Source organism: Schistocerca piceifrons, chromosome 4 (genome assembly GCF_021461385.2).
Source record: "Schistocerca piceifrons isolate TAMUIC-IGC-003096 chromosome 4, iqSchPice1.1, whole genome shotgun sequence".
NCBI lineage: Eukaryota > Metazoa > Arthropoda > Insecta > Orthoptera > Acrididae > Schistocerca > Schistocerca piceifrons.
Window position 1 is genome coordinate 541,476,050 of NC_060141.1, and position 72,089 is coordinate 541,548,138.

Consider the following 72,089-nt stretch of genomic DNA (forward strand, 5'->3'; position numbering starts at 1 on the left):
GAATAATTTTCAACCAGGACTGTTTTTTACACACTTAAAAAAACCTTTACATAGGACTGTTTTTAATTCAGATAAGCTAATAGTTTTTCTTCATCTTGCTATCTAATAAATAATGCTTCACCCCGTTATAATAGTCAATTGATACGAGCGCATGTTGAAGTTAGCACTAGGCGACCTTTTTCTTAACATACTGATAAAACTAAAAGTGTTTCGTTCGCTGTTGCTAGACTTTCATCTATGTGTACATCAGTTCTATAGTTGTTCCTTAAGACTCATTAAGTACTTGAAACGGTCAACTGTCAAGTGAATCCAACTACAGCCAAAGGTGCACCACTTCGGATATTCTTATTTATGACAAGATATTTTGTCCTTTCTCCAATAACACGCAATCCTGTTTCCTCAAAAATTTTATTATAATTTTGCCACATATAGATCGATTCTGTTTTGGAACTACACTAATGGCCATTAAAATTGCTACACCACGAAGATGACGTGCTACAGAAGCGAAATTTAACCGACAGGAAGAAGATGCTGTGACATGCAAATGATTAGCTTTTCAGAGCATTCATACAAAGTTGGCGCCGGTGGCGACACCTACAACGTGCTGACATAAGGAAAGTTTCCAACAGATTTCTCATACACCAACAGCAGTTGACCGGCGTTGCCTGTTGAAACGTTGTTGTGATGCCTCGTGTAAGGCGGAGAAATGCGTACCACCACGTTTCAGACTTTGATAAAGGTCGGATTGTAGCCTATCTTGATTGCTGTTTATCGTATCGCGACATTGCTGCTCGCGTTGGTCGAGATCCAATGACTGTTAGCAGAATATGGAATCGGTGGGTTCAGGACGGTAATACGGAACGCCGTGCTGGATCCCAACGGCCTCGTATCACTAGCAGTCGAGATGACAGGCATCTTATCCGCAAGTCTGTAACGGATCGTGCAGCCACTTCTCGATCCCTGAGTCAACAGATGGGGACGTTTGCAAGACAACAACCATCTGCAAGAACAGTTCGAAGACGTTTGCAGTAGCATGGACTATCAGTTCGGATACCATGGCTGCAGTTACCCTTCGCGCTGCATCACAGACAGGAGCGCCTGCGATGGTGTACTCAACGACGAATTTGGATGCACGAATGGCAAGACGTCATTTTTCGGATGAATCCGGGTTCTGTTTACAGCATCATGATGGTCGCATCCGTGTTCGACGACATCGCGGTGAACGCACATTGGAAGCGTGTATTCGTCATCGCGTAGCACCCGGCGTGATGGTATGGGGTGCCATTGGTTACACGTCTCGGTCACCTCTTGTTCGCACTGACGTCACTTTGAACAGTGGACGTTACATTTCAGATGTGTTACGACCCGTGGCTCTACCCTTCATTCGATCCCTGCGAAACCCTACATTTAAGCAGGATAATGGACTACAGCTTGTTGCAGGTCCTGTAAGGGCCTTTCTGGATACAGAAAATGTTCGACTGCTGCCCTGGCCAGCACATTCTCCAGATCTCTCACTAATTGAAAACGTCTGGTCAATGGTGGCCGAGCAACTGGCTCGTCACAATACGCCAGTCACTACTCTTGATGAACTGTGGTATTGTGTTGAAGCTGCATAGGCAGCTGTACATGTACACGCCATTCAAGCTCTGTTTGACTCAATGCGCAGGCGTATCAAGGCCGCTATTACGCCCAGAGGTGGTTGATCTGGGTACTGATTTCTCAGGATCTATGCACCCAAATTGCGTGAAAATGTAATCACATGTCAGTTCTAGTACAATATTTTAATGGCCAGTAGTGTACTTATCAGTGCTACGTAATTTGCGTAGCGAAGTGTAGTAATGTTTAACACCTGTAGTTAGATCCCTTGTGAATTCGTTTTAGTAAATTTTCTGCCGATCTTCTCCTAGCCGAGGTTAAATAAAATAGGTGAAATGGCGTCGCCTTTTCTCAGTTCAGTGTACATCCTAAAATTTAATTTCTACTACAGGTGTCTTTGAAAGACAGAAAATAATCGCTATTCCTGCCGAAAGAATTAGAATTCTCATATTGTCTCTTCAATCTTTCTTTCTACTGCCGGACAGCGTCGCCGAGCGGTTCTAGGCGCTTCAGTTGGAACCGCCTGACCGCTGCGGTCGCACGTTCGAATCCTGCCTCTGGCATGGATATTTGTGATGTCCTTAGGTTACTTAGGTTTAAATAGTTCTAAGTTCAAGGGGACTGATGACCTCCGCTGTTAAGTCCGATAGTTCTCAGAGCCATTTGACCCATTTTTTAGTTCTACTGACACGCTCTATATAGTAGGGCTTATCTTGTTCATGGTCTACGGAACGCGTAAGGAACTTACTACTTAAGAGCAGGATGCGCAATACATCTTGCACATACCATTGAGCAAGAGGAAACTATCGCGTTTCAGGCAAGTGGAGGAGCGCATTGTTTACGCGGCAGCTTGCGAAGGTCGTCGTACTGCAGTGGGTCTGGTGCTGGCGGTAGGGCAACGCGCCGTGTTGTGGGCAGGCGGCTGCAGGATCCAGCCTGCGGATGTAGGCCGGCCGTGGGCTTTCTCCGCTGCGGGCCCGTGGCGGACCACCGGCGCACGAATCTGCGCAGCACCTACAATGGCGGCGTAATCGCTCCACGCTCTACCGGGGGCATTCCGAATCTATTTTCCTACCAGTCTTGGCAGTTATGCCGCACCGGCATACGCAACAACCATCTGCTAATAACTGTTTTTGATGAGAACATTCAGCAGCCACTCGTGCGCTTTCAGAAAAGCTGCAAGAGTTCTATTCACATGTGCAGTAGATACGAACGGCAAAAAGTCGGATATTGAGATACGTGATCGAAAATACGAAAATCGATTGAAATAGATCGATGAAAGACAAGTGGACCTCAAGAGATAATATGAAATACATGGTGATTATTTTCCTCAGTGTACAAACTGTAGGAATTGATGGATGAGAAGATACGGATCAAAAAAAGTCTTATGGAATTACGTCCGGAAATGAATGGTTTACGTGCTGGAGGCCATTTATTCATCCATATGGCTCTAAGCACTATGGGACTTAACATCTGAGGTCATCAGTCCCCTAGACTTAGAACTACTTAAACCTAACTAACCTAAGGACATCACACACATCCATACCCCAGGGATGATTCGAACCTGCGACCGTAGCAACAGCGCGGTCCCGGACTGAAGCACCTAGAACCTCTCGGACACACCGGCCGGCTATTCATTCATACATTGTTACAGAGACATTCATATATTGTTACAGAGACGCCGGTCTAATACGCGCTGTACCATGGAGTCATAGTCACAGTATATATGGTTTCCTCCTAGAGGGTGGTACTGTTCCTCATATCTCATGCCCTAGCGCCCTCTTCTACCATAGTAATTGGTAATATTGTGTCCGATTCACTTCTCCTGCTGACTCACCTTGTAATGGATGTCATGCAGCGTTGTACACAATGTTCAGTATTCGAATCGACAGTCTGCAAATGGCAAAGAGCGGCGATCATTGAGTTTATATCAGGAGACACGTAACGTCCCAAGTGACTGGAAACTGTTGAATGTCATAGCACCAGTGGTAAACCCCCGCCCCACATTCCATCCCGATTTTTTTAGAATCGGACCCCCACGTTTGGGCGTCATATCTCCCGAAATGTGTGTCGTACGACGATATAATTTGGAGGTACAGTAAGTGATATATGTGGATACTATGAGCAAAACATGCTAGGAAATAGTTGCTAGTACAGATTAAATAAATTAAAACATTATTCCGGATGATGAATTTCTGCTGCAGGAACAGGGAAAATGTAAGAAGCAATAAACTTATTTCCTTTCATTATTTTGCTGGGGGTGGGAGGAGTGATAGAGAAAAAGTTTTGAAAATTTTTGAAATGCAATGTAACGTTTATTGAAAGTTGCTAAGTACTCTGATTCTCAAATACAGAACAAATGAATTCTGGGTAATTTGCGCGCGGTGAGTTTCAGTGTCTCAAGACAGAATCAGGGTTTCTAACTTTTAATACTTCACTTACTGTGTTAAACCTTATACGTTAGATTACGTCTCTTATTGAGCAGATTATACCGGCATTCAAATGTTTTTAATTCAGTTAGTAACTGCATGAAATACTGAAAATCAGAGTTTTGTTACCCGTGGAAGCCTTTAGATGGGTAACCTCTAACCGAGGTCGGGTAATCTTAGCTGTTTAATAATGTAGAATGAAGTTCTATGCTGTTCTGTGACTAAAAATCCTTCTTTAGGGTCGACGTAGAGACTGCAGATAGCGATCTTGTGCAACACAGTCGTTCACGAAACCTATAAGGTAGTCGTCTACATCCCAGGTTGATGTGTTCCTCGATATATGTAAGACTATTATGAACTGTAGTCTAGCCGTCAAAGCGTAGGAGGGTGTCGGAAAGTCCCAACCAGTAACTTGTAAGGAAATGCAGCAAGGGGTCCGATGCTTGCTGCAGAGATTGGTTGCTGACCCTCGACTTCCATACACCTGACGTGTTGTTAATATGTGGGCGGAGAGGGGCTTTATTCGATTTCACTATAGTTTTCTAAAACGGGTTTCACAGCTACCTCTTTCTTTCCCCGTAAAGTGTTAAACTGTGTCACGTAATGTGCTTTTTGGGAATTGCTTTCGCTCACTTCCCTGGTTGTCATTTCAGAAAGTTAGATTTTTTTTTCTTCGTGTTATCTTCATTCGATTTCTGTTATCTTTGCCTGTTAAAGAACAAAACGAGAAACATTTAAGGATGTATGGTATCTGTGGAAGTTTAATACTCCCATTGTTGTTATGTCGGTTGCATAGTGTCCCAGACTATAATGTAGAGAATATATCAGTTATATCTGAAGAAACAATAAAATGTATTATTACCAACTTGAAAACAAAACACAACATTCCGAAGTTAAGATCGTGCACTGAACGACTCACTAGGAATGGGTCATTTGTTGCTACAATGAAACCTACTGGTGTTCGTTTCAAAATCGTGTGAGCCATCTTGTTCCCCGGTAGTCCACACTGCTGTGGCGCGCCAGTTGCCTTCACTAGCGCTAGAGATTAGGAGCAACTCTTGTCCGGTACAATCTGCTGTCCTACAGAACGCGACCTTTCCCTGCAGCGTCTCCCCAGCGCATGTAGCAGGCTGATGGGTCGGTTGCTCATCGGCGTGCAACGATCTTCACCAGCCCTGTGTACGGCCACTCAGCGTGCGTGGCGTGACGTATCCCGCAGTGGCCGACGAGGCGTTGTGCTCCTGACGGAGATCGAACCCCAACCGCAAGCGTATCTTTGGCAAGGTATCGATACAGCTCCTATAAACCCTAATTACATCTACTCATACTTGTTCTCTTGGCCCAAAGTAGACATTTCATGTGTCTCTGATATGTCGCCAATGGCTCGGATAGAATAGCGGCACCATCAACGCAGCTGGGGTTGCGTGGTCATTTTCTTACGCCGATAGCCCAGTTCCATTTTGTGAGGAAATCTTGACGGTTATTTACAAGATATTTCACCTTCCTTTATCCATTTTCCTCTTTCTCATACAAGTTTAGCTTCCGTAAACTAGCGCACTCAAATATTGTCTTCTAGTTATTTGTTAAGAGTATCTTGCCTTCACAAGAATACGGCTACACGCAAGAGCAAGTTGAATGTGATTTATGACCTATATTTTTGGTTTCATGGTGGTTTAAGCGAATGAAATTTATCTTCATTTCAGCCTTGTGAGACACCATTATGACAAGTGCTTTTTAAAACTTTTATTGCTGTCATTATGTAAGCTTTAGAGTTTATAGGTATTATATTATTTGGTGGCTTCCAATACACATTGTTTCTGGGCTGTTATCCTTGCTTCTTTGCAATGTTTCTACTCTGTGTTTTAGAGAAAACAACAGTGTCCATCAGACGTGCACTATTAGTACTTCGTTTTTGTTACTGTTGATGTTCGGAAATTGAAACAATTGTAATATATTAGTAATAGATTATTTATTTCGTCCCACATATTCGTTTGAGAAAATATGATAAGCATTGCCTATATACTACTGAAACTTCGTTTGGTGTAGAGAAGGGTCCTCAGCCCTCTGAAGTCCCACTCCTGCGCGAAGGTTCAAAATGGTTCAAATGGCTCTGAGCACTATGGGACTTAACATCTGAGGTCATCAGTCCCCTAGAACTTAGATCTACTTAAACCTAACTAACCTAGGGACAGCACACACATCCATGCCCGAGGCAGGATTCGAACCTGCGACCGTAGCGGTCGCGCTGTTCCAGACTAAAGCGCCTAGAACCGCTCGGCCACCCAGCCGGCTCTGCGCGAAGGACCTTTGCAGGTAACCACTATAACAGTAGTATTTCATACAAGTACTAGCAGCTACAATTACTGACGTCATCCCTTTGCCGATAATGCAGCAGTAGTTTTGCGTTGGAATGCATCCTGGCTGATAGGCCTAGCAGATTTCTTTTTTTAATTTACGGCCTTTCAGGAAGTGTCTGTACAGTAATCTCAATAGCGTAATGTCAGTTACGGCGATTCGAATGTAAGAACAACACAACACCCAGTCCCTGAGCAGAGAAAATCTCCGAAAGGCCGCGAATCGAACCCTGGTCCCTTTGGTTAGCAATCGGCCGCACTGACCGCGCAGCATTCGAGGCGGACGGGTCTGGCAGCTGTGTAATAGCACACGCCGAGAATTTCGTATGTTTTCTTCTCTGATAAGTTACTTTCTGGTTTTAGCTCTTACAGTGTGCGCTGAGACACAACTGTATTTCTATGTAACAGGTCCACATATCGTGTGAATACCTGTGTCTGACGATGCTGATTGTGTAGGAATCACAGCCAGGAATAACACTGTCGTATCCATAAAAGGCACAGAGTCTGCTTTGGTCCACGTCTTTTGCGGGTGGCTGGTTGGATTAGTTTCAGGTGCTGGAAAGCAAAACTTCTCTTCGAATACAAACAGAACTGCTTTAGAAGGGGAATATGAAAAGTGATAATGTGTTTATTCTAGCATCCATTGAATACGGAATAGATAAGAATTCAACCTGCAAAGAAACATCTATAGTTTTGCAGATTTTGCATCAGTACCTGAAGTGTTAACAAACCTTGTAGAATACTCGATATCCTAGCAAGATAATGAGTCATATAGAGCCTATGAAGTGAATCGTAGATTAGAATAAAGGTAAGGCAAATAATGAAAGTAATTTAATAAATAAAGAAATATAAGGGTGTCCAATATCACTTACTCCTTTCAAAATCCATGTAATGGCATTACACAAAATAGGAGGAACCTGTGCACAAAGGTATCAAAACAGTAGTTCAAATACTTTAAAATTATCTATTCGTGATCCACAAACATTTAAATTTTTGCAGATGATGCCTTAATACTGCAATAAAAATATACATGGTGGTCCATTGATAGTGACCGGGCCAAATATCTCACGAAACAAGCATCAAATGAAAAAACTACAAAGAACGAAACTCGTCTAGCTTGAAGGGGGAAGCCAGATGGCGCTATGGTTGGCCCGCTAGATGGCGCTGCCATAGGTAAAATGGATATCATCTGCGTTTTTTTTTTAAATAGGAACCCCCATTTTTTATTACATATTCTTGTAGTACGTAAAGAAAGATGAATATTTTAGTTGGACAACTTTTTTCGCTTTGTGATAGATGGCGCTGTAATAGTCGCAAATATATAGCTCACAATTTTAGACGAACAGTTGGTAACAGGTAGGTTTTTTAAATTAAAATACAGAACGTAGGTACGTTTGAACATTTTATTTCGGTTGTTCCAATGCGATACATGTACCTTTGTGAACTTATCATTTCTGAGAACGCATGCTGTTACAGCGTGATTACCTGTAAATACCACATTAATGCAATAAATGCTCAAAATGATGTCCGTCAACCTCAATGCATTTAGCAATGCGTGTAACGACATTCGTCTCAACAGCGAGTAGACCGCCTTCCGTAATGTTCGCACATGTATGTTGTCAGGCGTTGTCGGTGGATCACGATGGCAAATATCCTTCAACTTTCCCCACAGAAAGAAATCCGCGGACGTCAGATCCGGTGAACGTGCGGGCCATGGTATGGTGCTTCGGCGACCAATCCACCGGTCATGGAATATGCTATTCAATACCGCTTCAACCGCACGCGAGCTATATGCCGGACATCCATCATGTTGGAAGTACATCGCCATTCTGTCATGCAGTGAAACATCTTGTAGTAACATCGGTAGAGCATTACGTAGGAAATCAGCATACATTGCACGATTTAATTGTCATCGATAAAATGGGGGCCAATTATCCTTCTTCCCATAATGGCGCACCATACATTAACCAGCCAAGGTCACTGACGTTCCACTTGTCGCAGCCATAGTGGATTTTCCGTTGCCCAATAGTGCATATTATGCCGGTTTACGTTATCGCTGTTGCTGAATGACGCTTCGTCGCTAAGTAGAACGCGTGCAAAAAATTTGTCATCGTCCCGTAATTTCTCTTTTGGCAAGTGACAGAACTGTACACGACGTTCAAAGTCGTCGCCATGCAATTTATGGTGGATAGAAATATGGTATGGGTGCAATCGATGTTGATGTAGCATTCTCAACACCGATGTTTTTGAGATTCCCATTCCTCGCGCAATCTGTGTGCTACTAATGTGCGGATTAGCCGCGACAGCAACTAAAACACCTACTTGGGCATCATCATTTGTTGCAGGTTGCGGTTGACGTTTCACATGTGGCTGAACACTTCCTGTTTTCTTAAATAACGTAACTATCCGGCGAACGGTCCAGACACTTGGATTATGTCGTCCAGGATACCGAGCAGCATCAATACCGACTCAAAGGAAGGCCTCGGCGCTTGTTCGTGACGTCACGTCAGCTAGGCACGGCGAACGCCAGGTCTGTTGCAGGCATACTCATAATGGTGGTGTCTCCCTCTCTGACACAGGAAAATGTGGAACTATTGGCGGTAGTTGACCAACACACATTTTTCTGAGAGATTTCTGCAATCAATTAATTGTGCAATTCATTACACTTCTTAACAAAGAGTGTACTCCTGAACTTAAATTTCCACCTGTTTTAAGGATTGACATACAAACAACTTCATGGTGCAGCAGCAACAGAATTCGTGCTTCTTTATCTTATTTGTAAATCTGAGGAAGTTACGTTTGTACTGGGTTGCTTTTACAAGAAACTGTGAACATATTGGTGCTCTTCTTTAGGTATCGAGGTTGACTATGGGGTGAGGAGCACTGAATGTTAATGAAATATCTTGCGATTGTACACGTTGGGGGTGAGGGTGGGGGACAGAAGAAGAGGCAAAAGAGAGATACTGGTTTTATCAAATAAATTTTTTTTATCTTATTAAGTTTCTCCTTTCAGTAGCAAGAGGGGTATATTTATCTTTTCTAATGTGCATGTTTAAAAAAGTTTAAGCTCAGCAGTATTTTTGATGTGTGAAGCTATTTTGTTTCCTGTTTAGAATCCCTTTCGTTGAAAACGACTGTAATCTAATGAGTGGCAACAGTTGGACATTTACACATGTAAATTTGTTCACATTTCCAGTGACGATATCAAACGAAAATAAATAAATAAATAAATAAATAAAAGAAACGAGTTCATCGTAAGGGGGTTGGGGTAAGTTTCGATAGCAAAATGCATCAAGTAAATATAGTTACTTGAATGTAAAATTTCCGAAGCTCGCAATGGGGCAAAGCATCTTCTCATATTGATCTACGTTTGTTTCGACAGGATTCGGTAACAGTAATACAGAACTATGATCTTCATTTGTAGCTTTACGATAGTAAGAAAATCTTTCATCTAAATAAAACTGAAGAATCCAAAACAATACCAAACATTTTGTCCAGAGATAAGAGATTTATAGTGATACGCACGCCCAGGCGTTTCTGCCTGCAACAGACCAGGCGTTCGCCGTGCCTAGCTGACGTGACGTCACGAACGAGCGCCGCGGCCTTCCTTTGAGTCGGTGTTGGCAGCATACATAGCACACGCCCGTTGGGCATTTTGATCACAATAGCCATACATCAACACGATATCGACCTTTTTCGCAATTGGTAAACGGTCCATTTTGACACGGGTAATGTATCACGAAGCAAATACCGTCCGCACTGGCGGAATGTTACGTGGTACCACGTATTTATACGTTTGTGACTATTACAGCGCCATCTGTGTATCTGTATAAATAAACAGTATAATAATGAAACCTTTAAAACTAAGTTTAAAGCAATTGTTTTTGTTTTAGGAAAAGATATGATCCGAACCAGTATCACTGCGGGTGACGGACTTTGGTAAAAGTATTACACTTCAGGTATTCTGAATGGCAAAATGAGCATAATAATAATAATAATAATAATAATAATAATAATCTAAATGTAAATATGGCTACAGAAGTATGAAAATAAGACTAGAACAGAAACAATGGTGAAATTTTATAAAACAATAACTTTTCAAGCTCTTCTTCATACATTTTAATGTTAGGTGACAACAAAATGACCTTTGCGTAAAATACAAAGTGCAGAAATGAAATTTCTGAAGAAAATCAGAGTTTATTCAGGAACAGAAGGCATAAGATATGAAAGAGTGCGACATGTATTTGCGGCAGAATCTGTTGAATATGCAGATGGTTTGAGGAACAAAATGAGGACAGGAACCCGTGTCCAGTGCCAGTATATGTAGGCCTATATACATACAGCGTGATTCCGTGATGATGCAAATTTTCGGGGATTCTGGAGAAGGATAAACGTATGAATGTGAAGTGATGGACCCTGGTCCGGAAACGAACGAGTCGAAAACTATAAGCGAAAATCATTCTGATACCTCTGACAATGGACACATGTACCAGAACTGTTGTCGTTAAGGTTGTAGGGCAGGCAACTTTCAGAGGTGGTAGTATGGACCAAAATAAAGGAAGTCCAGAAAACATGGGCTTTAAAATGCACACATGAGGAACTATGACCAATTGTTCATCTTTCACATTGTGAAACACATCTCCTCTACTGACCAAGCGCTCCTAGCTCTTAAGGTATGCATTTTAGAGCCCAAGTTTACGGGGCATTTTTACTCTTTCTTGTTTAGTGCGCTCTACCACCTCTGAAAGTTGCCTACCGTACAGTCGTAACACAAATAATACCAGTATGTGTGTTCCACTGTCAGAGGTCTCAGAACGATTTTCGCTTATACCTTTTGACTCGTCCGTTTCAGATCAAGGGTCTCTTACCTCAGGTCAATACATCTATACCAGATACCGGCACCTATAACATCAGCTATGAACACTCAGTGGAGAAAAACAAATTCAAAAAATGCAACATCGTTGAGGATTGTGCTCAGAGAAAAATTTTTGGAAATTTGTGGAAAGTTCCTGTGGGACCATACTGCTGAAGTCATCGGTCCATAAGCTTACACACTACTTAATCTAACTTAAGCTAAGGATAACACACACCCATGCCCGAGGGAGGACTAGAACCTCCGGTGGCGGGGGGGGGGGGGGGGGGGGGCAAGGCGCCTGAGACCAAGCGGCTACCCCACACGGCGATTGCGCTCAGATGTACCAGCCTATAATATGCGTCTACTGAGGGTGTGTAGTGTTAGTGATATGATATATTTTTCGCCATCATCGTCAATCAGATAGCGCTCAGAAGGTCTGTCTGTGTACTCTGTTTGGACTCAGCAGGCACCCTGAGTTCAGAGAAGAAATAGTGTTTACAACAATCATTCTACGGTACAATCTTGCCCGTTGACGAGTATGATGTACTCCTGTTGAAAAATCTCAGCCATTTGAACGGGGTCGCATTGCGAGCCTGTGGGAAGTCTCACTGCTTTCAGTGGTGGTCTGTGGAAAACTCCCACATCTGTAGTCGAGGTACTGCACCTCCGCGTACCATAGACGCACGTCAAGAACGACGCATTGAGTAGCGGTGGTTGACCAAACATCATCCAGAGACGAAATCCGCGCACATGTTGCACCAGCTGTGTCACGAGAAGTCTGCTTGTAGCAGGATTAAGATTACATGTGCCTCTGACCAGACTACCACTGACCCCACGACACCGCCAAGTATGGCTACTCTGCTGTTGTGAAGGAATTGATTGGAGGGTGGAATGGCTCTCTGTCGTCTTTAGTGATGAGAGTAGGTTCCGTTTGTAAGCTAATGACAGACTTACACGTGTATGACATAGACCTGGTGAGAGTCCTATTCCGGAATGCATTTTTCCACACACAAAGGTCCCATCTCAGGCTTCATGGTGTGTGGGGCCGTCAGCTACAACTCGCGCTCACGTTTAAAGTTTCTTCAGGGTAAAGTAACCAGTGCTCACTATACTGCACAGGCTGTTATCCCACTTCTTCGACACTAATGTATTATGCCATTTTAGCAGAACAATGTTCACCTATAAACGGAAACTGTGAAGCAACATGCTCTTCGTGATGTCCTGGCCCACAAGATCACGGGATCTCTCGCCAGCTGAACATGTGTGGCACACGGTGAAGCGGGAACTTGTTCGCTCTCCCGAGTCTGCAAGAACCACTGCCGAATAGCAACAAACGGCGCAAGATGCTTAAAACAGTCTATCGCAGGATGCCATTTGGCACCTGTTTAGGCACCCTTTACTGTGAAATGTGTTTCATTTGGTCCGAATTTTTTTCTATATATTCCTAAAGTGGTGAGCTACCTGTCACATCAGTTGTGCTTCAAGGTGTTGGACCTCTGGTTTGCCAGTAATATACACTACTGACCATTAAAATTGCTACACCACAAAGATGACGTGCTACAGACGTGAAATTTGGCCGACAGGAAGAAGATGCTGTGATATGCAAATGATTAGCTTTTCAGAGCACCTCTTGTTCGCATTGACGTCACTTTGAACAGTGGATGTTACATTTCAGATCTGTTACGACCCGTGGCTCTACCCTTCATTCGATCCCTGCGAAACCCTACATTTCAGCAGGATAATGCACGGCCGCATGTTGCAGGTCCTGTACGGGCCTTTCTGGATATAGAAAATGTGCGACTGCTGCCCTGGCCAGCACATTCTCCAGATCTCTCACCAATTGAATACATCTGGTCAATGATGGCCGAGCAACTGGCTCGTCACAATACGCCAGTCACTACTCTTGATGAACTGTGGTGTTGTGTTGAAGCTCCATAGGCAGCTGCACCTGTACACGCCATCCAAGCTCTGTCTGACTGAATGCCCAGGCGTATCAAGGCCGTTATTACGGCCATAGGTTGTTGTTGTGGGTACTGATTTCTCAGGATCTATGCACCCAAATTGCGTGAAAATGTAATCACATGTCAGTTCTAGTATAATATATTTGTCCAATGAATACCCGTTTATCATCTGCATTTCTTCTTGGTGTAGCAATTTTAATTTCCAGTAGTGTATGTATGCGGGGTATAACGGATGTAAGTACAGATATTTTTATTGGTGACTGAGAACGGTTTATAGAACTGAATTACATCAATATTTAAGTCATTTGCAGACTAATTTATTACAGCCACCACAAGTCGTATGTTTGTGTGTTTTTTAGTACCTCATAGTACATGTGGGAAGAGCAAGCCATTAATGCGTATTTTCGTCTGGGCAACAGGTCAGGGTTGAAGGGTCGACACGTGCACACAAAACGATTGGTCTATACTTACAGACGTAATCCAGCTAGTAGTGCAGTGCGACTGTGCAGTAAACAACAGGTCGTAAAGTCTGTGACCTGCATCTGGGAACACTGTTCGATGAGGCGAAAAAACAAGCAACACAGTATGGGGGTCCATATTAAGATACCACATTTATAGATGTCTGCACTTACACTTGTTACACTCTGTATATATAATCTCCGTTTATCTGTTATTATGTTAATTCTTAGTTCCGGCAGTGTGCGGTTATAAACCCCTTTTTTTCCAAGGTAGCCCCACAGGAAGAACTCTGGAGACGCTAAATCGAAAGCGCAATCATTCAGAGAGAAAAATGAAATGTGTGTGAAATCTTATAGGGACTTAACTGCTAAGGTCATCAGTCCCTAAGCTTATACACTACTTAACCTAAATTATCCTAAGGACAAACATACACACCCATGCCCGAGGGAGGACTCGAACCTCCGCCGGGACCAGCTTTCAGAGATATTTAATCCTAAAATCTTAATTATGTGGTACTTATTCTATAGAAGGAAATAATCTACAAAACCTCACTTTTACATTAAGTAATAGCAAACCTCTCTACTTCAGTTTATATTCATTTAAGGATAATTCTGCTGTGCTCGTATCTTGACTTGTTTACTGAATGAGTGTCCTATTAGCATACGCCATACCTTGAGTGTATGCTATTTACTGCAACAGTAATTTATACCATTCGTAAATCCGTTGTCTTAAGAATCAGCAATCGATTATCAGTCTACAGAGAAGGATTTGGTCTTATGCATTCAGCTGGTCACGCTTAAATACATTGAAATGGCCTGAGGTCAGCTCACTAACTTGCGAAATACTGCATTACTGCTTCTGAATGTTGCAGCCGCCTGTGAAGACGTGGAACTCAATCGTAAATTTCGCTGGGTGAGTAAGTGAAAGAGAGAACTCCAGATCGTTCCCGACTGATGATGTGGTTGCACTACAGCGACCTGTGAACTCTCCCAGCTCAGATAGCAATAGCGGTTCCTCGAAAGCTACAAGTAGTGAAAGCGCATTCTGAAACTGCGAGAGTGCTTCTTGAATCGCTCGATGAGAAACAAAGAAATAGAAATAGAAAGAGAGCAAGAGAGAGAGAGAGAGAGAGAGAGAGAGAGAGAGAGAGATTAACAAATGGCCGATTCTCCATTCCTCCGTGCTTTATTATCTATAGGCGAGTTACTACCGCATCTCAAGTAGTAATGCGACGCTTAAAGGACGGAGGACAGACAACTGCCCCTAACTACGGCCGTTTCGGATCGTTCAGGATTACACTAGTTCAGCAATAGGCGAGGAGCGCCCGTTAAGAATCCCTTATGCATGCTTGCTCGCTTATCTGCGAAAGCGGTATCGACTGATTTCGTCAATAGCCATCAATACAGACGTTTTCATGCGGATAGGCTGCTACCGATCATCGGTTCTTTCCATAAATAAATAAATTCATCGTTTTCCAATGGCCTCATTATCAAAGAGAACCGTCTGCGAAGAGAAACAAGCCGAAGTTTACATTAACAAAGTGAAGCAGTTGTTACAAACTGCAGTTATAAACAATTTATGTCACACAAACTAAATTTTATATAACTGAATCAACAGGAGTCACTCTACTTTCAAAAAACGCTACTACTTCAGCATTTATATATGGAAATGAAGTCCCATGTTTCTTGACAGAGCGTAGGGGAACAATGCGGGAACCCCGCACCACCGTACTAGGGAAGGTCTTAATGGGAGGTGGTCTGCCGTTGCCTTCCTCCGACCGTAATGGGGATGAATGATGATGAAGACGACACAACAACCCCCAGTCATCTCGGGGCAGGTGAAAATCCTTGACCTTGCCGGTAATCGAACCCGGGACCCCGTGTTGGGGAAGCGAGGATATATATATATATATATATATATATATATATATATATATATATATATATATATTCCCGCTTCCCCAAATATGTCTGCTTGTGTCTGTATATGTGTGGATGGATATGTGTGTGTGTGTGTGTGTGTGTGTGTGTGTGTGTGTGTGTGCGAGTGTTTACCCGTCCTTTTTTCCCCCTAAGGTAAGTCTTTCCGCTCCCGGGATTGGAATGACTCCTTACCCTCTCCCTTAAAACCCACATCCTTTCGTCTTTCCCTCTCCTTCCCTCTTTCCTGATGAGGCAACAGTTTGTTGCGAAAGCTTGAATTTTGTGTGTATGTTTGTGTTTGTTTGTGTGTCTTTCGACCTGCCAGCGCTTTCGTTTGATAAGTCACATCATCTTTGTTTTTTCATAAATTTTTCCCACGTGGAATGTTTGCCTCTATTTTATATATGTAAAATAGAGGGAAACATTCCACGTGCGAAAAATATATCTAAAAACAAAGAAGATGTTACTTAGCAAACGAAAGCGTTGGTATGTTGATAAACAAACAAACACAAACATACTCACGCAAAAATTAAGCTTTCGCAACCAACGGTTGCCTGATCAGGAAAGAGGGAAGGAGAGGGAAAGACGAAAGGATGTGGGGTTTCGTCTTTCCCTCTCCTTCCCTCTTTCCTGATCAGGCAACCGTTGGTTGCGAAAGCTTGAATTTTGCGTGAGTGTGTTTGTGTTTGTTTGTTAGTCAATCAACATACCAACGCTTTCGTTTGCTAAGTTACATCTTCTTTGTTTATATATATATATATATATATATAATATATATAAGAAAAAGATTGCTTGTCCTACTACCTATAAGAGGCAGTCAAATGAAAACGAGACAATTGGAAAAAAGTAACTAAGCTGTTTTTTACTACAATAACAAACGCAACAACGTTTAATACATTTATCCCCGGTGATAAATGATGGTAGGAGATCCTGGTTTGTTTCCCAGTGCAGCACAAATTTTAACATTCACCACAAAAAATTTTGATGCCCAGTTGCATCTGGAGTCGGTCCCTCCTCCGAAATTATGTAAGTATATTTCCTATGTTGCGATTTTTTCCATCAGTATATGGCCATTGCTACAGTTATCAATGTTTTCATCTTAGTAAACACGTAATCCTACATAATGAACTTTTACAAAGCGCTAGAATCCATTATAGCGAAAAGACTCTTTGGCCATATCGTTTAGAATTGTTCTGCGGTTACTCTATGGAAATATTTTACTTTATACAGCTTCGTCATCTGTAAGGAATTTATGTTGCTCACACTTTAATATAGGTCATTCATTCAGAACAACAGCGGCCCTGTTATTGTTCTCTGGGGCTCCCCAGAACTACATTCCTTTCTGCATTCTTCCCCCACAGTGCTAGAGCTTAGCCTCCGAAAATGTAGCGTTCGAAGCTTTCTATACCAAAATACAGACAAAAAAATATCTATTTAGGAAGAGTTAGATGCCTTATATGACGAACTGGAACTCTGATTTCAACTCGTGTCTTATGTGGGTATGATATGCAACCAATCGCTTTTTGAAGTTACGTATACTGTGTATGTTGGTAACTGTTTCAGTCTTTTATTCACGCAACAATTGTTTCATTCCATTAGTTATGTGTAATCGTTTGTTCATTTTTTTGTATTGACATGTTCCCACAAATGAAGACTTATTTGATGTACACACCTAAAGCTTTATATGAATATCTATGTGTGCTACATGCACTAATAGCTCTTTTACTCATTAAGTATGTAATAAATATGTCACTGTAATTTTTTATGTGTACTTATTTTGGTCCACATTACACGTACGTTGCCACCATATGGACACACTAACAGCATTCAATGTGCAGTCTCGTCCAATATCTTTGCTTGTAAGTAATTAATGCTGTAATATAGAGCATTTCATGTCAAATATTGCGACGTGGTGGTACGTAATATCTAGCATCCTCGTATCCTCGTACTCTTTGCACTTACATCCACTGTTTGTTTACTGTAAAACCAACGATTGCACCTACATTCTCTCTCTCTCTCTCTCTCTCTCTCTCTCTCTCTCTCTCTCTCTCTCTCTCTCTCTGTGTGTGTGTGTGTGTGTGTGTGTGTGTGTGTGTGTGTGTGTGTGTCGCTGCCTAAAGTGCCCGTTATCGGAATGAGCTTGTCATGGGCACCGAGATGCAATGCAATGTAAGAATCCTAAAATATAAAGTTGTTTTTGCTTCTTACGCATTTCGTTAACTTATGCCTGCATGTCCATTATTTTCGCCAGCACCTCGACTCCAGGGCGTCTAGCTGTACATGGTACGGAAAATAACGTTCTTGTAATGCTTCCGTTTCATGACAAGTCTGCAGCGGCTCCAACACTGGTTACTGATACGATAAACCTATAAAATTCATAAAGTGACTGGGTGCATATCATACTTGCATAACCGCCAGTTTTGAGCAAAATTTAGAGAACGGTTGTGGGCCCACTGGAATAACGATGGATACCGAAAAGAACGCGAGAGAATGACCTGCTTAGCTGCAGAGCAAATCTTGTTCCCTCATCTCGGAGTGCCGCCGTAAGCCTTTGCTATATCGGTGTCCCAGGTTCGAGACCAGAACAGGGAGAAAGTGGGCCGCCAGTCAGCGCGCTGGTACAGAACGCTGCAAGGAACAGCTGCTCGCCTAAATGCCACATCGTGCAAGCTGGCTGTGCAGCCGTGATGCCGGCTTTGTTATACGGTCTGGAGGTTGAGATAGGTTTGCCGTGATATCGGCACTGCCATGAACAGTTGCCATTCAAGTTAGCGAGAAGCACTCTGCAGTCACAATATTGATATTGTACAATTTCATGTTGTCTACTCGAATAGTGTACGGGGTGGATACAATTAAATTGCAGCAAGTCACAGAGATCCGTGTGGGCTGTAATTATCGCGTGGCCGTGAAACTTGGTAGATATGCTAATGCTTTAATGCGGAACCGATCTACGCTGAAAAAAAAAAAAAGCTCCAGTTCTGGCTACCAGGTGCAAATCTGAACTGTGAATGCGAGAAAAACGTATGGAAATGTTTACATGCGTAACTGACTAGTGTCGGGACATGGGCACAAAAGGTGAAACAAGTGAGAAAGACATAAAGTTTTGTTGTAAACCGCCGTTTACACAATTTATTCAATATGAGCACTGGAGACGACGACGATGACGACCACGACATGCTCCATCCGTAAAATGACGTGATCAACAGTTGACGGTTGATCGCAGTAGTTCCGGTGGAATCTGAGCAATGTGTTACTGGATACTAGCCTTCATATCAGGTAGACACGGAACACGTTCCTGGTAAATGGAAATGGAAATTTGTGGTAAGGACTATGGGACTAAACTGCTGATGTCATCGGTCCCTAGGCTTACACACTATTTAGTCTAACTTACGCCAAGGACAGCACATAAACGCATGCCCGAGGGAGGACTCGAACCTCCGACGTGGGGAGCTGCGCAGCCCGTGACAAAACGCCCCAGACCGTTGGCTACCTCGCGTGGCCCTGGTAAATGTTCTTTTAGATATTTCCGGAGCAAAAAGTGCGTGTTCAGATCAGGCGATCTTGCGGGTGATGCATCTGGAAAACCGTTGGAGATAACGCTATCGTGGTAGGTTGCATTAAGCAGATTTTTCACTGGGCGAGCAACATGAGCTGTAACACCATCTTGCAAGGAAGTTCAAAATGGTTCAAATGGTTCTGAGCACTATGGGACTTAACATCTGAGGTCATCAGTCCCTTAGAACTTAGAACTAATTAAACCTAACTAATCTAAAGACATCACACACATCCATGCCCGAGGCAGGATTCGAACCTGCGATCGTAGCGGTCGCGCGGTTCCAGACTGAAGCGCCTAGAACCGCTCGGCTAGAGTGGTCGGCTCAAGGAAGTTGTGGTTTCCACACAGTTGTGCTCTTCCAAGCGAGACTCATATGCTATACAAGGAGGTCTCGATAACATTCAGACATCACGGTACGTCTGATAGGCCCTCTCGGTGTATTCTCTTCAAAGAAGAATGGATCGAGAGGAAAAATGTTTGAGAATCCACACCATACAGTCACATACAGCCCATGCAGTGGCTCTTCCCGCACAACACGCGGTTTAAGAGTACCCCAAATTCGGCTGTTCTGTATCTTCATTGCACCCTGCAGTGTAAAATTTACCTCGTCACTCCACAGAATATTGCTCGGCCAAAGTCATCAACTCCGATCTCTGCCAGAAACCGAAGACCAAATTCAGAACGTTGCTGCGTGCCACGAGGCTTCAGTTGCTGCAGCGTCTGGGTCTTGTACGTGTACCAGTGTAAAGTGGACCGCAAAACTTCCCATACTGTTGACCATGGGATGAGAATTTAATTTTAATCATGTTTAAAACATTTAATGTCACCGAGGCAGACATTTCAGTCGGCGATACTCTTTCAATGCAGCACTGTAATTGCTGCAGTTCACACAAAAAAGTTTCGCTAACAGCGCACGTTAGTGATACCGTTCACTCACATTTCTAGATACCGGCTCCCAGGGTGATGCCATATTTCTCGACTTTAGAAAGGCGTTAGACTCAGTTCCGCACTGTCGCTTGCTCCAAAAAGTGCGTGATTACGGTCTATCCGATGACATATGGGGTTGGATCGAAAGTTTTCTAACAGACAGGGAGCAGTATGTCGTCCTGAACGGGCTGACTTCAACAGAAACAAGCGTAACTTCAGGTGTGCCCCAGGGCAGCGAAATAGGTCCGCTACTTTTTACGATTTACATAAACGATCTGGCCGATGGTATTGACAGCGGGATTAGACGGTTTGCCGATGGTGCAGTAGTCTACAGGAAAGTAGTATCACACGAAAGTTGTGAACAAATCAGTGAGGATTTGCAGAAAATTAATGCTTGGTGTAATGACTAGCAGTTATCTCTTAATATTAGTAAGTGTTACCTACAGCGTATAACAAGGCGAAAATCGCCATTGATGTAAGAGTATAAAATAAATGCCCAGTCTTTGGAAGCGGCAACATCCGTCAAGTATCTGGGTGTGACTATTCGAAATGATCTCAAATGGAATGATCAGTTTACACAACTAACGGGCAAGGCAAGCCCTAAATTGCGGGTTATTGGTAGAATCCTGAAGCGATGCAGTCCTTCAACAAAGGAAACGTGGTCGCCGAGCGGTTGTAGGTGCTTCAGTCTGGAACCGCGCGACCGCAACGGCTGCCAGTTCGAATCCTGCCTCGGGCATGGAAGTGTGTGATGTCCTTAGGTTGGTTATGTTTAAGTAGTTCTAAGTTCTAGGGGACTGTTGACCTCAGATGTTAAGTCCCATAGTTCTCAGAGCCATTTGAACCATTTGAACAAAGGAAATAGCTTACAGTACGTTAGTTCGTGCAGTCTTGGAGTATTGTTCGTCTGTACGGGACCCTTACCAGTTGGGTCTGATTCAAGAGATTGAGAAAATCCAAAGAAGAGCGGCAAGATTCGTACATTTAACCATCGCGAGTGCGTTACAAATCTCATAGAAAGTTTGAAGTGGGACACACTTGCAGATAGACGGCGTGCTAAACGGAAGGGGCTGCTCACTAAATTCCGAAATCCAATCTTCACCGAGGATGTAGAGCATACTTATTACCACCAACTTTCAAATCGCGCAATGATCACCATTCATCACACAAACAGTGTACAGCGTCAGCTTTGCACTTGGTGACCAAATTGTAGTCCGCAGCTCGTGGTCGTGGGGTAGCGTTCTCGCTTCACGCGCCCGGGTTCTCGGGTTCGATTCCCGGCGGGGTCAGGGATTTTCTCTGCCTGGTGATGACTGGGTGTTGTGTGATGTCCTTAGGTTAGTTAGGTTTAAGTAGTTCTAAGTTATAGGGGACTGATGACCATAGATGTTAAGTCCCATAGTGCTCAGAGCCATTTGAACTAAATTGTAACTTTTGTTTCCAGCGTAAATGGGTTCCACAATAACGCATGAGTTCATGTACCAAGTACATTAAACGTATTCGGAATCGCGAATATGGGTAACCATCAGCTGTAGAATGGAATGACGACAGTGAAAATTTGTGTCGGACCGGAACTTGACCCGGATTTCCCGCTAATCGCGGACGGTCGCCTTACCATTTGGCTACCCGTGCATGACTCATGGACAGACCCAAACTTCCATATCTCGTCACCCACGCACCTACAACCTGTACTCGTACATCCATTATGTATATTTCCATACGGGTGAGACATTTTACTTGAAAGTCACTTGCCCGGTTTCGGCGAATAAATACGACTTTGGATCGGAATTTAGGATAACATAGGAACTGCAGTATGACGTCTACCAAGTTTCGCTGCCCTACGATAATTACAGCCGACACTGGACTTCTGCGTGTACCACCCAGTACTTACACGTTTAGATCTATGTCAGCCCTTATGAAGAAATGTTTATTCACAGCGAATTCGACATACACATCCTGACAAAAGAAGTGAAGCATTCAGAAGGCATCATCAAAATGGTTCAAATGGCTCTGAGCACTATGGGACTCAACTGCTGTGGTCATCAGTCCCCTAGAACTTAGAACTACTTAAACCTAACTAACCTAAGGACATCACACACACCCATGCCCGAAGCAGGATTAGAACCTGCGACCGTAGCAGCAGCGCGGCTCCAGACTAGAGCGCCTAGAACCGCATAGCCACCGCGGCCGGAAGGCATCATCGTATCTCAGTGTAGCTTGGTACACATGTGCATCATCGGCGAATATGTAGACGATTAGAGTTCAAGTTCCCGTGGCAGATTCGTAAAGTAAAAGTCCGTTTCCGTTGTACTGAGATTTTATTTATTAAATGCGCGACCGGTTTCAAAGCATCACGGCTCCATCCGCAGATGGTAACAAAGGGCAACAAGGGGGGTGGAGGGGCTACTTATAAAGCCAATGCAACGAAAAATGAAGTGATCCGCAGAATGCTGTCATACTCAGTTAAGAATGGCGGTCGGGCCATTCAGTGTGAAAAGTCGTCGAGCTCACGCCATCCCATGTTTTCTGTCTCTTACACATGGGAGGGCGTCAGCTTGACTTTCCACACTGATTGCCCCGACCACCATTCCCCTCACATTGAACCGAAGTTAACAGCGACGTCGATACCCTGTATGTGGCTACCTTGTGAATACCAAAGCGATGAGAATAGCAAGGTACTGTCGACCGCAGGCTGTCACTGAGATGCGTGGGTGGGAAGAAGGCTCTAGCCTGCCGGCGCCCGCTGCATCGGCTGAAGTTTCAGAGAATCGAAAGTGCGCGTTGTTCAGAGGTGGACAATAAGTAACGAAGTATTTTTGGGCGTGGATGCTATAATTTGCCGTCACAATGTGAAACAAATTAGGATTTCGGTTCAGTTGTGTATACACTTTCATCACACAGACGAAATGCGGCCGAAAAGAAATTATACAATAAGTGTGACTGGCTTCAAGCGTTCACACTGCACCACACTTACTTTAACATCACGATCAGATATTACAGAGCCTAATCGGTGCAGAAGGAAAGGCCTCTTCTAGAAACTGTCACAGCTTACGTCGTCGACAGTTTGTGAGTGTGGGCTGACTTTTGAGAGTGGCCACCTTTATTGGCGCATTTAATGTCCGGCTCGGAATTACTTACAGCGGCGGCAAGCCTGTGGTCAGATGTATTTGCTAAACATTGCAAACTAGTCCACTATTCGGGCGAGACGTAGAGTACTAGCATAGATTTGTGATGTTGGCACAGTGATGATTTGGTTTGTGGGGCGCTCAGCTGCGCGGATATCAGCGCCCGTACAAATTCCCAACCTTTGCTCAGTCCAAACTCGCCACTTTTCATGAATGATGATGAAATGATGAGGACAACACAAACACCCAGTCATCTCGAGGCAGGTGAAAATCCCTGACCCCGCCGGGAATCGAACCCGGGACCCCGTGCTCGGGAAGCGAAAGCGCGACCGCGAGGCCATGAGCTGCGGACGTGTTGGCACAGTTGCGGACAGTATTTTAAGTCGTGACGGATAGAATTACACACTTGCAAAACGGAATGCAGGCTTTTGTTTCGTTGTACATTCTCTCTTCTGGTTCTGCTTAATACAGGAGCAAAGGCATTTTTGCATAAGATCATCATATTGCGCTGATCATTAAGGTTTTGTAGCATTACAATAGTTCTATATGTACTAGTATGCGTTCAGAGATTCTGCGACTACATTAATACAGTTCTCTTTTGTTACAGGTAAGGGATGGAATCAGGAAGATTCATGATGTGTCATGTCTTCATGGTGCTATTTGAGGGGTGATTGCTGGCATCTTTGCATTTCTGAATATTCCAATGTAATAGGCGGGTAAGATGCACATTTTTTTTTGTGATCTGGAGGAGACTGTAGGGTCACAGATGTCTCTAAGAGAAATATTTTTATACTATTAAAAATACCTATGTGCCTACAGAGTAATATACCTATTTACTGCCTGAAATAACCCTGTGGACTTTGGAAATGCGTACAGTAAAATAAGCTATTAATAGAAGAAAAATGATACATGTTGTACTAGTATAGGAATAAGAGTAAAGTAGTGTCTAGACAGTACCGTAGAACAATTGTAGACCTAGTGTAAAACAATAGCTATTGCCACTCTTGTTCTGACATTTATTTTCTTTCTTACCAAATGCGTTTCAAATTAACTTGGGCAGCTTTAGTCGTCTGCGAAAGTAATAATTGTACTATTTTACCGTCCCTATTATGCTACCCATAAATCCCGGTTCACGTATCACCATCTCCTGAACCCATTCACAAAATTCTAACCTTCGATCTGGATCGTCGTCACTTAGCTGTTGCAACAGTCTTGGAATGTACACACGAAACTTGCCTTTCTTCAGAATGCGTAGCACACTACTAGCACTTACATTACTCTCACGTGCCGCTTGCCTTGACTTTTGAGGCGAACACTGAAACAGTTCGAAGACTCCAGTTGTGGAATCATCACTTGTAACTGTACGAGGTCGCCCTGATCGAGCTTTATGCACATCACACACTGTTCCATGAGTTTCGAATTTGTCTCGTAGACGTGTAATTGTTAACCTTGAAGGTTGTTCTGTACCATACTCACTTCTCCACTGTCTTCGAACCGCAGCTACATTCTCAAACTTCCAGTACCACTTAATTATCTGCTTCCGTGCTTCAAAGCTCAAACGCACGTCCGCCAAGTTGCAGTTACTTCCTTGCCACTGCTGCCACCTGTTGAAGAAACATAACATTACTTTCTCACAGATATTTAACCTTGTAGAACGGGAAATAAATTGTCTATAACAGTTCAAAGTGTGTATACATTTTTGACGCACCCTGTAGTTCAGTATCTTGGTAAATAAATTGCTTAATGGTTGCTTGAATTACTGCAACCAGTTGCCTCTTAAGGCAGTAATTTCAAGGAACCATTATCCATGTAGATCACAGTGTTTCTAATTCATAATGGATAAAATTTTAATAAATTACCTGCCATTTTGCATTGTATCGCAGACTTGTTCAGTTAAGATTTAGTGGACTGAAGGCAACGATGACAACAACATATTGCTCAAAAAATTGCAGTCTTTAATGACATGGGTGTACTTATTCTTTTTATAACAACCGATGTTTGTTAGTTTTAATCCGTCTTCAGGAAATGCAACAAGTAACTAGCTGAACGTCATAGATATAAGATCTCTTTTAGAGAATGAGAACAATTCAACTGTAATATTCGCTGCGGAAAAAAAATCGCAACACTAAGGAGAAGTTGTATAACATAAGCGAAAGTTGGTAGGCATGTTTCTACATCTGAAAGATGTCTGTTCAGACTTCGCGCAAATCGCGTAAGAGTAGCACTAGCAGCGCAACTATGAGGGTACGAATCACATTTGATTTATGTAGACGCTGTAACGGCCATGAGCGTTAGTTATCTTTCAAACTGGACGTGTTGAGTTGACGTTAGTAAAGAATGCCTTTAAGGCGAAAAGGCACCATTATCAACAACTCACTGAGTTTGAACGAGGTCGTAAGTAGGGCTACGAGAAGCTAGCTTTACCTTCCGTCATACTGCAGAAAGACTTGGCAGGATTGTAGCCACTGTACATGATCGCTGGCAGCGGTGGTCATGAGATTGTACGGTCGCAAGAAGCCCGTGCTCTAGACCGCCACGTGGCACTACCGAGAGTGAAGACCATCGTGTTCGGCGTATGGCTCTAGCGCATCGTACAGCATCTGCAGCAGCAATCTGAGCAACAGTTGGCACCACGGTGACAAAATGAACTGCTACAAGTCGTTACTTCAATGACAGCTCCGAGACAGTCGCCTTGTAGAGTACATTCCACGCAGCACGAACCATCGCCATTTGTTACTTCAGTGGTTTCAAACGAGAGTTCACTGGACGGCAGGGTGGAGGTCTGTTGTGTTTCCTGATGAAAGTTGCTTCTACCTCGGTGCCAGTGATGGCCAAATATTGGTTGGGAGGTGGCCAACTGAGGGTCTCCAGCCAACCTATCTGTGGGCTAGACACACTGGTCCCACACCTGACCTCTCCTGGTCATTTCACGCTCTGTGACTGCAAATTTGTACGTCAGTCTGGTGATTCGACCTGTTGTGCTGCAATTCAAGAACAACATTCCAGTGTGGGTTTTCGAACAAGATAATGGTCGCCCAAATACACCTGTTGTAAACCAACATGCTCTACAGAGGGTCCACATATTGCCTCGGTCTGATCGGTCACCAGATTTGCCTCCAGTCGAGCACCTGTGGGACATCATTGGACGACGACTTCAGCGTCATCCACAAACAGCATAAACCATCACTGTATTGACCGACCAAGTACAACAGGCATGGAAGTCCATCCCACAAACTGATATTCGGTACCTGTACGACATAATTCATGCACGTTTGCATGCTTGCATTGAACATTCTGGAATTACACCGATCAGCAGGGATTCACGTTTGCAATGGCTTATCTACATCTTATCTCGTTCATCTACGCTTATCTCGCGCTTACATTAACTTGTTATCTTGCAATGTTAATCCATTAATATGTTAATTAGGGAAATATATTCCAGAAATTTCACTGCTCTACTTTTTTAAGTTGCGATGTTTTTCGTCAGTGGAGAGAGAGAACCTGTAGATTGACGCATATCTTTTACAAAGCTTGGATTTGCTGATATATTTAGTAGACCTACAATAATATAGTCCATAGCACATTGGTCACGCATGGCGGGGAGTACTTGGAATCGACATTAGCTGCTTCCTTTCCTAGACTATTCATGACTGGACCGAAAGGAAATGTTTACGTCCCTCAACTCAATCTCTTTTAACGTATCAAACGTTGTTCTATGTACAGTGTTGAGGGTGACCATCCAGGCCGCCAAGCACTGTTGCCCATTTCCGGGGTGCACTCAGTCTCATGATGCCAATTGAGGAGCTACTCGCCCGAATAGTAGCGGCTCCGGTCAAAGAAAACCATAATAACGACCGGGAGAGCGGTGGCTGACCACACGCCCCTCCTATCCGTATCCTCAACTGAAAATGACACGGCGGTCGAATGGTCCCGATGGGCCACTTGAGGCCCGAAGGCGGAGTGCTATGTACAGTGTATCCCAAACATGTGGTAGAGGACACTAAATTGCACCGATGAGCGTGTTGATACACCTTTGGAATCCAATACAACAGCGATTCTGCGTGGCATACATCCGACAAATCATTTGTGGATTTATGGAGGTGCAGATACGTGGCACCAGATGTCTATGTACAAGTCACGCAATCCCGGTAAATTATGAGTCAGTGGTTTTGAGTGCGGGTCTAGATCGCGACAGCGTCTCAGATGTGATCCACGTCGTTCAGATCTGGCGAATTAGGTTTCCAAGACATCAACGTGAGTTCACTATCATGTTCCTAAGACGACGTCCAAGTATCCGATCTTCAGGCTCGGACATGCCATTCTCGTTGGGGAAGACGTCGTACATGATGGAATGAAGGTCGTCTGCCACAATGTTCACACAGTTAACAGATATCACTGTGCCTTATATTTATGACACTGGCCGCAGGGGTGCGCTGATGGCTGTCCAGCTTCCACCAGCCTGTGTCAGTGGCCAGGTTTACACAGCACAGTCACTTTAGTGAGACTCCCACCCTACATTCGACGTCAAGGTCAACATGCAATAACCACTCACAGATGGCAAGTGGCAGCACCAGCAGTGGAGGGTATATAAAAGTGTGTTTGAGGGAAAGTGCAAAACTATGCAGTCGTTGGCCGGCCGGGGTGGCCTAGCGGTTCTAGGCGCTACAGTCTGGAATCGCGAAGCCGCTACGGTCGCAGGTTCGAATTCTGCTTCGGGCATGGATGTGTGTGATGTCCTTAGGTTAGTTAGGTTTAAGTAGTTCTAAGTTCTAGGGGACTGATGACCTCGGATGTTAAGTCCCATAGTGCTCAGAGCCATTTGAACCGTTTTTATGCAGTCGTTACTGTATTGCGGAAACGGAGCAATTTATCCGAGTCATGGTCACTGGTTCTTGGGCTACAGGTGGAAGCGTTTCCGAAAGGATGAAGTCTGTAAACTGTTAACATGCCGCCGTGCATATACCGTACAGGTTAAAATGGCGCTATCCAGAACCAGCACTGAGGCAATTGTGGTGCATCACGTGACGTAGATGACAAGGGTGAGTGACAGCTGTGGAGAAGTGTACTGGGCATATACGAGGTGCATTCAAGTTCTAAGGCCTCCGATTTTTTTTTCTAATTAACTACTCACCCGAAATCGATGAAACTGGCGTTACTTCTTGACGTAATCGCCCTGCAGACGTACACATTTTTCACAACGCTGACGCCATGATTCCATGGCAGCAGCGAAGGCTTCTTTAGGAGTCTATTTTGACCACTGGAAAATCGCTGAGGCAATAGCAGCATGGCTGGTGAATGTGCGGCCACGGAGAGTGTCTTTCATTGTTGGAAAAAGCCAAAAGTCACTAGGAGCCAGGTCATGTGAGTAGGGAGCATGAGGAATCACTTCAAAGTTGTTATCACGAAGAAACTGTTGCGTAACGTCAGCTCTATGTGCGAGTGCGTTGTCATGGTGAAACAGCACACGCGCAGCCCTTCCTGGACGTTTTTGTTGCAGTGCAGGAAGGAATTTGTTCTTCAAAACATTTTTGTAGGATGCACCTGTTACCGTAGTGCCCTTTGGAACGCAATGGGTAAGGATTACGCCCTCGCTGTCTCAGAACATGGACATAATCATTTTTTCAGCACTGGCGGTTACCCGAAATATTTTTGGTGGCGGTGAATCTGTGTGTTTCCATTGAGCTGACTGGCGCTTTGTTTCTGGATTGAAACATGGCATCTACGTCTCATCCATTGTCACAACCGACGAAAAGAAAGTCCCATTCATGCTGTCATTGCGCGTCAACATTGCTTGGCAACATGCCACACAGGCAGCCATGTGGTCGTCCGTCAGTATTCGTGGCACCCACCTGGATGACACTTTTCGCATTTTCAGGTCGTCATGCAGGATTGTGTGCACAGAACCCACAGAAATGCCAACTCTGGAGGCGATCTGTTCAACAGTCATTTGGCGATCCCCCAAAACAATTCTCTCCACTTTCTCGATCATGTCGTCAGACCAGCTTGTGCGAGCCCGAGGTTGTTTCGGTTTGTTGTCACACGATGTTCTGCCTTCATTAAACTGTCGCACTCACGAACGCACTTTCGACACATCCATAACTCCATCACCATATGTCTCCTTCAACTGTTGATGAATTTCAGTTGGTTTCACACCACGCAAATTCAGAAAACGAATGACTGCACGCTGTTCAAGTAAGGAAAACGTCGCCATTTTAAGTATTTAAAACAGTTCTCATTCTCGCCGCTGGCGGTAAAATTCCATCTGCCGTACGGTGCTGCCATCTCTGGGACGTATTGACAATGAACGCGGCCTCGTTTTAAAACAATGCGCATGTTTCTATCTCTTTCCAGTCCGGAGAAAAAAAATCGAAGGCCCTAGAACTTGAATGCACCTCGTAGAGGTTCAACTGTTAAGCAGCTGACCGCCCAGATGCACTAAGGCACTATCAGCAGCGTCTCCTAAACGTCCCTTCAGCGAACCTTGCTGTGTATGAGCCTCCCCAGCAGGTGCCTGGTTCATACTCCCATGCTGACTGCTTTTCGTAGGGCATGAAGGCTGGAATTTTCACGCCAGTACCAAAGCTGGACGTCCACTGAGTGGCCACAGCTGGTCTTCTCATACGACAGATGGCCACAGACGTGTACGGCGTAAGAGCATCTGAAAGCAAACATCCTGCATCAATCGTCGGAAGGATCCAGGCCAAAGGAGGCAGCGTTATTGTCTGGGGAATATTACCGGAGCATGTCTCCAGATAATTTACTGATTCTGGATTTAATAGCCGAATAACTCTTAGTGTTTAGAACAGATGAACTCTCTTTAGTAACGCTTCGTAGATGCACTTCTATTTCAACCGCAGACGCTTAACTGAAGATCAAACGTGTAACACAGCATAATCGAAGGACGAAAGATTAGAGTTTAACGTCCCATCGCCATCGAGATCATTAGAGACAAAGCACGCGCTCGGAATGTTTCAAGGATGGTGAAGGAAATCGGTCGTGCACTTAGTGAAAGAATCATTCCGGCATTTGCCTTGAGCGGTTTAGGGAAATCACGGAAAATCTACATCTAACTGGCCGGACGTGGATCTGATCCGGCGTCGTCTCGAGTCAGAGACCAGTGTGCTAACTACAGCGCAGATCGACAATTCCTCGTGGTGCTCATCGATGCAAAGTGCCTCTTCCACAAAAATTGGCTACATACAAACTGTTCTTCAAACGTTTACAGTCATACTGGGTAAAGATGTATCACTCATTGCTGTCTGAACAAGTAGGGTTAACCAGAGGTCGCTGTCTTTTCTCATTGACCAAACACTAAAACAGTAATATCGTTCTTTGACGGTGGCTAGGACCATATAGCCCCCAATCCCCTTCACGAAGGCATCAGTGAACATAGCTTACCGGTATAGGTCAGCGATCACAACAGGAAGACGATAACGACTACAAAAACACTTTTGCATTTCAGTTTTCGAGCGCTTCTAACGCTAAAGAAAGAGGCTCTTTCACACTTAATAGTCTCGAAAATTTTCTTGATATTGTAGTCGATATCATAACAGATTAAGGAAATACCTTCGTTTATTCTAGAGAATCTATAGACGGCACGTGACACTGCATTTATACGAGCTCAGGTCCCACAACCAAAATCCTGGAAGCTGTGTGGAATACAACGGCCGACGCAAGGATCAAGACAATGATGCAGATATTCTTGGAGGACCATACACACCCCTACACGCAGTTTGTTTTTCTTTAGTACGATGGGATCTACCAGACGAACAATGCAATGTGTTACAGAGCTCGTAGTGTACGTTTGTGCTTCAAAGAGCACCAAGACGAGTTTACCATACTTCCCTGGCCACCAAACTCCCAGGATTTAAACCCAGTGAAGAGTCTTTGTGACCACCTCGATCGGGCTGTTCCTCAACCGAGGAAGCTGGCAGAGCTGGCCATGTCACAGCAGTGGTCATGGCTCCACGTCCCTGTCGATAGCTACCGGGACCTCTTTTACGCTTTCTGCACGCCTTACAGTGGTCCGCCCTTCAAAAGGTGGTTATTCAGGCATATGACAAATGGTCACATTAATACGACTGGACCGTGCATGTTTTGAGCGGCCTCTCACATGGAGGCACATCCGGACACGGCCATTCATCTGGTGTAAGAAGAAAAGTAATTCATCAGTCGAGGCGATACGTTCCCACTAATCCAAGGTCCAGACTCTACGATCCTATGAGCACTAAATCGTATTTGACGATGTCCATGGATCAATTTGGGAATACATAGAGGTGGTGCACAGTGGAGCACCATGTCTAGTAATACACGCTAAACGGAGTGCTCCGAACACTTGTACCGGCATTGTACTTTTTCAACAGATCTGCCACACGTCGTCATCTTTCCTCCGTTGTATAGTGAGCAACCGTTCTGTGACGGGGAGTGAATGTACTTCATTTTGTCGCGTACTCGTGGTTCCGCCGTCAACCTGATTCCAGCCTGCTAACAGCCGACCAGCTTCACCTTAATAATCTGCACTTTGACAAAGTCGCTTATGTCTGTGGTCCTCCCCATACCGCCCATACTATCGCTAAGGTGGTTGTCCATTCCTCTCTGCTAATGCTATACTTTTCTTACCGCATGATGATGTGCCTGCAATACCATCAGGTGGTATTTAGTGATATGGTGGGCAGTGGTCATAATGCTTTGGCTAGAGTTATAAAACTACCGTAACTACGGTACACTGTAGCAAGGATAGAGTAAGGCAGTTTCCCCAATTAAGGTTCTATCTGCATTACCTGTATGGTAGGTGTGTTGCATACCTGTCGTACGTCACCTCAGTTTCGTTGATTTGTTTGCGTATACGATCAGTGTTAACTAGATTCCCGTAGATACCGGAAGTGCTGAATCATCTAGAAACTGAGTAGGGTGTATAAAGGGCCGCATATCCTACAGAAAATTTTTGCTCCTCATTGTATCGTCTTGCCTGTCATTTAAAAATCGACAGTATTTAATACAGCTTTTATTCGAAAATCGTTTATGGGTAATGTGAAACAGAGTGACGAAATAGCAAAAATATAAAAAGTAATACAAATTTATCATGTAGCGCCAGGAAACGCAATAACTTCAAAAACAGATAAAATAAAAAAACGAAAAAAACGTATCAAACATCTTTCTGTTCTACATAAACAATTTTCATACTTATCAATAATAACTGGTATCTCTTGCCTTTCTTCATGACGAAGAACGTTGCATTGCGTACAAAATAATAACAATAATCATACAAATGTCTTAAGTTTGGGCATATAAACTTCAATTCCATCAAAAGTAATTGCTTTGGTTACATAAATGAGTAAAAGTTATGCTATCAACTAGTTTTTCTTACTTAGAAAATGCAGTTTATATTTTGCAAGGATATAAAATACACAGTGCACTAACGCTGAATGATGTGATGTTCTGTTTATGTGCAAAACAAACGAAGAGAAGTTTCTCACTCATACGAACATTTATGTTTCTTTCCTTACCAGTGTTACCAATACTGCCAATAATCCTACCAATTACTACGTCATTTATGTATTGTACCAAAACTACAGAGCTCTAGTTTTGGTGCAGCGCAGTTCTAAGTTTGGCTCTTCAGGGTGTGAGGTGCAGAAATATAATTACTTTCTCATGTGTAGAGGAAAAAAGGAAGATCACGGTTTGACGTGCCGTAGACGGCAGTGTCATTAGACACGGAACACAAATTCGGGTAGGACAAGAATGGTGAACCAAATCAATCGTTTGCTTCTCGCTGAAACTTTTCTGGCACGTGATTCAATCGATTTAGTGATCAGTCCATGCAACAAAAAGATGAATTTCAACCGGGACTGCTGGCGCAACACCTACCTCTGTACCTTGAGAATCGCTGTGAAGTGTGTGAACAAGGGGTAATTTTATTAGAGCGTGTATTCATTTGTGGCTCCGTTTCGATCACAGATGGAGCGTGGGAAAAAATATTGTATAGTTCGGTGTGAAATGTCTGCTTATTATCGCCGCGGAATGGATACGTAGCGGCTTGATGACAGTTGAAGTCTGCTACGCGGGTTGTCGCGAGTTATTTGGCATTTTACATGAACTGTTACCCATGTAAGGTTTTCCAACATTTCTCTGTATCTCGTCAGCAGACAACCAACCCCACCCTTCTTTGTCTACGCTCCATGTCGAGTGGTAGTCCAACCTCATGAATCATAGGCTGCCACTTGTGTTGCCTGCATCTGTGTGGTCGTTGCATTTCAATACTTTTCACGCGCAAGTGGATAGGTGTTTATTGATGAATGTTCTACTTCACGTTGCAACACCATCTTCTTAATTTCTATGGTACGAACAGTTATTTGCAGTACACTTCAGCCAGTTCTCCGTGGCACAAGCAAACCAGTAAGTTTCCATCAACGGTGATAAATTCCGCCTTTTTCGTAACTCTTCTCCGTACGGCGTTGTTAACGGATCAAAATCGACAAATAAAAAGCTAATTTAAGGTAATTTCGGTACTATTCCAACGATGTGTTATAAAGTCACTGCTTTTTACAATTTATGTCAACGATCTAGTGGATAATGCTGAAGCCTCCGTAACACAATTCGCTGGCTGTGCTGGCGTCTATAGCAGGAGAGTAGCAATGGCAGTAGACTGTAGAGAAATGCAGGTCGACCTGCAGATTGTCGACGATTAATGCAGGCGCTGACAGCTGAACCTCAACGTGAATAAATGCAGTGTATTCCTCATAAACAGCTAAAGAGATCTACAACAGTTAATCTCACTATTGGCGACCAATCACTGGAAACAATAAGTCTCGTATAATGCTTAAGAGAAGCTGTCTGGAGCGACCTAAAGTAGAATGACCACACAAAACAAATAGCAGGAAAAATTTAGAAACTTGTGGTATGGTCTTATGTGACCAAACTGCTGAGGTCATCGTTTCCTAATCTAACTTAATCTAAGGACAACACACTCACACCCATGCCCGAGGGAGGTCTCGAACCTCCGACGTGGGGGGGGGGGGGGGGAGGGAGGGAGGGAATCTTAAGTAAATGTAATTCATCCAAGAAAGAAGTGGCTTACAAAACAAAACACTCATTCGATCGATTGGAAGTCTTACCAAATAAGGTTAATAAAAGAGATGGGGAAGAGCTAACGAAGAGCGGCGCATTTCGTGACGGATCGTTTTCTTGGCGAAAGAGCTTTACGGAGATGTCCAACAAATTGCAGTGGCAGACGCTATAAGTGAGGTGTTGGGCAGCGGGGAGAGATTTACTGCTGAAATTTCAAATGGCTCTGAGCACTATGGGACTCAACTGCTGTGGTCATAAGTCCCCTAGAACTTAGAACTACTTAAACCTAACTAACCTAAGGACAGCACACAACACCCAGCCATCACGAGGCAGAGAAAATCCCTGACCCCGCCGGGAATCGAACCCGGGAACCCGGGCGTGGGAAGCGAGAACGCTACCGCACGACCACGAGATGCGGGCGCTGAAATTTCGAGAGCGTACGATCCAAGAAGAGTCTAGCAACATTTTACTTCCTCCCACATCAACCTCACGAAAACTGGAGAAATTAGATGTTATACGGAGCTTTACGAGCAATCGGTCCTTCCATGCGCCATTCGTCAACGAAACAAAGGAAGGGTGGGGGGGAGGGGGCAGGAGAGGGGAATACAGTGGTATCAGAATAACCCTCTGCCGAACATGGTAAGATGCCCTGCGGTGTACAATGTAGATGTGCATTCTTTTGTTTTTCCAGCCAAAGATACGTGCTGCAGTATTGCAATGTGCAAGAGTTGAGCAAAAATATGGAAACTCCGCAAGAAATACAGCCTGCAGACTGTGCTCGTGTATTTGACCACGAGCAGCGCCTTGCGATGACCTCAAAACGTTGTGTCAGTCGTGGTCAGAACCGTGTCCTGCGTAATTGTGAGCGCACAATGCCGGAGCTAAGTAAATTCTACCGTGGGCAAATTGTTGGTGCTCTTACGGTTGATGCTCCCGCAACGATGGAAGCCAAAGTGTTTGGTGTTTCAAGATGCACCGTATCGAAGATTTAGTTATACTGTATACAGGAAAAGCGGAACATCACCATCCTGTAAGTCACAACGCCGACTAATGTGTGTGTTGAGTGATTGTGAGGGACCGTCACAGAACAGGATTATTGTGATAAGTGAGATGATGATAGCTGCAAAAGTCACTGCACAAACGAATGTCGCAATCGCGAACCCTGTCGGCAGCAAAACAACACGAAGGGAACTCCATAAGCAGGGATTCGATGAGCGATCTGGAATTCCAGAAACACTCATCAGCGGTGCAAGTGCCCGTACTGAAATTGCGTGCTTATGGAATATCGTCTCAGTTATGTGACTGGATCTGTGATTTCCTGTCAGAGAGGTCACAGTTCGTAGTAATTGACGGAAAGTCATCGAGTAAAACAGAAGTGATTTCTGGCGTTCCCCAGGGTAGTGTTATAGGCCCTTTGCGGTTCCTTATCTACATAAACGATTTGGGAGACAATCTCAGCAGCCGTCTTCGCTTGCTTGCAGATGACGCTGTCGTTTATCGACTAATAAAGTCATCAGAAGACCAAAACAAACTGCAAAACGATTTAGAAAAGATATCTGAATGGCGCGAAAAGTGGCAGTTGACCCTAAATAACGAAAAGTGTGAGGTCATCCACATAAGTGCTAGAAGGAACTCGTTAAACTTCGGTTACACGATAAATCAGTCTAATCTAAAAGCCGTAAATTCAACTAAATATCTAGGTGTTACAATTACGAACAACTTTAATTGGAAGGAACACATAGAAAATGTTGTGGGGAAGGCTAACCAAAGACTGCGTTTTATTGGCAGGACACTTAGAAAATGTAACAGACCTACTAAGGAGACTGCCTACACTACGCTTGTCCGCCCTCTTTTAGAATACTGCTGCGCGGTGTCGGATCCCTTACCAGATAGGACTAACGGAGTACATCAAAAAAGTTCAAAGAAAGGCAGTACGTTTTGTATTATCGCGAAATATGGGAGAGAGTGTCAGAGAAATGATACAGGATTTGAGCTGGACATCATTAAAAGAAAGGCGTTTTATCGCTGCGACGAAATCTTCTCACGAAATTCCGATCACCAACTTTCTCCTCAGAATGCGAAAATATTTTGTTGACACCAACCTACATAGGGAGGAACGATTCCCACGATAAAATAAGGGAAATCAGAGTTCGTACGGAAAGATATATGTGTTCATTCTTTCCGCGCGATATACGGGGTTGGAATAATGGAGAATTGTGAAGGTGATTCGATGAACCCTCTGCCAGGCACTTAAATGTGATTTGCAGGGTATCGGTGTAGATGTAGAACAGGAAAACGTTGTGCCTTAGCCATAAAACCTAGACTGGGGAGCGTCGGTATAAAAAAAAACCTTGTATTATGTTATTGGAAAATATTACGATTTTTTTGTCAGTAATTTAGTGTCTTTTGCAATAAAAATTATTATTGTTGTGGACACAAAATGTTTTTGCAAGTAGTGTACATTATAAATGTTTGAAGGCCGCATACTCTTTAAGATCTGAAAGTTTAATACATCGTCTATAAACGTGAAAGTAATTGCGTGGTTTCTTGTTAGTACTTGCAGGCCACTGAAATAATATCTGTCCACTTTTGTGCTCAGTATTTTATATATTGGAAGTAACTTACCTTAAGTCTTTAAATTCCGGTACAAGTGATGATAATTTAGTCTGTCAATGCAAGAAAAGCAAGCTCGCAACGTTAAGCTCCTGCACCTACGTGAGCATAAACTATGATTTAGACACCACAAAAACACAGTTTTAATACTGCAAAATATCCCCCATAAATCAGCAATGTTGTTAAGGTTCAGCATCTTTCACTTTTACACCAGCATAAACTGAGAATTAATTGTTTTACCTTAAGCCTTGAGCCAAGCTGTTATCTATTCTGGACTTTTTACTTACATCAGTTCTATACCCTTGTAGAAAAATATTTGTGGGAGTCAGATCTCAGAACTTCTGTGGTATGATAATATAACTGTGTGCGCTTTAGGCTGCACTATTTCATAAATAGTTACTGAAAATTAAAATTTCCGTGTAATTGTGGACAACATGGAGACGAGTGATATTACTTTCGTCCCCGCAGCAGCGTGTGCTGAAGCTGCTGAAAACTCAAGAATGTGGCATATGGAAATTACACTTCTATAAGTGAAAACGTGTAACCACATTTACTGCTAAGTTTCTGTTTCTGAATAAATCAAGTTTAACATAATAATAGACCTGAGTATAGCAACTCGCTATTACTCACATCGAGTACATCAGATCAGTACCAAGCGAACAAAGCGACCAGACGATAGCAACAGAGAGCAAAACGAACAAAACCCCGTGCGATAATCTTTTCGCACGATTATATATATTTAATGATAGCAGACAACCATTACATGTTAGCTACTTCTATACACATCCTTGTCACAGTCTTTAGCAATCATAAACCAAATATCTCCTAAATCTAAACAATTACAGATTTCCTCTCTGTTTCTGCTATCAGAATAATATTTCACTTTTAACAAAAATCCATATAATTTGTATACTTTATATTTAGCTGTCAAAAGTATTCACGGGGGCGCTATATCCTCCTCTACAGAACAACTTGCTGCGTACATCTTTTTCAAACTTCATGCGAACCATTCACCGGTATAAAGCAGCATGCCGTAATCTATAACGATCACTCTTATCCATAACAGTGCAGCCTTTTACTTTATTAAATAACTTCTCTCTAAACCAGTGTTCCGTACTAGAGCCAAACCAAATGAGGAAGCGCTGATGTAAACAGACTGGCCTTATATTCGGGAGTGTGCAGACTTCAGTTTTCATACGGCCATCCTGATACAAGATGTTTATGTTTTCCCTGAATTACTTCAGCCAAATTCCGGGATGGTTTCTACTATAAAGTCATTGCTGACTCTGTCCCGTCTTTATCAAACTAGACCTGTAAGTATCTAAAGGCTTGTATACATGAATTACATAATTTTTCTTGTTCTTAAATGGAGTAATAAGAATAATATCGCAGCACAAAGAAGAAGGAGAAACATGGTGAACAGTATGAAAGAAAAAGGTCCGAATACAAAAGTGTGCTTATGATTCGAAAATGAAGCGGTAGGACCAGGTGAGAGGAAATGCAATCGCCAACAAACTGTAAGTAATTACTTATCTAACAAAAAAAAATAAAAAATAAAAAACGCGACGTGAACTGTCTGATAATCTAAATATAACAAAACTGTATTGTTCTAGGTCTTACTGAAGATGCCTTACAGTAAGAAAAGGGCGAAACGCGTCTGGGAAAAATAAATTAAGTTGAAGCAAGAAAAGGCGGTCTTATTTACAATGCAAGTTTTTCTCTATCGTTCCACTCTCGAACGGAGTGCGGGAAAAACGAACACACACTTTTTCCGTGCGAGCTCTGATTGTTCTGATTTTATTACAATGATCATTTCTCCCTGTGTAGGTGGACGTCAACAAAATATTTTCGCATTCTGAGAAAAAAGATGGTGATTGAAATTTCGCGAAAAGGTCTCGTAGCAATGAAAAACGCCTTTGTTTTAATGATTGCGCCTCATCGAGCGTGTCATATCTGCGACACTGACTCCTCTACTTTGCGATAATACAAAATGCCTTCCTTCGAACTTTTCGATGTTCTCCGTCAGTTCTCTCTGGTAAAGGTCCTATACCGCACCCCAACACTCTAGCCGAGGACGGACAAACGTACTGTAGGCATTCCCTTTGGTCGATTTGTTGCATCTTCTGAGTGCTCTGCAAATAAAATGCAGTCTTCGGTTCGTCTTCCTCACAACGTTATCTGCGCAATTGTTCCGGTTTAAGTTTTTCGTAATTGTGATCCCTTGGTATTTATATATGTGAGAGACGGCCAATGATATCTTCAGTAGCCGGCCGAAGTGGCCGTGCGGTTAAAGGCGCTGCAGTCTGGAACCGCAAGACCGCTACGGTCGCAGGTTCGAATCCTGCCTCGGGCATGGCTGTTTGTGATGTCCTTAGGTTAGTTAGGTTTAACTAGTTCTAAGTTCTAGGGGACTAATGACCTCAGCAGTTGAGTCCCATAGTGCTCAGAGCCCAGCCGATATCTTCAGTGCAGATGTACACCAGACTCGATCTCTTACGGGAATCAGCGAAATGCGACGAGTTATGAGAATAATGGGCAAGAGGCACTACATTTGCAGTGTGAAGATAAGTTGAGAATTTGCGTCTGACGTGAGGTGTGCTAGGGTAGTTCGTGGCGTTGCAGTAACCACTGTGTCCTATTATGTAAACGTTTCTGAGTTGAAAACGTACCAACCAGGAATCCACCGCTGAGTTTTCCACCCTTGCGTTTACCTTTACTGAGCACAGACGACTGTTTACCAAATATTAGCTGTGTTGTAGTTTGTGCATAACCTTATCCAGGTGAATACGCTTCGTAACAAGTCGCTCTGAGCACTATAGGACTTAACAGCTGAGGTCACAGTCCCCTACAACTTAGAACTACTTAAACCCAACTAACCTAAGGACATCACAAACATCCATGCCCGAGGCAGGATTCGAAACTGCGACCGTAGCGGCCACGCGGTTCCAGACTGAAGCGCCTGGAACCGCTCGGCCACTCTGGTCGGCCGCTTCGTAACCAGATTTTTTATAATAAATGGGAGTACAAAAGTAAGAGGTTAAGAAGGAACGACAAGAAAAAATAATGATACGAAGACATTAGATACAAGATGAAAATCAATGAAAATCCTGTAAAGGCCACTTTCCACACCACCCAGATATCTTATTTAAAGCATTTTGCAGCTCATCTACGGATGAATAAACCTACTGCTGCTACTACTATTACTCTGTAAAATGACAAATCCGTAGTCCTCCGTCTGGATAAGGGCGACTCGTGCAGAAATTGTGTCCGCCTACAGTGTCTCGGTGTGGGCAGACTGCGGCCTTGGACCTCCGTCTCCGCGGTAGGCTCTGCTCCCAGCTGCTACTGGTGCAGTAATCACGGCACGGCGCATGCGCCAAAAACCTGTAAATGCGTTTATAATCTGGGAGCAGACGGTAGCGGCGGCGGCGGCGGTGGCGGCGGCGAGTGCTGACAATACAGCGGTCATTCACCCAGGCAGACGGCCTCCGGCGTCCTAGCAGACCTGGGTTCGACGCCCGACGGCTGCGCCGCTCCGCGCAGCGCTGCGTCTCTGTCTAGGGCTGCCCGCTTGCCTAGAGCTGACTCCACTGCATAGCACTCACACCTTTCAGTGCTTTTTACTGCCCACAAGTGCTGTACCCTGAATCGGAATGAGTGTGTGAACAACGTGACATGGATCAGAATGCTGGTTCTCACATCAAATGTAGCTTCTTTTGCACTCGATGTCGGAGTTGATGTTAGCAGACATTCGGAGCAGTCGTCTTAGGTTCTGTGCTGATCATGCTGTCGTTTACCATCTAGTGAAGTCGTCAGAAGATTAGAATGAATTACAAAATGGTATAGACGTGATATCTACATGGTATGAAAAGTGTCAATTAATCCTGAATAATAAAGTGTTAGGTCCTCCACAGGAGTACAAAAACAATCCTGGTAAATTTCTGTTACACTGCAATTCATACAAAGGCTGTCAATTCAACGAAATATGTAGGGTTTACATTTACGAACATCTTAAATTGGAGCCGTCTCGCAAAATAATGCTGTGGGGAAGACGAACTGAAGACGGCGTTTTATTTGCATAAGACGCAACAAATCTGCTAAAGAGATTGCCTGCACAACGATTCTCCTTCTTCTTCTTCTGGAGCATTGCGAAGCGATATAATATCCTTACCAGATAGGACTGACAGAGGACATTGAAAAAGTTCAAAGAAGGGCAGCTCGTTTGTGTTACCATTAAACAGGGGAGGGTGTCACCGCACATGATAAGCGCGTTGGGGAGGGAATCATCAAAGCAAAGGCGTTTTTCGTTGTGTATAGATATTTTCACGAACTTATGACCACATTTTCTGACACCCACATACGAGGCTCGCCCAGAAAGTAATGCACCAAATTTTTTCTTGTACAATGAAGTTTGTTCTACACTTCCTATTGTTCCGCGTAATTTCTTTATTATTCTATGGCCTTTCTCCAGTGAAACACAAGGTCGTATAAGCGTCGTCGATAGGGCTCCTTATTCTGGTCATGAAGCCATGCCTTTACTGTCCGAATCACCTCTTCGTCACCCTCAAAATGTATGCCACGAATGGCATCCTTTAATGGCCCGAGGTAGTGGAAGTCTCAGGGAACTAGGTCAGCACTGTAGGGTAAAGGGGGTAACATTGTCCAATCCTGTTGAATGAAGTGTTCCCAAGTCCTCAAACTTGTATGAAGCCGAGTGTTGTCATGTTGTATCAATCACCTGGGTTGCTATGGCGCCAGAGCTTCTTGAGTTTGCTTAATGTGTTCACGAATTCTTCAGAATTAATGGTCCTGCCTCTTCGCATCACGAATGAACACATCAGCAAGCTGCATCCCATTAGGTGTGACAGCCATGGATGGCCTCCCGGAACACTGCAAATCTAGGAGCTATAACAAACTGCCTTATCGTAATGGCTTGCTCAGCGACTAACCATGCATCTATCGAGTGAAGATGCTCCATAAACTGCACACAAACGTTTGTGAATGTTCCCACTCGTTTATATTTCCACGGTGAGAAGTTCAATGACGACACACAGCTTGTAATGTAGATCACGTACAGACCCCATTTTGAAACATGCTATTGCTACGATACATGTTGAAGGAAACGGAAAATTTGCACACACACTCTGGAAACTTCAAGTAGTGAATACCTAAATCATCGCATTCGTACCATTGTTGTTTTCTGAGAAAAAGTGTATTACTTCAAGTCGAACCTCGTACATAAAAATGACGATCTCGATAAAACACGAGATATCAGAGTTCGGGCGAAATTACGAGTATTTAGTTGTTCATTTTATCACGTGAAAATCGTGAGTGGAACGGCAGAGTAGCAGTATGAAAGTGGTTCTATGAACTCTCTGTCAAACACTTAACCGTGACTTGCAGAGTAATCATGTGTATGTGGATGTGGGACCTCGCAACTGCTAGTTGCACTGCCAGCGCTGTCGGTTATGTACCTTACTGGAGGCTTCTACTTTTTACAAACTCGATTACCAACTCTTACCATATTTGCATTGAACTAATACGGCAATTTACAAAGCAACAACGAAGATATTACGTTATTCTTGAGACTCGCCACATGAAATACAAACCGTTTGCCTACTTGGCGAATACATATTTTATCTGCAGAATTACTGAAAGATTTGAATGGCAAATTTTGTCAGAGAACTTGTTGCGACAAATGTATATCAATTACAATGAAATGAATACCCTTAGCTGCATACAGGTGTTGATATAAGACAACGGGGACAGTTGAAAATGTGTGTCCCGACTGGGACTCGAACCGGGGATCTCATGCTTACATGACAGATCTTTTTTTAAAAAAATCTCATTTTATTCTATATCGTACGTTGAATTTGTTCGGGGTGGACGTCCGATGACACCCGTTCATGTTGTCCGTTGATCCGTTCACTCAGCTTTTTTATTACAGAGAGTAGCTAACCCACTGACCGAATCATCTGAGCCACCGAGGACACAAAGACTAGTGCGACTACAGGGAATTATCTCCGGCACGCCTTCAGTGAAACCCACAGCAGCTAATTGTCCCGCACTATATTCATAGTGCCCCTGCCCATTATACTCATTAATCGCGGCTTTACTGCCGATTACAGTAAGAGTTCGGGCACTGTAGTGCATCCGCACAGAAGAAGATGATACAATTGCCGGTGAACCTTAATTATATATATTTATATATATATAGTCCATATGAAGATTTTATCTGTTCTTTCTTACATGTCCGAAAGAACAGATACCATCTTCATTTGTATATACACTCCTGGAAATTGAAATAAGAACACCGTGAATTCATTGTCCAGGAAGGAGAAACTTTATTGACACATTCCTGGGGTCAGATACATCACATGATCACACTGACAGAACCACAGGCACATAGACACAGGCAACAGAGCATGCACAATGTCGGCACTAGTACAGTGTATATCCACCTTTCGCAGCAATGCAGGCTGCTATTCTCCCATGGAGACGATCGTAGAGATGCTGGATGTAGTCCTGTGGAACGGCTTGCCATGCCATTTCCACCTGGTGCCTCAGTTGGACCAGCGTTCGTGCTGGACGTGCAGACCGCGTGAGACGACGCTTCATCCAGTCCCAAACATGCTCAATGGGGGACAGATCCGGAGATCTTGCTGGCCAGGGTAGTTGACTTACACCTTCTAGAGCACGTTGGGTGGCACGGGATACATGCGGACGTGCATTGTCCTGTTGGAACAGCAAGTTCCCTTGCCGGTCTAGGAATGGTAGAACGATGGGTTCGATGACGGTTTGGATGTACCGTGCACTATTCAGTGTCCCCTCGACGATCACCAGTGGTGTACGGCCAGTGTAGGAGATCGCTCCCCACACCATGATGCTGGGTGTTGGCCCTGTGTGCCTCGGTCGTATGCAGTCCTGATTGTGGCGCTCACCTGCACGGCGCCAAACACGCATACGACCATCATTGGCACCAAGGCAGAAGCGACTCTCATCGCTGAAGACGACACGTCTCCATTCGTCCCTCCATTCACGCCTGTCGCGACACCACTGGAGGCGGGCTGCACGATGTTGGGGCGCGAGCGGAAGACGGCCTAACGGTGTGCGGGACCGTAGCCCAGCTTCATGGAGACGGTTGCGAATGGTCCTCGCCGATACCCCAGGAGCAACAGTGTCCCTAATTTGCTGGGAATTGTCGGTGCGGTCCCCTACGGCACTGCGTAGGATCCTACGGTCTTGGCGTGCATCCGTGCGTCGCTGCGGTCCGGTCCCAGGTCGACGGGCACGTGCACCTTCCGCCGACCACTGGCGACAACATCGATGTACTGTGGAGACCTCACGCCCCACGTGTTGAGCAATTCGGCGGTACGTCCACCCGGCCTCCCGCATGCCCACTATACGCCCTCGCTCAAAGTCCGTCAACTGCACATACGGTTCACGTCCACGCTGTCGCGGCATGCTACCAGTGTCAAAGACTGCGATGGAGCTCCGTATGCCACGGCAAACTGGCTGACACTGACGGCGGCGGTGCACAAATGCTGCGCAGCTAGCGCCATTCGTCGGCCAACACCGCGGTTCCTGGTGTGTCCGCTGTGCCGTGCGTGTGATAATTGCTTGTACAGCCCTCTCGCAGTGTCCGGAGCAAGTATGGTGGGTCTGACACACCGGTGTCAATGTGTTCTTTTTTCCATTTCCAGGAGTGTGTGTATATATATATATATATATATATATATATATATATATATATATATATATATATAGTCTATGCGAAGATTTTATCTGTTCTTTCGGACATGTCCGAAAGAACAGATACCATCTTCATATATATATATATATATTTCAGCATAAGTTTAGAAAAAGTTAGTCTACTGTTTTAGTATACAAACCAAAACTTCAGTGGTCAGTCATGTTTTCTTAAGCATGGCAAGAATGATTGGAATATAACACATATTTCTTCAGCATATACACTGTCCAGTTACATTAATGCGTTCATGTTTCAAAAGCATGAAAAACCACCTTTTGCAACGCAAGGCGTGTAGGAAGAGAATAATTGAGATTCTGAAAGATACTGACACGGATGCGGAGGCATGTTGACTCCTGTGTCATGGCCAGATGCCCTTGAATTCTCGGTTGAGGATCCATGTTGCGAACAGCCCGACCGAAGTGGTCGTACAGATTTTCGTCTTCGGTTAAATCCGAAGAGTCTAGTGGCCAGAGGAGTAGGATAAACTTAACCAGTTTTTCTTCGAACCACGCACGTGCACTGCGAGCTGTGTGACACATTGCATTGTCCTGCTGGTAGATGCCATCGTACCAACGAAAAACAAACTACGTGTGGCGGTGGAGATGGTCCCAAGGCTATATGCATATTTATGTTGATCCATTGCGCGTTCCAGAGTGACGAGATCACCTAGGGAATCCCAAAAAAACATTCCCCAGATCATAACGCATGCAGGGCGTTCGATTTCAGATGTGTCACGCCGTACATTCCAACGGCCATCTGTCCGATGGAGCATAAAAAGTGATTCATCTGAAAAGGCCACTTATTGTCACTCAGCACACGGCCAGTTACAGTACTGGAGTGCAAATTCCAGCCTTCGTCGCCGACAAACTGCAGTCAGCATGGGTGCAAGAACCAGGTACCGGCTATGGAGGACCATCAGCAGCAAAGTTCGCGGAACGGTTGTTGAAGAAACACTGTTGGTAGTCCACTGGTTCATCTGAGTGGTTAGTTGCTCAGTAGCTGCACGTGTGTTTAGTGCTGCCACCTGGCGTGTGTGAGTGGTTATGGCATGTTCATGTCGAATACAGGCGGCAATCACATTAATTTTACTGGACCGTGCACAACAACATGTTTAGAACATACACGTAAAGTAAAATGTAAATGTCGTGTTACTAGGGCCTCCCGTCGGGTAGACCGTTCGCCGGGTGCAAGTCTTTCTATTTGACGCCACTTCGGCGACTTGCGCGTCGATGGGGATGAAATGATGATGATTAGGGCAACACAACACGGAGTCCCTGAGCGGAGAAAATCTCCGACCCAGCCGGGAACTGAACCCGGGTCCTTAGGAGATTGACATTCTGTCGCGCTGACCACTCAGCCACCGGGGACGAACAACGTAAAATTATTACAGTCGAAAAAACTTAAATTCTCTGTATTACAGTACACAAGAAAATAATTCATTTTCACTTCATGGAATAAACCTGTTACGTCTTCACAAATTTTCTGTCCTTATATTTTTAGATCTACTCCCCTGCGTTAACTAAGATTCAAACGCAATGAGCACCGGACTTGGAAGTAGCTGGTTCGAATTCTGACTAAACAATTTCGTGTCAGCAGTCTGTGTTTAATACCAGACCCCATCACTAAGTTCCTTGCAGTCGTAGCCACTGAAGCCATTGTACTGAATACCAGAAAGTTTCCTATGAAAAGGAAACCGCTAGTTTCGTACACCATTTTTGTCCTATCCGAAATCGTGATCCTTTCCTTGATGACCTCGTCGGCAGAACATCAAACCCTAATATTCCTTGGTGCATGTCACCCACATTGTACTAGAGAGGAACTTTACTGCTTCAACATCCGTTTATGTCAATATGTGATTTCACGAGTCCATTTTACTTCTGAAGAAGGTATTTTTTTTATTTGTCAAAATAATGGTAAAAAGTTAGTAAATCTTTAATCCTTTAACTGATTGGGTATTATTTCCAATGCTATTAAGTCCTTTTTTTATAAGAATGATCCATATTTTTTTCTCACAAAGGAGAGATCTCCGCTGAAAACGTTAACGGTGCCTTGTACTTAGAAATGGAGGTAATCAGCTTGAAAATTCATTATAGGATTTGACGTGGGCATTGTACCTTTGTGAACTGTGGTTACTTCTGCTCTCCAGCAACACTATCACTGAAAATAGTATCTGCCTGAATAAACAAATTGCCGAAGTCTGTTGAAATGTTTTTTTTTTTTAAAAAAGGCATTGCTTTCTTGGTATTACATTATAAGAGAGACAAGTTCCTTTTTTAGTGAAATTATTAAATAAACCTAACACAAGTGCATTTTTAAATAATATTATCCTTATATTAAAGCCAGTACCTTATTCTAGTGTTTAACATAATTTCTCCTCGTGTAATGCCACTTATCGTAAGGAATAACAGATTTCATTAGTTATAATCAGCTAAAATTCGAGTCGTAATACCCTCTCGTCGCAGTTTATTCCTGACTGGTGGTACTTCCAAGGAAAAGGACATATGAAAAATTGCTTACCCGCAACTACTAGTGTTTCAAGATCTGTTGGCAGTTGGAGCACTCTGCGAAAATCCGATGTATTGAAAGGAGACCTGTTTTTTCACCTATCATTCATCAGGTGTTAGAACAGCGGTCAAGACCGGTTACACAAATCACGTCGGTTAATAAATCAGTGCGCCTGAATGATCTGGTTTGCTACTGTGTAGACTGTATCGCTATATATCCCGCTGCAAGAAATGTAATGGCCTCTAGGCCCTTTTAAGCTCCGATCTTCCTGTTTTGTCTAGTAAGCAGTTATTCGAGACAAGTAATGAAGACAGTTACATCGGAGGCATTGAAGGCGGAACGCATCGCATGTATGTGAACAGATGTGACTGCCAGCGACCGACATGTGTGCGCATTAACTAGCAGCCAACGCACAGTTGAGGCACTCCATTCTGAATCTATTACGTGGCCACTCGTTTCCTGCTAATGGCCACACGTGTGTTTCTTACCTTTGGCTCCGAAGTGGTGTATCGCAGTTAATTTTCAATAAATGCGTTAAGAAGTTACTCTTATCGCCTCTTTACACATTTTACGATCGCTCCGTAACACTTTCCACTTCAGCAAATGGCTGGAACCTGTGTACTTCCAAGTGCAACAAGAGCTGTTGCTGTTTACAGTTCGGCCATATTTTCTCGTGAGAGATATTCCGCAATAGGGAAAGCGTTCCCAGAGACTCCGTTCTTGTGAAAAGAAGGCTCCTGACTCTAAATATAGCTCGTAAAGTTGCTTAACTTACTGTTTTTCGTGAACATTTTTAAGTTAATTATCATTTAAGGTCACGAGGGATTTTTTATATCAGTATGAAGACTGGTTTGATGTAGCTGTTTGTCTCCCGTCATCTTTCTATTTGAAGCAGAATCTCAGCCGAACAAAGCACTACTCATTGTTGTGCCTGCTCAGAAGAGACAGTCGTTTCTCGACATTTCCTATTTGCTAGATTTTGCGCTAATGATCTGAATGATGATGTAAGTGTATCATCTTTGGAGGTAATTGAAAGAATCTAAACTCTCTGGTCAATGAGGATATTTATCTCTTAGTTGAAGTGCCTGTCTAATGTCAGCATAAACGGAATAAGTTTGTGGTGTGAAGACCTTCTTATCTGCGTTTTCTCATGTCTTTTTGATTAATTCACGCAAGGTTGCACTGAGGTGTCAAAAGTCATGGGATACCTCCTAACATCGTGTAGGACCTTCTGGGAGATGGCCGGCCGGTGTGGCCAAGCGGTTCTAGGCGCTAAAGTCTGGAACCGCGCGACCGCTACGATCGCAGGTTCCAATCCTGCACGTTCTCAATCATGAAAATTCCAGCGTTGTTTGGGAAAATGAAATTCATGAATGGCTGCAAATGGTCTCCAAGTAGCAGAACATAACATTTTACAGGCAACGATCGGTTCAGTTGGACTAGAGGACCCAGTCCATCGCATGTAAACAAAACTCACACCACTATGGAGCTACCACCAGTTTGCGCAGTGCCTTATTGTCAACGTGTGTCCATGGTTTCGTGGGATCTCCACCACACTCTAAACCTACCAACAGCTCGTACCAACGGATATTGGGACTCATCTGAGCAGGCCACAGGTTTCCAGTCTGCCAGGGTCCAACCGATATGGTCACGAGCCCAGGAGAGGCGCTGCAGGCGTCAGTTGTTTGCTGCCATAGTCCATTAACGCCCTCACATCAAATGGTTCAAATGGCTCTGAGCACTATGGGACTTAACTTCTGAGGTCATCAGTCCCCCTAGAGCTTAGAACTACTTAAAACTAACTAACCTAAGGACATCACACACATCAATGGCCAAGGCAGGATTCGAACCTGTGACCGTAGCGGTAGCATGGTTCCCTACTGTAGCGCCTAGAACCGCTCTGCCACCCCGGCCGGCTAACGCCCGCACTGTTTCTAAACGAATACGTTTGTCATACGGCCCACATTAATTTCTACCGTTTTTCACTCGGTGTTGCTTGTCGCCGGCCGCTGTGGCCGAGTGGTTGTAGGCGCTTCAGTCCACAATCGCGCTGCTGCATGGTCGCAGGTTCGAATCCTGCCTCGGGCATGGATATGTGTGATGTCCTTAGGTTAGTTAGGTTTAAGTAGTTATAATTCTAGGGGACTGATGACCTCAGATGTTAAGTCCCATAGTGCTCAGAGTCATTTGAACCATTTTTTAGTGTGTCTACAAAGGGCAAAAACTGTTTGAACCGACAAACCTTGGGAAGTTGCACGGTACGCCGAAACAATCATTTTTCTCTAATATTATAATTACATGTGAACATTTTTTAATTCGGCAGAGGGCGTAATAGCTTTCAGTGTACGCGCCATTCGCATAACATGGGGAGTAATGCCGCGGGGTTTGAGGCGAATGAGGGGAATTCAATATTCAGAGATCCATAGTGTCAAGAGAGTGCGCAGAACACCAAATTTCAGGCAGTATCTCTCATCACGGACAACAAGGTGGCGGACGGCCTTCCCTTGACGACCGAGAGCAACGGCGTGTTAACAGAGAAGCCACACTGTGTGAAACAACCGCAGAAATCAATGTTGTACGTACAACGAACTTACACGTTAGGACAGTGCGGGCAAATCTAGCGTCAGTGGCCTGTGGCAGCAGACGAGCGATGCGAGTGCCTTTGTTAACAGCACGATATCGGCTGCAGTGTCCCCACTGGTCTCGTAACCATGTTGGAGTCTAGAAGACTGGAAAATCGTGACCTGGGCAGATGAGTCCCGATTTTAGGTGGTAAAAGCTGATGGTAGGGCTCGAGTGTAGCGCAGACTACTGAAAGAAATGGACTCAAGTCGCCAACAAGGCACTGTGCAAGATTGTGGTGGCTTCATAATGGTGTGGGCTATGTTAACATGGAATGGACTGGGTCCTCTGGTCAAACTGAACCGATCATTGACTGGAAATGGTTATGTTCGGTTACCTGGAGACCAATTGCAGGAATTCTCGTACTTTATGATCCCAAACAACAATTACTGTTTGCAATTGGTTTGAAAACATTCTGGATAATTCGAGTGAACGATCTGGCCACCCAGGTCAACCGACATGAATCCCATCCAACATTTATGGGACATTATGGAGAGATCATTTCGTGCAAGAAATCTTGCACTGGCAACACTCGCAATTACGGACGGCTGTAGAGGCAGCATGGGACTTCCAACGACTTGTTGAGTCCACGGTGTGTCGAGTTGCAGCACTCCAGCAGGCAGATGGAGGTCCGATACGATGTTAGGAGGTATCCTATGACTTTCGTCAACTCAGTGCAGTGCAATCTACGATACCGGCTGGGCGAGATAAATTAATTAACATGCTACTAAAGAATATCTGTAGTGACTTGGCAAGACAACCAAGCCACTCGGAGGTAGCCGAAAGGCACGCGTTAAGCTCACGCAGGCTGGCGTGAGGTCTGGAACATTACAAGGAAATGAGAACTTAGAAAAAGGGACGCAGTTGCTGGAATACTTAACTTTAATCCACAATTGTAGAACATCTCTCTTGACTGTACATGCTTTAAGATAAATATCAAATGCTATGGCGCCTTGCTAGGTCGTAGCAAATGACGTAGCTGAAGGCTATGCTAACTATCGTCTCGGCAAATGAGAGCGTATCGGTCAGTGTAGCTTCGCTAGCAAAGTCGGCTGTACAACTGGGGCGAGTGCTAGTAAGTCTCTCTAGACCTGCCGTGTGGTGGCGCTCGGTCTGCAATCACTGACAGTGGCGACACGCGGGTCCGACGTATACTAACGGACCGCGGCCGATTTAAAGGCTACCACCTAGCAAGTGTGGTGTCTAGCGGTGACACCACAATATCCGCGCCAGTCCGGGACTCGAACCCAGGTCGACATACTCATCAAAGTGAAGTACAGCATTTCTGAGCTTGCTTCTCTAATGCCATTTCAAAACATTTTATCTCCATAATTTCAGGTCAGTTACTTTCAACCGTGTCACTGAATGTGAAGAATAAGGAAATATCCTACTCAAGCAACCTCTTACCATAACACAATGAATTCCTTAAAGTTATTTCTTTAGTAGCTGATGCAGTGGAATAGACTGATAAATCGAAACTTTCTAATTACCTGCTTAATGGCATGTTGGTCCACCTGTGGAACACCATACAGCAACGACTCTACGTGGCGTGGATTCGAGATGTTCTTGGTAGGTTTCCAGAATTACGCGGCTCCAGACATCTAAGCTCATGTTACGGATGGTTTGCGGTCACAGAACTGGCGGCCAATGGTGTCCGTATTGCATCAGGATCAGGTCAGGCGTATTTTGTGGTCAAGTCATCAACGTAGTTTCACCCGACTTCCTCTCGGCCATCTCGCCACGACGATATCATTTTAGCAAGGTTCCGTATTGGACACCGTCTTTTTAGCTATCGCCATCTGTTAAGCGGTAGCCGGCAGCTGTGGCCGAGCGGTTCTAGACGCTTCAGTCTGGAACCGCGCGACCGCTACGGCCGCAGGTTAGAATTCTTCTTCGGGCATGGATGTGTGTGATGTCCTTGGGTTAGTTAGGTTTAAGTAGTTGTAAGTTCTAGGGGACTGATGAGGTCAGACGTTAAGTCCCATAGTGCTCAGAGCTACTTGAACCACTTGTTAAGTGGTGATCCCCCACCACTTCTCGTCTTCAGTCTTTGACGGTTCGCGATTTCCTTACGGAATGTCTTCTTTGATCACTTACGTTCTAATTTATATCTGCCGTCTGAGTTATCAGCCGTTTCACCTAACGACGCGCGGGCTGTCGACTGCATTTTACTTGAAACTTCCTGGCAGATTAAAACTGTGTGCCCGACCGAGACTCGAACTCGGGACCTTTGCCTTTCGCGGGCAAGTGCTCTACCATCTGAGCTACCGAAGCACGACTCACGCCCGGTACTCACAGCTTTACTTCTGCCAGTATCTCGTCTCTTACCTTCCAAACTTTACAAAAGCTCTCCTACTGGCAGAAGTAAAGCTGTGAGTACCGGGCGTGAGTCGTGCTTCGGTAGCTCAGATGGTAGAGCACTTGCCCGCGAAAGGCAAAGGTCCCGAGTTAGAGTCTCGGTCGGGCACACAGTTTTAATCTGCCAGGAAGTTTCATATCAGCGCACACTCCACTGCAGAGTGAAAATCTCATTCTGCATTTTACTTTTTATTCGTAGTAGCAAAATGGCGAAGGACATAAACTTTACTCCAGGACCTCCGTTGTCTTTATGGCGTGGTTTATGACCCTTCCTCCGAGAGAAGGTCCCTGGTTTTACCTGTCTGTCCGTCCGTCGATAGGGCTTAACGCGTAGTCGTTTTTAACTTATTTTTCGTCTTCGTGTTCTACTGTTCTGAGATGGGCGCGTACTACCTTAATTGTTTTTGAGCCCTAATACAAAACAAACAAACAAACAATGAAGTTTCACTATCATGCTGCTCTAACAATTCTGTGTATTTACTGAACCCTGTTGTTTATAATGTGCCTCGTCATCCAGTAGAATATTGCGCGGCCACATGTCAGCAACATCGATCAACGCTAGAAAACAGATCATGAGGTTTCATTTGCTGCACCGTCTGGATCTTGTACGGGTGCCAGTGTAAAACAGACCGCAAAACCTTCCGTTTTGTTGAACATGGGATGGAAAACACTAGCAACGCTGCACAGGCATTATCACTATCCGGGGAACATGCTGGATGGTCGGTTACATCAACAGCAACCTGGTCAATACCCTTCCACTGGGTAGAAAGTCTACCTGTTTCAGGTGCGCCGCGCGGTTTCAGACGCCATGTCACGGATTGCGCGGCTCCTCCCGCCGGAGGTTAGAGTCCTCCCTCTGGCATGTGTGTGTGTGTGTGTGTGTGTGTGTGTGTGTGTGTGTGTGTGTGTGTGTGTGTGTGTGTGTTGTTCTTAGCATAAGTTTTATGAAGTTAGTTCAAGTAGTGTGTAAGTCTAGGGACTGATGACCTCAGCAGTTTGGTCCCTTAGGAATTCACACACACACACACACACACACACACACACACACACACACACACACCTTCCAGGTGTAAAACCAAACTCATCCGTGGTTTTAGAATTCCACAATCATCTTCTTTAAACCATTCAATGACATCCGGCCTCTCCGCAGACTTTTCACTCGGCGATGCTCTCTCAATGCAGCAATGTAATTTCTGCCGTTCACATAAAACAGTTTCACTAGCAGTGAAAAGTGTGTCATTACGATAGCCACACTGTTCACTCTCGTTATGGCTTGTCAAATGACAGCGTGCATGTCATACCGTCATACAAACAGTCTACAGCGCCAGATTTGCACTTGATGGTCAAAATATGAAGTAATTTTGCCAACGTAAATCGGTTCTGCATTAAGGCATTAGGGTACTAGCAGTAAAAGAGAAACTGAGTGGCTGATTAGTGGGGTAAGGATATCATATAGGTCAGACTGGGAATTATACCAAATTTTAAAACTAGTAACAGCTGACTGCAGGAGCCCATTACAAACAGTACTGCAAGATGCTTAAAAGTTACTGGGAAAGTAAAGAATATGACATGCAAATATAATAGCTAGTTATTGAAACTATAGGGTCAGTCGACCGTGCACAGCGTCAGATTTGTACCTGGTGGCCAATATTGGAACTACTTTTCTCTTTTTTTCCAGCGTAAATCAGTTCCTCATTAACGCTTTAGTGTATCTACAAAGTTTCGCTGCCATACGATAATTACGTCCCACACTGCTCCTCTGTAAGTAGCGGCACCTTAGTTATAACTACCCTATAGATTTTGCAAGTGAGGACATACGGATTATAGGAATGGAAGGAAAGAAACTTAAAATCTAGATTCCTGTTGACGACGAGGTCACTGCAGCCAATTATTTCCTCGAAGAGGACAAGAATGGGTAAGGAAATGTACAGGGTGATTGTAATTAAAGTTAAACTTTCAAACCGCTGTAAAAGTAACACCATTCGTCAGAATGACGACAAATAGCAACGGAATATTATCAGAGAAAGGGAAAAACGGATGGCAGAAGAAAAATAAATAGTTACAAGCATCGTAATTTAATAGTGGTTGAGTGCAAATGATAAATGAATCTTACAACAATGCCTAAGGTGAACGTCTGACGTTAAACAAACTGTACTACTCAGTTTGCATGGGTGTACAGGTGTGGTACTGTTAGTTACGTAAGCCCAACCACCACGGCAAGGGCATATCAGATCGGATGGGACAAATCAGTTTTTGATTGTCACAAGGGCACAACTCGCATAAAAAGCATCACTCACATCGTGTTTTAATAGTCCTGAGACCAAAAACCGTATAAAAAGTATCACTTAAAATCAAGTTGGATTATTAATTTCCCTGTGACTGGCGCAAAACATGTTTCAATATGCTGTCCATCGTTTTCTGCAACAAGTTGAAATCGAGAAACAGCATCTTCCACAACTGATCGAAGTGTTTCCAGGGTCACGTTCACAATGTGTTGCTCTATGCGTGCCTTCAATGTAGCTAAGTTTGTAGTCGGAACACTGGACACAACATCTTGCACATAGCCCCACAGCCAGAAGTCACACGGATTAAGATCAGGTGATCGGGACGGCTAGGCTGTAGGGAAATGGCGACTGATAATTGTAGCATATCCGAAATGGCGCTTCAGCAGCTCCTTAACTGGACTTGCAATGTGCGGAGGTGCTCCATGTTGCATAAAACTGATCCTATTCACACATCCACGCTGTTGGAGAACTCGAATGACGCGGTTGCTCAAAAGACACTCATAGCACTTACCAGTGACGCTATGGGTAACAGGACCGCAAGCACCTGTCTCCTCGAAAAAATATGGCACTAAGATAAATAATGCCGTAAACCCGCACAACACAGTGACCTTTTCAGGACGAAGTGGTACTGATTTATTTGCGTGTGGATTTTCCGTTGCCTATATTCGACAATTCTGTGCATTAACATATCATGCCAGACAGAAGTGGGCGTCGTTTGTCCACAAAATCTTCCACAACCAATCACTGTCCACTTCCATGCGAGCAAGAAAAACTAAAGCAAAGGTCTCTCTCGCTGGCAGGTCAACAGGAAGCAACTCGTGCACATGAGTAATTTTGAATGGATAGCAAAGAAGGATGTTTCGTAGGATTTTACACACCGTGCTCACGGATATGTCCAATGTTCGGGCAATTCTCCGTGCACTACACTTTTGCACACCACGACTGGTCTCCTCTTGCATTGCTGTAGCCACTGCTCCCACTGACGTCGAATCAATTCGTTTCCTCCCTCTAGCAGGTTGCAAACGAAAAAAAGCCGTCTTTTCGAATTTCCGAATCATTTTCTCCACACCCACGACAGTCATCGGACCAACGCCTGTTTTCAAACTCTCCAGTGTCCTGAACTTCTGCAGAGCAACGTGTGAACAGTCATCATTCTTGTAATACAGATTTACAAGCAGAGAACGATCCTGCATTGAGACAGTCAGGGTGAATGTCGCAGACGCGAAAGGAGGAAAAGCCGTGTACCCGGCGTTTTTATACCAACTTCAATGGGTCGGGCTCATGGCAGATGTTTTCATTTAAGTATCGTGACACATACAGCGCCATCTATTTGTCAATTTTGACGCTATTTTTTCTTCTTCTGTCATACGTTTTCCCCCTTCTCTGATAATATTCCGTTGCAATTTGACGTCATTCTGACCAGTGGCGTTATTTCTACAGCGTTTTGAAAGTTTAATTATAATCACACCGTACTATACATACAAGATTTTTTTTTTTTTTTGCTTTTTAAGAAGCCATTCTTTTATTTTCGTATTCTAGTCTCGTGTTGTTGAAACAATCTAGATGTTTGTAAGGGGACCTGACTAGCGCTTTTCCCGAATGCGAGTTGGTTGTATAATCCACTTCGATATCTCGCTCAGTAAACAACACGACATCAACAGGTCTGGGACAAGCTGGCGAGATAGCCTATGTTGTAGCTGGACGATATCTTTGTCCGAAAAAGTGAGACGTGCGAATATATAGTTTCACTCATAACAACAAATTCAGTTTCTTAGAACATACTACGGAAATTAAGCAGAGAATTACAAACATTATGCAGCAAACTGTGATACTGTTCACTAACCAATACCTGTTGCTACTACCTGCGTTTTGTAATCTGTTACGACATCAGTTTAGCAACAATAGTAAGCTTTGCTGTTCAGTGTGTGGGACTGAAAATAATGAAGTGGACATGTCTTAGTCGACTTGCCTCACTGATTTTGACAAGACATGATCCATAACCAGTGTATTATCCCCATAAATCTAAAAAGTTTTGAAGCTGGATTAGTAAAAATCAGAAACCTTTAAGCTAGTATGTATGTACGTATTAAACCGGGGACCTAGAAACGACGGAGAGGCTTGGTTCCGCAGTAGCCCTGAGAGGTTTACAACCCCACAACAGGCCACAGCAGTCCACCCACCCCACCAACCGCCTCACACCGTACCCAAGGTTATTGTGAGGTTCGCCCCCCCCCCCCCCCCAGTGGACACCCCCCTCCCCACCCTCTACCTTCCCCCCCCCCCCCCCGCCCCCCTCCACCCCCCGGGAACGTCTCACACCAGACGAGTGTAACCCCAAATGTTTGCGTGGTAGAATAATTATGATGTACGCTTACCTTGAAACGGTGTTTGCGCAGCAATCGCCGACATAGAAGCTAGTAGATTTAATACTTAAGGTGTTCCGCACACAGAGAGCGGGCAAAAATAAGGAAATACCACGAGTAATCATGCTTAAACTTGTATGCAGATGCTAGCTAAGCCTGCACGTTGCGCTGTTGTATTTGATCACGAACGGCACCCGTCCACGTCCTCAATTCCTTTAAGTGCCAGTCGTGTTCCTAAACGTGTCGTGTGTAGTTTGGAGTGCATTATGTCGGAGCTAAGTGAATTGGAACGTGGGAAAATTGTTGATGCTCGTGTGGTGGATACTTCTGTAGTCAAGAGTTTTAAGAGGCACCGAATCGAAGATTTGCACCGCATGCAGGGAAACACTGCAGTTACAACACTGACGAAAGTGCGTGTCGAGTGATCGTGACTGGCTGTTATTGAAGAGCATTGTGATGAAGAATAACTCCAGAACTGAATGTCGCATTGGCGAACCCTTTCAACACTAAAATAACCTTAATAGTGGTTCATAAGCAGGGATTTGCACGGCGAATTCGAACTCAGACCACCCATAAATGATGCAAATGCCCAAATAGGAAAACGTGTTACCGAAGCCATATGCAGCAATGGAAGGAAGTAATCTGGTTGGATGAGTCTCGTTTCACACTGTTTCCAATTTGTGACAGAGTTTACGTCCCAAGAGTGAAACGTTGACGGTTTTCGATGGTGATTTTGGCAGCCGTATACTGTTATTCCACGGGCCACGTGGTTACTCTGTAAGGTCGCATTATTGTCAATCAGTAAGTAATCATTTTGGCTGATCAGGTCCATCCCATGGTTCATTGTTTGTTCCCCAATGGTGATCTTGTATTCTAAGGCGACGGGGCCGCTGTTCACACAGCTCGCATCGTCCAAGACAAGCTTTAGAAGGACGAGGATGAAATGTCTCATATCCCCTGACCACCACAATCACCAGATCTCAGTAGAGGGTGTTTTAAAAAGAATATACGTATTACAAAGTGTTATTTTGTACAAACTATCGACTGCTGCGCCTCGGCTCGGCTATTGGAGAAACGAATACATAGTCTAGTTTATATTAATAGCCGCTAGATGTCAGTTGTCTTATCTTTTACTTGGTAACCGTCATATGTTTGAAATGGCTACTCCGCAGCAGAAATCATTTTGTTCTCGAGTTTGCGAAGTGCAATTCCGTAATTGCAGTGTAAAGACGTTTGAGGTTGAGGTACCAAATTTATCCTCAGAATGGGTGGAACATTCGCGGGTGGTATTGACAGTTTCTAGATACAGGATGTGTATGTAAAGGAAAGAGTCCTGGCCGCTCTCGTGTTGCTGAAGAAAATTCAAACTGCTTTCCAACGTAGCCCTTCAAAATCAACTCGTCGTGTAAGTCGGGAGTTACAACTGCCTACAACAATAATTTGGCGTGTTTTGAGACGTCGGTTAGTTATAAATCCATAAAAGTTACTGCTGTTACAACCTGATGACAAACGATAACGTGTGGCAGTTTGCAACGAGATTCTTGATGCTATTGACAATGATAATACTTTCGCACAACGCATCGTGTTCAGCGATGAAGCGACTTTCCACGTTAGTGGTCAAGTAAACAAACACAAATGTGCGAATCTGGGGCCTACAGAACCCATATGCACCCATTGAAGATGTACGAGATTCGCCCGGAGTCAATATGTTTTGTGCGATATCCCGATCATCTGTTTATGGCCCATTCTTCGTTGATGGAAACACGGTTAACGATCAGCAGTATCTCGCTATGTTACAAAGCTGATTGTTTTCGAGGCTGCACGAAGACAACTTTATTTTTCAGCAAGTCGGGGCACCCCATCACTGGAGTCGCCAAGTGCGCGAATATCTGAATGAAACTCTACCGAACCGTTGGATTGGTCGTCAAGGAGCTGGCGACTTAGCATGGCTCAGCTGGGCTTCACGGTCACCGAATATGACACCCTCTCACTTCTTCCTGTGGGGTTCGCTAAAGACAACTTTATGTACCACCACTCCCACAGAACCTGGAAGAATTGAAGAACCGGATCCGTGCTGCCGTAACATCAGTGACGAAGGACATGCTTGCCGAGTATGGGAGGACTTTGAGTATCGATGTGATATTGTTCGTGTCGCTGGTGGAGGACATATTGAACATCTGTGATCTGAACTTGAGAGGTTCGTAAATATGTGTGTAAAGTTTCAAATTCTTATGTCTTAAAGTTTAATAAATATATGCATTCGAAATACGTATATGCTTTTTGAAACACCCTGTATTATTGAGGCTTTGTGGTCGACTTTGCAGAGGAAGATACGTGATCGCTACACACCTCCATCACCGTTACCTGCAGTTTCCACTATTTTGCAGGAAGAATGGTACAAGATTACCTTGATAACACTACAGGTTTTGTATTTACCCATTCCGAAACGACTAGAAGCTGTTTTGAATGCCAACGGTTTTCCTGCATTGTACTGGCTTAGTTCAAATGGCTCTGAGGACTATGGGACTTAACATCTTAGGTCATCAGTCCCATACAACTTAGAACTACTTAAACCTAACTAACCTAAGGACATCACACACATCCATGCCCGAGGCAGGATTCGAACCTGCGACCGTAGTAGTTGCGTGGCTCCGGACTGAAGCGCCTAGAACCGCTCGGCCACCACGGCCAGCCCTGCATTGTACTATTGCATAGTACTGTGCTGTGTTTTTGGTATTTACGTGTTTTTGTCCGCCCACTGCAGGCTTCCCCCACTTGAGTGCAGTGCACAGAACGTTCATACAATCACGCGAAACTGTCAGAAAAGTCCTTCTTTGGGACGTTCAACTTACGCTTCGCTTTCTGGAGAATGTCTTGAAAGCTTCATTTAGAGAAGTTCAGTTCATTTCTCCATTGCGATTTGTGACACAAGAACGTGGACGCAATACGGCCACACATCCACTGCTTAACACTGCCTGCTCACAACTGAATGTTCGAATGCACGTATAATGTATACAGTCGTTGCTTCAAGCTGCCAACGCAGTTATGCGCTGGTGTCGTTTACAAAGCCAGTCTCGGAACGTTTTGGATGGATGGTGCATGTATAATCAGGACCGTACTTAGGATACATAAATCCCTAGGCTGATCGTGAGTTGAGGGCATTACTAAGAGAAATTTTCTAATAACTACGAGGGTTGTTTTTTAAGTAAGGGCCGTTCGCGCGTATAGTCCCGCCGTTCGCGCGGACGCCGCAACAAGCCACCGCGCCACTTGCCGGCATCCTTCCCGTTCACACTGATGCAAGTTGCAGCTCTGTAGCTGACGTGTACGCATCGCTGTGCTACTTTATAATGTTTACGATTATTGAATCGCCCGCCGCGTGTGAGATACGGTCAGTGATACCTTTTTTGTCCGTGAGAAGCCTATCAGCTGCAGAAATTCATCGTCAGTTAACAGAAGTTTATGGCTTGAATGCAATGAGTGAAGGTAAAGTGCGTCAATGGGTTAGAGAGCTTAAAAATGGCCGTCAAAACGTCCATGACGAAGAACGCTCAGGCCGGCCCTCTGTGATCACTGATGATTTGGTGGCTGCAGTCGAAACAAAGATTCGTGCGGACAGAAGATTCACAATTTCCACTCTTCCTTTGGAATTTCCACAAGTTTCAAGATCGGTTTTGTACAAAATTGTGTCTGAAAACCTAAACTTTAAGAAACTGTGTTCTCGGTGGGTACCCAGACTCCTCACAGAGGACCACAAAGGGAAGAGATTTGGCACTTCATTGGACTTTTTGATTCGTTACGAGGAAGAAGGGAATGACATGTTGAGTCAAATTGTCACTGGAGATGAAACACGGGTATCCCATATCACTCCCGAAAGCAAGCGACAATCGATGGAATGGCGACACACAACCTCGCCCGTCAAGGTCAAAGCCAAACAGACGCTGTCAAAGCGCAAGATTATGGCAACTGTGTTCTGGGACCGGCGCGGTGTTTTGTTAGTGGACTTTATGCCACGAGGAACGACAATCAACTCAGATGCCTACTGTGTAACTCTAAAGAAGCTCCGCAGAGCAATTCAAAACAAAAGGCGCGGCATGCTGACAAAAGGAGTTTTGCTCCTGCACAATAACGCTAGGTCTCACACCTCTCAAAAGACTCGGTATTTGATTGATTCTTTTGGCTGGGAAGTTTTGGACCATGCACCATACAGCCCCGACCTTGCTCCTAGCGATTTTCACCTTTCCCGGTACCTGAAACACCATCTTGGCGGGCAGCGCTTCAATGACGACGATTAGGTGAAAGCGGCCGTGAACTGTCGGAGCAGGCGGCCGAATTCTTAGAAGAGGGAATTAAAAACTTAGTTGTACGGTATGTCAAGTGCTTAAATAAACAACGCAACTATGTAGAAAAATAGGTAAAAGCGTGTAGAATCAGAAAATAAAAGTTTTTTTACAAAAATATTTGTACCTTATTTTAAAAATAAAAACGGCCCTTACTTAAAAAACAACCCTCGTAACATCTTACAGCACTTCTCGAATTAGAGGCATATAATGCTGTATTTAAGGTTTCTTCTGTAATTGTATAAAGTTTGTCTACACGATTTGTGTTTAAATGCACTGATAAGCTTAAAAAATGAAAAGAATTGTCATGCAGAAATAAGTGTTTGTTTTCGAAACAAGACATTGTAACTACGAGGAAGCATGTTTGTTAGGCAAATCAAAGATAAGAAAAATTATGTATTAACCGAGCACATTTTATCTGTATTAAATTCAAAGACAATGATGTCCCAAATAAATTTTTAAGTTACGTAATTCGCTATTTAGTTTGTGGCTATAAGTTATAGAAAGTGAACAAAATAAAACTGGACCAGAAAAATTTATGCAGAATTGACTCTTGTTAATGAGTATCCTGTAACTTTTCCAATGTGAGAGGATTAAAAATACCAAGGAGAGATACCATGCGATAAAGGTGATCGAGAGATTGCACTTCCTCTGCTAAACTGTCCTCTCCTGACGAAACATCTCATGTATGGGTAACAAAGTTGCCAATACTGTGTTTTCTGTGAAAATATCAGTACAATCGTTCATCCTTTGAGAGCTGATGCGCATACATGTTAAACAGTTTCTGCACGTGGGAGTTAGCATTAACAGTTGGTTAAAGCAGGGACAGGCAAGTCGTTACTTGCAAGCAGTGCTCGTGCATTCGAGCCAGGCTCTCTCGCCCGAGTGCACACTTTCCCCTCTACCACACGATGCTGTCCGAGTGGGAAGCAAACCGTGGCCTGGGCGGACGAGCCTCGTTTTCAGCTGCTAAAAGAGCTGATGGTAGGGTTCGAGCGTGTCGCAGACCCTCACTAAGCTATGGACACAAGTTGCCAACAAGGCACTGTGCAAACTGTTGGTGACACCATAATGGAGAGCGCTGTGCTTACATGGAATGGACTGGGACCTCTGGTCCAACTGAACCGATCACTGACTTGAAACGATTGTGTTCGGCTACTTGGAGACCATTTGCAGTCACTCATGGACTTCATTTCTACGGATAACAACGTGGCGTGTCACCAGCCCATAAATGTTGACAATTGGTTTGAAGAACATTCTGGACTATTCGAGCGATCCATTTGGCCACACAGATGGATCGCCATGAATCCCGTAGAACATTTATGGGACATAATCGAGAGGACAGTTGGTGCACAAAATCCTGCACCGGCAACAATTTAGCAGTTACGGAAGGCCATAGAGGCAGCATGGCTCAATATTTATGCAGAGGACTTCCAATGGCTTGTTGAGTCCATGCCACGTCTAAATGCTGCACTTCGTTGGCCAAAAGGAGGTCCGACACAATATGAGGAGGTATCTCATGACTTTCGTTAACCCAGTGTATGCCCTTAACAATAGGATGACGAGCGATATGTAAATATAATGCATTCCAAACGAAGCTAGGATATAAAAATAAAATTTGAAAAAAGAACGGCCAAACTGTTATAAAATGATTTGTCTAAAAGTAAGAAATAAAACAGATTAGAGAAGCATTTTACGCGCCTTCGAATGATACACGATATAGTGTACAGCAGCTGAGCTGAGGTGACGTAAGGAGACCACGAAGTGAAATTCTGCCCAATATTTTCTAGTAATATTTAAAATTCTAATGTTCTAAGTTAACCACTAAACTTTAAATTCTCATTTCGTGAGCATGATTTCGACCATTCTCAAAGGCGTGTCGAATGACCATTTATTCATCAAAATTTTTTATCAGATTTATTGCAATTGATTTTTAAAACTTCCCTTAGTTTGCAGTCCTAATATGTACACTATTTACTTATTTATTTTTGTTGGTGTTATAGCCAGTCTGTAACAGCAATAAAGAAATAAGGCAATAAATGCCTGGACTGGGATCTGAAACGCACTATTCCGAGCCAGTACATTGGCGCAACGCCAACTCACTCATTACTGTTAAGGATGGTTGTACGAGCGGAATTGCCGCCTTTTCCCTGCTATAGGACGACATGAAACGCATATGAAAAAAGTACTTTTTGGGCCAGTAAAATTTTGTTAGGTTACTTTTGTGAAACTGAAATAGCGCAAAACTAATTTTACACCTCAAATCGAATTGTATGGGCACAAAATTTTTGCGTGTGCTTTAGTACTAAAACATGGGGTTTCCAGAACGCTTCTGATTGTGATTTTACAGCATTTGTCCGTCCTAAGTCACTTTATGAAGCACGCTTTTGCCTCACACTGAATTTTAATCGCGTAGTTTACATGTTTAAGCAGGGTAATTTTGAACCTCTGTATCCCGGAAACGGATAAAGATATAAAAAAAAATCCGAGTCCGTTTGAGATCTAGATATTAGGAATTTGAGAGATCAATTACAGCCAATGGCTTTTGTAACATCATAGAATAAGGGTCGACCTGCGACAGCAATCGCACAACTTGCGTACGGGACGCTAGACGCCGCCGCGAGCGCTAAGAGTGCATTGCGGTCGCAGGCACGCGTGTTGCGTACGGGCCGCGGGGTGCCGCCACGAGCGCAACCGTATAAGTGCCGACGGATTTCGGCCAGCTCTCATTTTGTTGGCATCGCATTTTTGCCTGTTCTCTTATTTACTTAGTTGCTTAGCTCTTATTCGTTTATGGCTCATGTTATTGTGCTCTCTTTCAGCCATTCTGATTGTATTGATTTACTCCAAATTGAGAAGTGCTCATTTGGGCATTTCACTTTTGCATATTTCTCATTTTGCTAATAATATGCTCCTTAGCTTGTTACAGTTGAACTGATTAACGTAGTCTCATGTGCTGTTTGTTCATTTCAGCCTGTTCATATTTTGATGTTCTTTAAATACTGTAATAATTATCGGAAGCATTTCTTCCCTTATACTTGGTCCGCAGCTCGCGGTCGTGCGGTAGCGTTCTCGCTTCCCACGCCCGGGATCGATTCCCGGCGGGGTCAGGGATTTTCTCTGCCTCGTGATGACTGGGTGTTGTGTGATGTCCTTAGGTTAGTTAGGTTTAAGTAGTTCTGAGTTCTAGGGGACTGATGACCATAGATGTTAAGTCCCATAGTGTTGAGAACCATTTGAACCTTATACTTCTGTAAAGTATTCTCGATGCAGGATTTTTTCTGTGACACAGGTGTAAGGTTTTGAATATAAATGATATGCGAAACTGTGCTTTAAAAGGAATTTATTTTTTCAGTTTCTACAACATCAGAAGACAATTTTGTGATATGAGGCAGAAATTTGTGCGGTGAACCCATGGAAATAGTCTTAAGTGATCCCCTTTAAAAATAAAAATTTGTGTGACACTGAAAGACGTGACACTCTAGGCACCGAAAATTTATATATATATATATATATATATATATATACACTCCTGGAAATTGAAATAAGAACACCGTGAATTCATTGTCCCAGGAAGGGGAAACTTTATTGACACATTCCTGGGGTCAGATACATCACATGATCACACTGACAGAACCACAGGCACATAGACACAGGCAACAGAGCATGCACAATGTCGGCACTAGTACAGTGTATATCCACCTTTCGCAGCAATGCAGGCTGCTATTCTCCCATGGAGACGATCGTAGAGATGCTGGATGTAGTCCTGTGGAACGGCTTGCCATGCCATTTCCACCTGGCGCCTCAGTTGGACCAGCGTTCGTGCTGGACGTGCAGACCGCGTGAGACGACGCTTCATTGTGGCGCTCACCTGCACGGCGCCAAACACGCATACGACCATCATTGGCACCAAGGCAGAAGCGACTCTCATCGCTGAAGACGACACGTCTCCATTCGTCCCTCCATTCACGCCTGTCGCGACACCACTGGAGGCGGGCTGCACGATGTTGGGGCGTGAGCGGAAGACGGCCTAACGGTGTGCGGGACCGTAGCCCAGCTTCATGGAGACGGTTGCGAATGGTCCTCGCCGATACCCCAGGAGCAACAGTGTCCCTAATTTGCTGGGAAGTGGCGGTGCGGTCCCCTACGGCACTGCGTAGGATCCTACGGTCTTGGCGTGCATCCGTGCGTCGCTGCGGTCCGGTCCCAGGTCGACGGGCACGTGCACCTTCCGCCGACCACTGGCGACAACATCGATGTACTGTGGAGACCTCACGCCCCACGTGTTGAGCAATTCGGCGGTACGTCCACCCGGCCTCCCGCATGCCCACTATACGCCCTCGCTCAAAGTCCGTCAACTGCACATACGGTTCACGTCCACGCTGTCGCGGCATGCTACCAGTGTTAAAGACTGCGATGGAGCTCCGTATGCCACGGCAAACTGGCTGACACTGACGGCGGCGGTGCACAAATGCTGCGCAGCTAGCGCCATTCGACGGCCAACACCGCGGTTCCTGGTGTGTCCGCTGTGCCGTGCGTGTGATCATTGCTTGTACAGCCCTCTCGCAGTGTCCGGAGCAAGTATGGTGGGTCTGACACACCGGTGTCAATGTGTTCTTTTTTCCATTTCCAGGAGTATATATATATATATATATATATATATATATATATATATATATATATATATATTATACGTCATACTGTGAATACCCCTCTTTGAATTTCCGGCTCCATGTTTGTACCCAAAAAGCATCTTTTGGGGGCGTTTCTCGATGATGGATAAATATTTTTGAAAACAGGAAGATGGCACTTGTAGATAAATGCCTAGAAAATATACCGTTACAATTTGAGCAATTTGTTGCAGTTAGTTGTATACCCGCTGCTGACGGCAAAAAGTGGTGAAACACGGTTTTATCTGATATTCTTAGGAACCAAGGCGCACCGTATACCACATCAAATGCAAAAAGAACAAACTGATTTGCTCTGTTGGCATAAGCTGGAGAAAGTGTGTACTATTCAGACTTTGCCCCTGTACTGTACGGTAGTTGTAGCAAGACGATCCTCCTGTTGGGTATACAAATGTTTCCTAGTCAAAGGGATATCCGAAACACTTGACTGTACTAACAGAACCGGAGGTATAAGCTCCAGAAAATGTCAGTTTGTATGGGCGGCGTTTTGGAGCGTATTGGTATAGTATGGTACGGGAGGTGGTCGTCATCGGAAGATTTGGTACCTTGCCATGGCGACAGCCGAAATGAAGGAGCCAGATAAACCAGTGCCGATGTTGCCAGAATAAGGCGAATCAAGATGGGCTTAGACTTGGAAACAAGGTGTAGGGGTGTCGAAACGTGCTCGCGACGGGTGGCCGGCTTGGTCTGTACGTGAGGAAGAGACAATGCGGGCGGCGCTGCCAGCGGCGGCACCTGAATAAAACATCGCCAGAGGCCAGAGCGATACAGGTACGGCGAAGGTGAGCCCCGCGTCGCGTCCGCAGGAGGGGACCAACCAGCCTGCCAGACACACGCCACGACGCAGTGCATGGACGCGTGCCGGTCAGCGCCGCCTGCCGACCTGTTCATCTCCGTCCTTCCCTGCCGAATAGAGCCAGCATGTGGGCCTACCAGCCTGCTCCACAGCTACGTAACCACACCGGGAAAAATATTTGTCACTCACAGGAGACATCACACTAATACCGTGCAGCACACCTTGCAGCCCTGATAATGGACGGAAAGGGAGAGAGACTACGGGTATCGTCAGGTATCTGTTATATCTGGCTCTTCTTCGTTGTGCTGTTAATTTTCCATACAGTTCAAAGAGACACGGTCCATGTGTGGAAGGGCAGTGTCGTGTTGAAAAGTGGCACCATGATACTGTCAGATGTGGCAGCGTATGAGGATGAGGATGCAGGGTGTCCTTATCTACCGCCATGCTGCCAGAGTTCCCTCAGTCGCTACCAGGAATGACCTAAATCCATACATGATGTCTCCTTAAACCATGACGCCAGCAGTAACACCACTGTGCCTCTCCAAAACATTGGAAGAATGGGACCTTTCCCAAAGTCGCCACCGTACTCATCGACGATGGTCTGGGATAGAGCAGAACCGCGATTCACACCTGAACACAGTGCGACGCCATTCATCAGCTCTCCATGCTTCCCAGTTACGGCAACACTCCAATAAGGTTGTTGGTGTCCTGGTGTTAAAGGCACCATGAGGTTGGGACGGTAAATCTCTAGTCCACTTCCTTATAGTTTCTGACCAGTGGTGGTGGATGACACAGAAGGTTTCAGGGAGTCCTTTACCAATTATCGGATGGAGGGCCATAATTGAAGCGGTTACGATGTGCTTGGGCAACAATACACAAGAATACAGCGAAGCTCCCTCGTTGTGGTCAAACGTAGCCGACTGTAAGACGAAGATGAGTATTCCTGCCCTCAAGTTCCCATGCACTCCAACATCGGGCCACTGTCACGTCTGAATTTACCACAATCCTATATACACTCCTGGAAATGGAAAAAAGAACACATTGACACCGGTCTGTCAGACCCACCATACTTGCTCCGGACACTGCGAGAGGGCTGTACAAGCAATGATCACACGCACGGCACAGCGGACACACCAGGAACCGCGGTGTTGGCCGTCAAATGGCGCTAGCTGCGCAGCATTTGTGCACCGCCGCCGTCAGTGTCAGCCAGTTTGCCGTGGCATACGGAGCTCCATCGCAGTCTTTAACACTGGTAGCATGCCGCGACAGCGTGGACGTGAACCGTATGTGCAGTTGACGGACTTTGAGCGAGGGCGTATAGTGGGCATGCGGGAGGCCGGGTGGACGTACCGCCGAATTGCTCAACACGTGGGGCGTGAGGTCTCCACAGTACATCGATGTTGTCGCCAGTGGTCGGCGGAAGGTGCACGTGCCCGTCGACCTGGGACCGGACCGCAGCGACGCACGGATGCACGCCAAGACCGTAGGATCCTACGCAGTGCCGTAGGGGACCGCACCGCCACTTCCCAGCAAATTAGGGACACTGTTGCTCCTGGGGTATCGGCGAGGACCATTCGCAACCGTCTCCACGAAGCTGGGCTACGGTCCGGCACACCGTTAGGCCGTCTTCCGCTCACGCCCCAACATCGTGCAGCCCGCCTCCAGTGGTGTCGCGACAGGCGTGAATGGAGGGACGAATGGAGACGTGTCGTCTTCAGCGATGAGAGTCGCTTCTGCCTTGGTGCCAATGATGGTCGTATGCGTGTTTGGCGCCGTGCAGGTGAGCGCCACAATCAGGACTGCATACGACCGAGGCACACAGGGCCAACACCCGGCATCATGGTGTGGGGAGCGATCTCCTATACTGGCCGTACACCACTGGTGATCGTCGAGGGGACACTGAATAGTGCACGGTACATCCAAACCGTCATCGAACCCATCGTTCTACCATTCCTAGACCGGCAAGGGAACTTGCTGTTCCAACAGGACAATGCACGTCCGCATGTATTCCGTGCCACCCAACGTGCTCTAGAAGGTGTAAGTCAACTACCCTGGCCAGCAAGATCTCCGGATCTGTCCCCCATTGAGCATGTTTGGGCCTGGATGAAGCGTCGTCTCACGCGGTCTGCACGTCCAGCACGAACGCTGGTCCAACTGAGGCGCCAGGTGGAAATGGCATGGCAAGCCGTTCCACAGGACTTCATTCAGCATCTCTACGATCGTCTCCATGGGAGAATAGCAGACTGCATTGCTGCGAAAGGTGGATATACACTGTAGTAGTGCCGACATTGTGCATGCTCTGTTGCCTGTGTCTATGTGCCTGTGGTTCTGTCAGTGTGATCATGTGATGTATCTGACCCCAGGAATGTGTCAATAAAGTTTCCCCTTCCTGGGACAATGAATTCACGGTGTTCTTATTTCAATTTCCAGGAGTGTATTTCACGATTCCATCAGTCGGCCAGATCGAGAGCCGCAATGAAGCCCCTTGGAAACTGTCAGACCCTCTAACTAAACATGAAGAACGTTATTGGACAGTGGTTGGTGTTCTACCTGTTACAGGCAATTGCACCTCTGATCATTTAAAAACCCGCCAGTGGTGTGTACATGTACGAAGTTGCACTGACTTCCAGCCATGTCTTGTGGGTGCTGTACTTCTTTTGTCAGACAGTGTATAATATTAAATATCTACAGCAAAATTATAGAGCGTTATTAACGATAAATGCAGAAGTAAAAGAAGGCAAGAAGAGTAAAATAAAACAAAGACAGGCCCACAACCATAGGACCCTCTGTTCGTATTCTGCTACAATGGGAATTGCTCAAGGTTCGTTCAAAAAAAAAAAACTAGCTCAGATGTGTGTCCAAATCTTATGGGACTTAACTGCTAAGGTCATCAGTCCCTAAGCTTACACACCACTTAACCTAAATTATCCTAACGGCACACACACACACACACACACACACACACACACACACACACACACACACACATCCATGCCCGAGGGAGGACTCGAACCTCCGCCCAAGGTTCTTAACTGTGCAGTTTCGTACATCTGTGTTTACATCAATACTAAACTACTGCAAAATGATCCTGCGTGCCTCGAAAGCACTCGAAACTTCGCGTTATCATTTGGCTTCCTATGTCCTATTTTTTGTGCATTTTAAACAATTCTTCATTCGAAGTGAACACATTACTTGTTCGCTCATTCCGACTCATACTATCTGCTTCTGAACTTAGTGGGTCCGATGTACTATATTACTCACTGTTCCTTTGCTGAACTCCATCTGGATGTGGTTCTGTTGCTGCTGCTGTTCTTCTTGTACACATAAGCTCCAAAACACTATCTTTACCCATTTGGTTCCCAGGTATTTTACCTATACTTCGGCATCAATACCTCTTTGTTCTCTACTGCAGAATTCATAATGCAATGCTCCTGATATTCTATTGACAGAGGAGTCAACTAACTTCCATCCTTCGGCACCTTGGGTAATTCTGTCCAAGTTTAAGTCATCCAGTTCGCTGCCCCTTTTTTATAATGAAACACCACATGTTCAGGCAGCCCTTATTCTCAGCGGTCGCATTGAGATGATGATTGTCCCCTCATTCTATGTAGGTGGATAGAGAAAGAACGATGTGGGGCATGGTATAAACACCACGTAATGAATGATACACTAGGAAACGTAGGGATAAGGATGCAGATGTACCATATCTATCTGAAGCCACTCAATGACGATTGGATTTCGTACAGCTACCAAACTGCTGGGATTTTGGTTGCAGCATCTCACCCATTGTTCCAGATAGCCCAAGATATTTTCCACAGGATTATGATCAGAATTCTGCGCTCCAGAGCGAACAGTGTGCTCTTTTAAGGATGAAGGTTGCTGGGTGGTGAGTGGTGGGATCGAAGTGACCAAGTACAAATAGAGCTGACAACAAACAACATTTTTGTTGGTTTCATGTATACTGATTTATGAGTTAGTGAGGCAAAGACGCCACTCTTCGTTGCCCCTGGTCTGCGGTGATGTACGGGCGGAGGCATCCACCCAGAATGTTGTGCCATCGTCCGGCAATGCTGACCCAAGGCCCGTAGACAACCGTTCGCCTACTCTGTCTTGGCTGTGATGTTAGCGGCGCACTGCTTTTGTCAGCGATGGCGACAGCCCTTCTGGGCGGTCCCCATTGACTCATGTCAGTTCACTTCAGTAGGGCCTGGGGATTGCTCTGCTCAGGATTCGAAACGCTGCCCTGACCAGGAGACCGAGGGTGGCTGGTGTGCTGTGGTAGCGAGTGCTCGTTGGAACTCAGTGCTGGCTGCAATCGGCAAGGGCGGCAGGCTGTAGCTACTGGGGAGCTAAGTCCCTCCAGCAACTTAGCGCTGAAAGCGGCCGGTGCAGCCCGGACCTGAAATAGATGCTGCAGGCGTTGCTCTATCGTCCCGTGACTCGTTGTGATGCCAAGGTCCTGGTGGTGCTGCAGAATCCGGCGGCGGTAAGGAGAAGGCGACTGGCTGACGTGTTAATGAAGAATCTTCCTGGCTTAAAATTCAGCATATTGTTTCCGTAAAACTCGTGGCTAGTCACTTGGTTCATAGCAGACACCATCCTTGGTGTGGTCACATTGCTTCCCTCATTGTGGTGGCTGTTGCTTTGCTATGCTGTTTTCTGCTGCGTTGATTACCTTTGCTACGCGTTCCGCATGTCCGTCTGTTTATACTGTCACAACATGGATGGGCTACAGCTCGTGACGACGAATGCAATACTTCTCGTGGCTAACTTGAAACTTCTTTTAGGTCTGCGCTAGAACTTAGATAGCAACGATACATATTAGTGACTAACATTTTGTAGGGAGAGCTTATATATTCACTGAAAACTATGTGGGGCGGGGAAGGGTGTTACCAATAATAGTGACTTTCTGCCTGGCCTCATTCACGTATCATTCTGACGATCCCTACACGAGACATATGACGCTGTCGGCAGAATTTTCGCACGGTTATAATTAAAAACCTGTTCTCTAAATTTACCCAACAGGTCTCAGGTCTTCGCTTGAGCTACGTCGCCTTTTTAAAAAAATAACGCAGGAACTTAGAATTAATAAATTTGGATGTTAGCCTGGAAATCAATACTACAAAACGAATGCTTAATATACACATGGAAAAGCAAATAAATGTACGACTGGGCAATGAAGTCACTGAATCAGTTAAGTTTTCGTACATGTTTTAGGACGAAGTTAACGACTGAATGGTTCAGCAAAAGATATAAACGGAAGAATGAACTTGCAAGAAACGCAAGGAGGTTACACAGAGCCGACCGCGGTGGCCACGCGGTTTAGGCGCTGCAGTCAGGAACCGCCCGACTGCTACGGTCGCAGGTTCGAATCCTGCCTCGGGCATGGATGTGTGTGATGTCCTTAGGTTAGTTAGGTTTAAGTAGTTCTAAGTTCTAGGGGACTGATGGCCTCAGATGTTAAGTCCCATAGTGCTCAGAGCCATTTTTTGAGGTTACACAGCCTTTTACGACTGTG